Consider the following 72,089-nt stretch of genomic DNA (forward strand, 5'->3'; position numbering starts at 1 on the left):
TTCAGTGCAGGAGAGGTCGAACCTGGTGAATGTAAGATGCTAAAAAGGGACAAATGATACTACATAGGCACTCTTTGTTTTGCATTTTCTGATCCTACTGTGGGGCCAAAACTGATTATTGGACCCACAATCTGTAATTTTGAGTCCAATTGGGATCGGGAAAAGAGTGACCAACAATAGCAGACACACAACAAAACATGGTTGCAATGGTGAAGGCACCGCATCCCGAAACAAATCGGACCAAAATCATGTGTTACAAACCCGGATCGGTTCAGAACAGATTTGATCTCCTTAGAGGGAAGATCAGCCTCTTGATCCACTTCAAGGGAAGGATCAGTCCTCTGCGTACAAAACACACTTCTCAAACAAGTTTCTTCATTAATTCTATAATGGAAAAGTTACAATTAATAAGCCTTCTAAGAACAAACGAGGAATCCTAAAAACCAGGGCCAAATAAGAATGTAAGCCAATGAAACTTACCCACAATCCTTATCACACAAGTCCTACTAGCTAATAACTCTTATCCTACCAAGCTGATAATATCCTACCATATTAAAAAATAACTAATTTATTTATCTTAATAGATAAGTAACATCATGGACCCAATGAGCTTACAAAACATCATTTCTTGGTCCTGCGCGCTTAACAAGCTAACAAAACACCAATAATGCACCTTACAAAACATCATTTCTTGGTCCTGTGCACTTAACAAGCTTACAAAACATCAATAATGCACCATAATTACAATAATGCAGACTACAAATCACAAAAGCTTCTCTAAGAATTTTCCAATTACTTACCTTTCTGGTCGATTACCAGCATCGTCCCCATCATTCCCCACCTATTTACACAGCAAGCACACTGTAAATCACAAAAGCTTTTGTCAGAATTATCCGATTAGTTACCTTTTTGGTCGATTTTTAGATTTGTCTCCGTCATTCCCCACTATAGATTCAGACTAAATGAACAGATATAAAGATGGGCAAAGATGAAAAATAGTTAAAATACTACTAGAATGGGAACTGTAGCCACTTCATGTCGGAATACATCAAGGAGAGATTTGGGTGAGCACAAATAGCATATGAGCCCAGGATCTGTTGGGGCACAAAATCAACAGCAAGCTGCCTATGCCTCGACGTACTTGCCGACATGGCCCTGCACAGAATAGCAGGGTCAGCATCAATGATGAAAATTGAAAGAACAAACAAAATGAAACCAGTCAGTGAGAATAACTGTAAAAGCTAAAATCTTAGATTTTAAAAGCTAGAACCTTGATTGTACTGAAAACTTATAAAAGTTTAAATTAAAACAAGTTTAAAATTTTGAATTCGTTTCTCGTAAAGGAAGATTTTTATAGTTGGGGATTCAAGTCAAGGTGAAAGAGGATTTTAAATTTTGAATTGAAATTTATATCAGTGTGCACAAAAGGGCGCACAAAAGGATGTATGCAGTCTTCCAGACATTAAGATAGTGTTTCAAGATTCGGGATTTAAGATTTTAAAGTAGGTGTGAAATAAAGTATATAATTTGATCACAGTGTCCTAGTATAATTGAGTTCTAGTGATAAGATTTATGGTAACTTTGCAATATAACAATCAGATCAAATATGAAAGAATACTACTACATATAGAGACTGAACAAGCAAGCCAAGTTAAGAATAAACTTCTGTGACAAATTGTTCAATGGAATAAGAAAGATTAAGTCTCTGTAATAAAATGATATGGTCATAGATGGTGCACAGCAGTATAGATAGAGTAAAGAATTTGGCTTAAATATAGAGAGGATGAGAGATTCAACAACTAAAGCTTAAGTATTTACAAAGAAGTGAGTATAGACAAAGTGAATCAGATTTCAAGGTAGTTACGCTTGAAATTTCCAGGTGACCGTGATTTAAAGATATAAAATCTTCAAGATAGCTGCAAATAGCATTGATTTATAAAGGGTAAAATAAACATGAATATGAGTTAATAATCACAATATCAGTTTTATGAAAGCACGGTCTTTCCACAATTCTAACACCTCAGTGTTTTAGAGTTTAAAAACACTTGGCCGAAGATTAAAAAAAAAATCCAAAGGCTCCGTTATCTTGGATTTAGATGGCGAAGATCACCTGATCGCCGGTAAGTCTGACTGGTTTCGTGTGAGGCCCCAGCCCTTCTCGCTCCTTGGCTATCTGTTTTGCTCTCGAGGGCCCAAGCCCTTCTGATACCTCTCCCTGGGGGCATCTGTCGAGGGCTTCATGGCAGGACGGACGGAGGACAAGAATAAAGGTGCCACTCTTCAATCCTTGGACGCGATGAGACGGGGGGATTGGATTTGTGTCAAATGTGATTACCACAATTTCAAATGGCGAAAACATTGTCGGTGATGTCAACATGGAAAGAACGTTGAACCGCCGCTGTCTTTGTCACCTACTTCGAAAGCTTCGAAGCAATCATCTACGGATGAGGGGGGAGGCTGGCCTGACTCTGGGGTGCCCACAACCAGCTTTGAGGATGGATTTCCAGTCATTTCAGTTTCCGGAAAGGAGGTGGATGAACGTAGACATATTTTAAATGCCTGTTTGATTGGCAGGATAAAGATAATGGAATGGAATTTAGATGATCTGTGGCTTTGGGCAAAATGGTTCTGGGATATTCCGTCCGACACTAAGCCCAGCATTCTCACACAGAATGAAGTGCTATTCATGTTTGAAAATGAGGAACTGGCTGCCAGAGTCCTGCAGATGGGGGGAAAGGCTTTTGGTAACTACCTACTCTATCACAGCGTGGCACCCGGATTACCAAAAGCAATTTGGGTTAAATTCTTTGGGATTCCTCTTCACGCGTGGGCTATCTCGACGATGGAAGCCTTGGGGAGAATCTTTGGACCTGTTTTGGAAACAGATATGAAAGGAACCCTTGATGACTGCATGAGCTTTGCCTCGACAAAAATATTCGCTCCAGAATGGAAGCTATCCAGGCTTTTTGTCCACCTTCGGATCCAAAATAGCTGCTTTAAAGTTGGCATTGAAATTCATGATCCCCAGCCAATGGAAAGGATGACGATTCCAGTCTCCGCAAATACTACTAAGGTAACATCACGTAGAGTGGTAGATCCCCCGGCGATGAGATTGCCGTCACCGGAATTGCAGATGGCCGGCATTGATTCGGGTCGAACCCATATTCCGCGTGGCGGACCCTGGCACCAGTTTCGTCCCTTCCGGCGTCAGGGAGGTTGACGATGGGATGACCGTTGATCTTCTTGCCACTTGGCACCCGCTAGTGCAGCGATCAGGTGATTCTGATCCCGGTATCCAAAGTGGGGCCCGCAGGGTGTTTTCAAAATTCAAATCTCAGTCTCAACCGCCAAATATGGGCAGTTTTCTCAAGACTAAGCTGGCAGGCAAATCCAAAGTATCCATTCATGGTAATCCACTTCCCAAGTCTCATCTAACTCTGGTTAACCGGAAGGATCGGGATAGTTCTTTACCTTGCGAGTATGGCCCACCCCCTGTGGAAACCCCGTTGACGACTTCTGATGGAGTACCTGGTGGACATGTGGAACATTTCTGGAGGAATAAGTCACGGTGCCAAAAATCGGTCCCATCAGCTCCTGTTTCCTCGGGACTTAGGGCAAAAGTGAATCGAGCCCTGGGTATTCTTAAAAATAGCTCGTTAGGATCTACTTCTTCAGACATGATCGTCAAGAGTCGAAACTCAAATCTAAACAACTCAGGGAGGCAGAAAATTTTTCGACAGGTACTTGGGGATCAGATCCAGGAGAAGGCCTTTGGAAAGATAAATCACAGTAACGCGGGAGCAATTTGCACTAGAAGGCTTCCCCGATCCGACCATTTCAAATAAAGATTAGCTGTGTTGGAATCTGGAAGGGCGGACCTCCCTCTCAGGTCCCCCCGTCAGTGTGAAGTCCTCGGTTAGGAGGACGGTAAAGCCATTGGGAGTTTCAATCTCCGCTCCCAATGAAGCCGGGGTTCTGGAATAATAGGGGATTGGGGGAAGACAGGAAGATTCAGGCGGTCAAAGACTTTGTATACCAACGAAAGCTAGACCTAGTGGCAGCTGTTAATCTATGGTAATGGAAGTCACGGATAACATCATCAATAAAATATGGGGCAGAAACCATCGGGAATGGGTTGCAAAAGAAGCGGTGGGATCGGCGGGAGAATTATTGTAGTCTGGAAAGAAGGAAAATTTCTTGTGGAAGAGGTCAAGGTGGGGCAATTTTCGGTTTCGATTGTCTTCACCTCATGGGATTGGGATGTAAAGTGGATGCTTACGGTTATCTATGGACCGATCAGGGCTCGTGAGAGGCACGAATTGTGGATGGATCTCCTAAGTATTCGAGCTGGATGGCAGGGGTGTGGATTATTGGAGGTGATTTCAACACGGTCTGCTTCCCCTCTGAAAAGAATTCCTGCACCAGAATTACAACTAGCATGAGGAAACTATCAAATTTTATTCTGGATCATGAATTGATTGATTTGCTACTAAATGGAGCGAGGTTTGCGTGGTCCAATAATCAGGATCGATGATCAATGAGCAGGATTGACCGGATTCTTATAACTCGAGAGTGGGAGGAGCATTTTCCTCTAATTTCTCTGAAGGCTTTTCCCAGAGTTTTGTTTGATCACAACCCAATTGTGTTGGAAATTTCTAATTTCTCCGAGGGACTGCGGCCTTTTAAATTTGATCTGGAGGTCCCGGGCTTCGTTGCCTCAGGGAACTCACACCAATTTAGATGCCTCAGGGGACTCACACTGGTTGGATACCTCAGGGGACTCACACCAATTTAGATGCCTCAGGGAACTCACACTGGTTAGATGCCTTAGGGGACTCACACCAATTTAGATGTTATGAAAGTAATTTCTGAATGACTCCACTTGGGATTGGTCATACTATGTTGGAGAATGAATCTGGGAGCACGCGTTCTTTGCTGAGAATTGGACGCGGACGACTCTCTGAAGACGTGAGTATTTGAAATGATGGGATCTGTGATGACAGATCCTGATTTGTTGATGGAAGATGGATCCTTGACATGGGACCCGAAGGATTTCCTGATTTGATTGACGAGGTATCTTTGCTGGAGACCTGGTCTTAATGACCAAGCTATCAACAAAGGCTTAGGGAAGTGGGGGAGGGCCCCCTTTGACTTTCTTTGAGAGATGCTCGGTTGTCTGGTTGACACAGGCGACACGATCCCTAGGTTGCCTTGATTCGGCTGAAAGCCAACCGGGGTTGGCATTGTTGGAGGAGATCTGACGATGCCTGGGTGTCGATGTTCCATCGATGGTGTGAAGAATTGACTCTGAAGAGGATGGTGAACATCCGCCAACCGCGTCGAAATTGGTTGGGATCGACCGAGCTTTGATACGTCTGTCGATAGTAGGATTGTACAAACAAAACAAGAATCCTTATCAGGGAATGATTGAAAGGTTCCTCGAAGGTAAAGAGGCTGATGGCCCACTACCGGCTGATGAAAAAAGTGAACGATTGAAACTCCTGGAGGAACATGAGGAAATCTTGCGGAGAGAGGAAATTAGGTGGAGGCAGAAATCTCGAGCGGTTTGGCTCAAAGAAGGCGATACGAATTCAAATTCTTTCACCGGGTGGCAAATACAAGACAAAAAATCAATACTATCACCTACCTGAGGGATGGGGATACAGTGATCGATGATTCAAATCTAATTAAAGGAAGAATTGTTGAATTCTATTCGGCTCTATACTCAAATCAGTTGAATGGGAAATTGGCGAGATTACAATTTAAGACAATTACCCTTGGTCAAATAATCTCATTGGACCGTGATTTTACTGAGGAGTAAGTTGTACAGACCATTTTCTCCATGGCCAAAGATAAAGCTCCGGGTCCGGATGTGTTCCCCATGTCATTCTTCCAAAAATATTGGGGCATTTTGGGACATCATGGCCTTCAACCATGAATTTCAGGAGAGGTGGATCATCAGTTAAGCGACAAAAGCTACCTTTATTGCGTTAATCCCGAAATAGGAGGGGGTCATTGGGATTAAGCACTTTCGACCAATTAGCCTAATTCACAGCATACCCAAGATTGTATCCAAGCTACTGGCTCGAAGGGTAAAAAGATTTATAGAGGGTGTTATATCCCAATTTCAGGGAGCTTTTGTTGACTCAAGGCAAATTCTGGATGGGGTGCTAATAGCCGATGAAATTATTAATTCCGTCAATAGAAGTGGGAGCTCGGGTTTAGTGCTCAAAATTGACATCGAAAAAGCCTATGACCATATCAATTGGGAAGTTCTTGATTTCATACAAGAACGGATGGTTTTGGCTCGAAGTGGAGAACTTGGACCAAGTCGCTCATATCCTTTAACAGTTTCTCGGTCATTATCGACGGGTTTGCTGAGGGATTCTTTAAGGGCTCAAGGGGTCTTCGGCAAGGTGATCCCTTAGCCCTATATCTATTTATAATGGTGGTGGAAGCTCTCAGCTTAATGTTGACAAAGGCGAGTAGCTCGGGACTGATTCGAGGGTTGAAAGTGGGCCCCACTGGCGAGGAAATAACGCACCTACAATTTGCTGATGACACACTCGTCTTCGTGCAAAGCAACACCCAGGTCATCCCCAATATTATAAAGATCTTTAAATGGTTTGAGATTACTTATGGCCTTAAGATTAATTTCAGTAAAAGCATGCTCCTATGCATTAACATGGACTAGCGGGTAGTACAGAGTTTCGCGCAAGTAATATGTTGCTTCATTGGGGCTTTCCCGGTAACCTATTTGGGATTACCCTTGGGTTTCGGCGTCCCGTCGGCAGCACAATGGGACCCAGTGGTGGAGAGTAGAAAGGAAGCTAGCCACCTGGAAGAAAAAATACCTCTCTCTTGGGCGTAGAATTACTCTAATAAAAGCAGCGCTTGCAAACATGCCGATTTATTTTATGTCACTCTTCAAAATACCGGTTAAGGTAGCCTTGAGGATTGAAAAATTGAAGCGGGACTTCCTGTGGGATGGAGATGGGCAAACGAATAAACTAAGACATTTAATAAATTGGGAGAGGGTGACCAAGTCAAAAAGGGATGGAGGGTTGGGGACTGGGAAGCTAAGAATGCGAAACAAATCTCTGCTAGGCAAGTGGCTATGGAGGTATGGTACTGAAAAATGGCTCTCTAGCATCGTGTGGGTGGATCCAAATATGGCTCGAAATGGGGGGATTGGAACATTTAAATACCGGTGTGGACCCCGATCCCGAGAGGACAGTGCCGAGGGACGCGAGATCCCTCCTGCAATCCTCTAGATCTCCACAAAGTGAAGGAGAGCTCTGCCAATGAACTCTCGAAACTGTTGCCACCCTCACAGCATAGCATGAGTGGCGATATAAAAGGAAAGAGATACATCCTGATCCGGAGCCAGGGCTCGAAACCAAGATATATCTAGAAATAACTCAGAGTCGCCATCCATGGACACGCCATGGAACCAAAAACAAATGCTCTGTTTGCAATGGATAACCAGAGATACAAAAGGTCCGTGCCTGATGACGAATGGAGAAGGTCCGAAGAGCGCCCCCAATTCGCCCGAGTGCGTAAACTTGGTCTCTTATGCCATTTATTATTAACCTCGAAGAGTTTTGGGCGAAAATCATGTGAAATGGGAACAAATATCCCCGGGAAGACGTCTACCTAATCATGCATGACCAGGGGATGAAATAATAAGCACATACAAAACAAAATAAAAAATGTGTCACCTAATGACAACTAGGTTATGAGTGACATGCCTAACAGGTGTCTAAGTTCCGGTGGACAAACACATGCATGCTACAGCTACAGGTATAAAGTCTGCGCATGAAAGTAAGAAAACATAGCAAAACACACAACATAACAAAACAACAAATCCTAAGACTCTAAACGATTTAGCCCGAGTCCTCGGATGGTTTGATGTTCATCCAAAGAAGCCTACGTATCCCCGCCTCCACGAGAATCAAGGCAACGTAGTTCTTCGCGTCTATTCTAAGCTAGGATGCCTAAGACACCTAGACCTCTATCTTAGACTCGATCTAAAAGACCGGACCAATTATTAAAATTTATTGTACGATTATTTAAATTCCAGTGAATTGTGGATTTTAGGACACTCTATATGCCCTAACTAAATGCAGATTAGCCCTAGGCTAATGCAGGTGATTCCTACAACCTATGTGTAACTAGGCTGTGCGTCCTAAGGAAAACAATGGGATCACTAGCGCATCCTAGACCTAGTCATCAGTCGGCGATGTGAATCGCCAACTGACCGGACGGAGGCCTAACAGACTCCTAACTCTAACACAAACACAAACACAAACAAAACACACAACAATCAAACAACACACCAAGGACGGAACTCTTAACCCTAAAACAAACGTAAACAAACACATAACAAATCAAAGCCTAAAACCAAACACAAACCCCTAACTCTAAAACTCTCATTCTAGGACAAAGTCCTAACTCTAGAGGAAGATTTTTCGAAAACAGGTTTATGAAATATTTTTGTACTTTTTTAAATGGTTAAATGATTTATTTACAAAGGTTTGGCTGGACCTGGGATAAGAATCCCAAGCTGCACTACGTACCTCGTGAAAGAGGATCAAGCCAACGTAGTTCGAAACGAACTCTCCTAACACTTCAAATGATTTAACGGTTTTAATATTTTTCAAATGTTTTTGAGTTTCAAATTTCTAATGTTTTTTTGGATTTTAAAGCTATTCAAATGCTTCGGACCTTTAAATGTTTTCACTTTTAAAGGGAACACGCAAGTAACACCACAAACTAGGGCAAAGCCCTAAATCCAAAGGTGAAACCCCGAACAAGCAACTAGTGTCTCAAAGAGACGATCCACAACAAGTAACTGGTGCCCCAAGAAAAATGAAAACGATCTAAGATCTCAAGCAGGAAAGCTCTAATAAGACTGAGTTAGTCTCTAATAAAGAAGAAACAACTCTAACAGACAAACTCCTAAACTAGAGGACAAACTAATAGTCTATAACATAGACTACTAAATGAACAACACAAACAACACTAAAAGAGGTGTAAGTAAATCAAAATATGACTAACAACTCTAAGAAGGGGGAATCCCTTAACTTGCGAAAACTCTAAAATAGGGAGGGAAGGGGTTGGCTCAAGAAAATTCCGTCGTAGCCTGACCCGACAAAGTGTTCCCAAAATCGAGAGAATCCCGAAACTCAAAAAGGATCCCGAGGAACGTGCAAAGAGTAGACCCGAAGAAATGAAGTAAATCATGGATGACAGGGGTGATCCCGAATAAAAGGAACAGAACGCGAACGGAGAAGATGATCTTAAAACTTTGAATGAACATATCTTCAAGCATACATGCACCACACTCTGAGAACGTTAAGACACTCAACGACTATATCAAGATAACATATCTAAGCTCAGAACCCTGGGGGCTAAAACGTTTGGAAACTAATCATAAAGTTGCATAGACCAAGCACAATTGATTCATTCCTGAGCATAACATCCTCAGACATAACAATTACTAAAGTGTGATTCGAAAATCAACTCCATCAGAGGACCGAAATCACAGGCATATCACTCAACAAATCAGCTATCATGCAATCACAGATGTAATTTTAAAAAGATTTATCAATCAGACCTAGAAATTTTGCAAGGAAATGACCAATCTAACTGTAACAATATCAAACTTGAATAAACCCTAGAATGCTCTAAAGAAAAAAAAGAAAACAATGGGATCAAATAATTCCCACTTCCGCACCCTCGACATGGGGTAAAGAAACGAGATCAAATAAAGCACACAATCAAACCCTCGTCATGGGGTCTCCTCTGAAATCAGATAGTACTCATACCCATGACATGGAGTAGAATAATAACCTGATTTCCTACATCAGTTAAGCATACATCCCTCCACCATCCGTTCATCACGGAAAATAAGATTGCCATCTTGCATTCAAAAGTCAAATTAAATCTAAAGCCAGAAGCAATGCCACCACAGCAGAAAACAAGATAAGCAACCATGAATCAATGTATTATAATTTCAAAGAATAAAACTTCAGAACCACAAAACAATTCAGCTGAACCCTCGACATGGGTCTCCTATGAAATCAGATGATACTCATACCCATGACATGGGTATGAGCAATAACCTGATTTCCTACATCAATTAAGCCCACATCCCTCCACCATCCATCCAGACAAGGGAAATCAAGCTAAAATTATTCAAGTGACAGAAGGTGAGTAGACCACTACCAAAACACAATGAAACGAGCAGATGCAGTACCATCATCATAACTGAGTGGTGCCGATATCAAAACTGAATATAACTAGCAGATTCAATGCCCTCGTTGAATTTGGGTAGTGCAATTATCCATATAAATGATCACCAACAGATTTGCTACCATTCATCGAAAACAAATTATACTGATATCATCACAAAAACCATACAGATATATATATATATATATATATATATATATATAATGCTATTATAAAAAATGTATGGAATTGATGTTAAATCATAGCAAAACTAGATGGTATAGGATTACCTGAATTGGGCAAAATTGCAATCTTTGAGGACTCTCTGGAGCTTTTAGGCAATGGTATCGGAAATGATGGGGAAGCAGGAGATTTTTTTTTTGGGTTTCTAATTGGGTTTAAGCACTGATGGTGGCTTGGAAAAGGGGTTTGGAGCCAAAGGCTGAAAGGGGTTTTATGAGGAACGAAAATGGGTTTGAAGCAAGAGATGGGGAAGAGGGTCTGTAGATATGGGTTTGAGGTGGAATAGAAGGGTGAAATTGAATGGACAGAGAAACAACTGGGTTTCGGCCTTGCTGGAATCAGTAGGAATGGTTTATGGTCATGGGAAATGGTGGAATGATGGTTAAAAATGGAGAAGAGAGGGTTTGAGCATGTGGATGGGGAGTGGTGATAATGGTGGAGAAGAGGGTTTGAGAGGAAAATGAAAAGGGTTTTGGGGATTAAGAAGTGGGAATGAGGGGCGGCTGAGAGGTGGTTTGGTCGGATTCCGGCGAAATTGCCGGAATCAATGGTGATGGGAAATGGAAGAGGGTTTTCTAGAAAAGGGGGAGATGGAAGTGTCGGCAATAGGAGAGCTGGGTGGTGGAAATGGCGGTTGGGGTTTGGAGGTGGAGAAAATGAAGTGGGGTTGAAGAGGGTTTGTAGAGGGGAATGACCGGATTCCGGCAAAGCCACCGGAATCCATGGAGGTTGGAATTGAATGGGTAAATGAGAAGGGGGTTTTGGTGGTGGTGGAGGACCGGAGAAGATGGCGCTGAGCCGGATTCCCGCAAGGATGGCCGGACGGTTGGGGAAGATGATGAAGGGGTAAGCTCCTCCTCCGCCTCCCTCTCCTTCTCACTTGCCTGCTTCGAACGAAAAATGAGGCTCTCCCTTTGCAATTCTCGCCCAGATGAGGAGCTCCCTTGCGGCTGCCCAAATCCTCCTCTCCGAAACCCTAGTCGATGGGTTTTAAAGAAAAAGGGAAAATGGTAAATTCGCCTCCCCCCTCTTTTCTAATGGACAGCCCACTCTAGTGTATTTGACTATTCTTTTTTATACCAACAGGGGGGTGTCCAAGTGAAAAGCAGGGTGAAGATTATCTTTCCTATATATGATCTCAGCTCACTGATCTGATCCAATGGCCACCAAAGATTGCTTGTGAAGGAAGCAACATAAAATTGTCAAGAGTGCCCTCTTTTACATGGGAAATGACGTATTTCACCTCCGCCCTTCCGAACTTGCACCACGACCCTACCTTAGCTCGTTCACTAGGCAAATGTGAACGGATCTTGACGAAATTTCATAGGGACCCTGGTGGGACCCTAAGCTAGCCCAGGGTGCAATTTGGGGTCCATTCACACTGATTTGAAAAGGTTAGGCACAAAACATGGAGGTGTAGGGCACGGTCAAAATGGGGTGTCTACAACCGGCGACCGGGAAGGGTTCGCGGACTTGGAAGTCTATCTATTCGGCTAAAGAAGAATTTGAACAAGAAGATCGATACAGGGTTGGAAAAGGTACGGCAATGCAATTCTGGCTAGATCTTTGGTGCGGTAAAACACTACTTAGTGTGGAATTCCCGAGGTTATTCAGAATTGCGACAAAGCCCGAAGCAACGGTGGCAGACTATCTGATAAGAGAATGGCAGAGGGAGAGGATTCTGGGACATACGATTGCGTAGGGACCTTAAAGAGCTGGAAATACAGGATCTTCAAAGGCTCCTTACTCAATTGGATTAGACATATTGCTCAATCTCTAGGGATGATGAGAGGATATGGATACCAGAAACCAATGGCGAATTCACGGCAAAATCTTTCTTCGCGATTCTAAATGATGGACAGCCAACAACAAGTCGGCGTATCTGGAAATCCCTTGCACCTCAAAGAGTGGTGGCTTTTGGATGGACGTTGGTGCACCGGAAAATTAATACTTGTGATCGTTTGAAAAAGACATTTCAGCCTAGCGAGCATGTGCGTACTCTCTCAACAAGATGAGGAAACATTGGATCACCTTATGTTGCACTGCCCATACTCATAACACTTGTGGTCGAGGGCAGTTGGAGCTTTTGGAATGAATTGGGTATGCCCTGGCTCAATTAGTTCTCTCCTTCTTAATTGGCAGAGAGAACCTTTTGGTGAAACAGGTACGGCGTTATGATCCACCTTCCCCTATGCTATCGTCTGGAATGTATGGAAGGAACGGAATAGACGGATTTTTGAAGACAAAAGCAAAACATCTAAGCGGCTGGCGACGGATATTAAGGTGGAAATAATTTCATGGGCTAAGGTTAAAAAACGAATCCCTTACGGGATGGAAGATCTCATAAGAAATTGGTGGTCAATTATATGGGATAGAGCTATCAGAACCAAGCCCAAGCCAAAATGGTTGGCCCCGCCAAGTGGGTGGCTGAAGCTCAACTTTGACGGGTGCTCTCTTAGCAAACCGGGGAGGGCTGGTATTGGGGGCCTTATTAGAAATGACACAGAATCTACTGTCATGACTTTCTCTGGACTTATGTGATGCACATGTAGCTAAAATCAGGGCACTACTCTTCGGTTTGAAATGGGCATATGAGAACAACCAGCGACCACTAATTGTTAAGGGAGATTCGACAAATGCGGTGGCGTGGGCTTCTGGTTCTTCGAAGGGACCCTGGAGACTGCAAAACCTGATAGCAGAAGTACTTGACTTGATAAGACGTCTGGATCCTAGGATTGAGCGTCGTAAGAGATCGGCAACGAGGCGGCCGATAGCCTAGCAAAAGCAGGAGTTCAAAGGGAAGAAATGTTAGTTGCTTCTTTCTTATAAACCCAAGGATTACTGATCCTTTTGTACTCGGGGGGGGGGGACATCTTGTCCCAATCGTATTATAATAACTTGTCAATTTTCAACAAAAAAAAAGTTTTGTGAAAGCACCAAATCGGTAAATGGTGAATGGCTACTAATCTCAGAGCATAAAAATCAAATAGAAAAATAGAATTAAAGTCATATGCATAGAGAAGGATAAATGAAAAATGAGATTAGGCCTTCCCTTTTGCAGATCCCCGAGTTGGAGTTGAATTGGCGAAGCTGCAAAGAGAAGATGGTTGAGGTATGTTTGAAGACTATGAGATGGCGTTAGAGCCGCTGCCCCGTTGTTGAAATGATAAAAAAAAGTATAAAAATAGCAGAAAGCAATGGAAGATGAGACCTTGTAGTTGTGGTTTTTCTCGTGTGAGAAAATGTTGTTGTTGCTTGAGGATACTTAGGTTGGCTTTTATAGAGGAGAAGGGAAGAAAAGAGACGTTAGGGCATATCTATCAAGAGATTTTTATTTTTTTTTGAAAGATGACAAATATATTCATACTATGAAAAGAACATTGGGGACTCCTAACTTGCATTACATAGTATGGCTGGTCAGGAGCATATCTATCAAGAGATTTTGATGTTTTTTTGGGGCAAATCAAGGTGCAAATAAGGGATTGATTGGGATTCCTTGAGGATTGATGGATTTAGAGCAAGATTTGAGGTTTTTGAAGAGATTAGGTTGTATAGGAAAGCATTTAGGGAGGAGAATTTGGGGAAGAAAAAAGGATTTGGAAAGGGAAAATCCCGTGTTTTAGGGCTAAGTGGCTTTTTTTTTGTAAATTCGATGGTTTTGTTGGTTTTTGTATACTTACAGCGACAGGGGTGTGAGCTGTAATAACGTCGAAAAGTGAGGGCCTTTGTCTTTGTTTGATTTTCATTTTGAAAAAGACGTGTTTACATGTACATTTTCAGGATTGTAAAATCCAGGTTTAGCTTATAAAATTCAAGTTCAGCTTCTAAAATTCAGGATTTTACGATCCTCAATAATAAAATCCATGCATCCAAACGGCCTCAATATGTTCTAAATTATTTGAGAAATAATAAGGCAATAAATACCGGCACTAGAAAACATTTAAAACCCGATCAATTACAATTTTCATTTGGAAAGTTTATAAATAAGAGCAAGCATAATTGTGGGTACATATGTGGTGGTGTGTGGGCAGACAATACTAGTGTGGCAATCTGAAAACAAAGAATGAAAAGTAAAAAGTTATCATTTACCATCACACATTTGGTCAGCTTTCGTTGCGAGGACTCGATATATTGATTGATATCTCCTGGACTTTTGGGTATCTGGTAGCTTTGCATTGCTCCAGACACCTCATCAACAATATTCTTGACGATGGTCTTGAAGGTCTCCTTACTCATGTTCCCTTGTTTCCATGATGGCTTAAGAACATCCTTGACGAATTCCGCGAGTGCAATCTTGAAAAGCTTCATTGACCTTGAGTCTTTGCTCTTCTTTCCCTTATCAACTGTGGCAGCATCAAATCCATCATTTTTCGGAGGTGTAATTTCAACATCAAGCCCATCAATTACAGTAATTCCATCTGGATCAGAAGTCATGGAAGTAGGCTTATCGAATTTGGGTGACGCTAGGAAACCATCTGAATAGTGGAACATCTCAAATGCCACGCTAGATCCCACTTCACCCAGACTAATTGATGGTAAAACCCTTACAGGGCTGATATTCTCAATGCATGGCCCATTATCATCTCCTACTTGGGGGCAACTGGAAACTTGGGTGCAGAAAAAAACTTTGACACTATTGTCTACAACTTTAGAAGCTACGATTCACCGAAATAAAAAACTTCACTGAGATGGTCACATTCTCTTACTATAGGATGTTCGAGAGGTTACAAATGGATGTATTACAAAAAGTTTTACCTTCTTTTTGCCTTTGGAGGGGCTTATGCTTCTTTGTTATCTGCCTCCTTACCTGCTGCCTCCAATTCCGGTGTTTCCTTACAAGAGCTTTCGTCACACGATCTGGCACATTAATTTCCCCTGGAAAAACAGCATGCGGTGTTATCTTCGCGATTAATGATAGCATGCTACCATTCAAATACAGATAAATAATAATAACAGCATTCTACAAGAATTTAATGTTTGTTTTCCTTTTGTTCATTCTATACAAATTCTGTAACATACAATTTCAGTATATACTCACTTGAGCCATATGTTAGTACAGAAAGTAAAGAGGGTATACGCCCAGCTCCAAAGGGATAAAGGCATAAATGCGCATATTATTCACAAAAGATAACATAAAATGAAAAATAATCTTCATAAGGTGAGGACTCAGCCAAGGTAAAACGGAGTTGACTTGGAATGTCAATGATTGACAAAGTCAATTTCTCAATAACTCAGACAAATATGAGTTGGTTTGGGCAAAATTCAGATTCGACTGAGTACTTGTCCAAGGTAAAATGGAGATGACTCTGGAAAATCGGTGATTAGCTCAAGTAATGTTTAAGCAAATGCTTGCATTAAGTACCGGACTTTTTAGGAAATGCTAGAATAAGCACAAAAACACACTTGAAAACTATCAAATAAGCAAGGCAGCCATGTATAATGGTTTAACAACAATGAACACCTCGTGACATGCGCTGTCACGCATTCTGTACATATTACATTTCATATGTAATTCATATAAATTTTTATGGATAGTAACACCACATTTCACATGCAATTCATATGAATATAACTAAGCAATATTTTTTAGATTGACTTGAAAGAGAGATGTAAAGGAAATTTGTGTCCCAGCTTACAAGCTCCCCCAGTTTTAGGAGGCTCTGGAAATGAAGAGTAGAAAGAGGCATCTGAAATGGGAAGCGCAGATGGCTATCGAGAATTTAGAAGTGCCACTACCTACTCCGGCTCCAGATGAGGAGTCTAAGGTTTCCAGGGATTCTCTAAATATGGAGGTAAGTCAATAGGTCCGTTCGCGTCTTGCTCAGGAGGTTGAGTCTAAAGGGGAGGATGTTGAGGTGGATTCAGGAGAGGCCAGAATTTCAAAAAAGAAGATGGAGGTTGAGTCAGATGAGTTTGATGAGCTGCTGTCTATGGGTGATGTTTTCGGGATTTGTTATGAGGAAAATTTAGTAGAGAGGGAGAAAATGTTTCTCGGAATGGAAGAAAGGGACCGGCGGGAGAAAAGGGTAAAAGAGAAAGCGGATGGAGAAGGGAGGCGAGAATTGAAGACCCTGAAGAAGCAGTAGTCCGGCCCTCCTTCTATACATAGTTTGTGTTTAATGCTTTCGTTTTAGGATATGTTATTTTCTATTTTTTTAAGTCTTGGGTGGAAATTTTGGTTGGTTAACCAGATCCACCACTATCCGTTAGCGGAGGTTTTGAGTCTGTTGCATTAGACTCTTGCTGCTGTTAGTAGTCAGAGGTTTGGTTCGAGAACCTAGTTGGGAGGTAATCTTGGTTGCATTATCAGTTTTTTTCTAAGCAGGTTAGGTCGAAAGGTGGGCTGTATTCTCTGGTGTTTGGGTCGGTTTGTTGGTGATGACCATAGGTCTTTGGGAGGGTAGTTGTTTCGGCGATAGGTTGTCTGTTTATTGGAGTTATTAAAATTTCTCTTGAGAGACCATGGGAGAGAATTAAACGGTGAAGATCCTCACTAAGCTTGAGAGACTTTTGGTCTTTCGCTTTATGAGGCATTTTATGATGGTTGTCTCTTAGATGAAATGATTGTTCGGGTTGATGTATCAAAATTTGTTTAGAGGAAGTGAGTGAATGAAACGTGGGAGATTTTCATCAAGCTTCAAATACTTTGGCCTTTACATATTGAGGCATTGTTTTGATCATGGAAGCTGTGAAGCATAAGCAATGAAGTAGAGTCCCATCAACTTGAGAGACCCTGGCCTTTCGCTTTTGGTGGCATCTGTTTTTTGAGCCATTACTTGTCCTCAGGGAGTCTAGAGTTAAGAAGAACCGATTGTTGGTTTGCTGGAAAGCTTGTAGCCTTTTTCTTAGATGGTGTTTGCAGTAGAACTGGAAGGATTGCTTAGTTAGTGTTATTATATTTTGATGAAATTGTATATAGCTTTTAATTTTGTTCTTCCTTATGGTTCAGGAGTATGATCTTGAACAGATATGCTATGTAAATGCAAGCTGGGACCTCTGGTCAGAGGTCCCCAATGTAATTCTCATAGTATAATTATACCTCTGTCAACTTTCAAAAAAAAAATATATATATATAACTAAGCAATATATACTGATATAGTAAACTACTAATATACTAACAGTTTTGGTTTGGTTATGCATTTCGATTTCAGTATCGTTTCAATGGGGATGGAAAAGGAAATATTTTAGTCATTTTTTGTGTCCTTTTCGGAGGAAATTTAGAACTATGGTTGTGTTGATAAAATTATGGGGTGTCATGTGTCACTCTCTCTTTTAAAGAGTCCCAAGTAGTTACTCAACCAGTTATGTCCTATCAAAACCACCCATTTCCAAGTGTCATTCTCTCTCGTAAAGAAAGAGTCCGAAGTAATTACGCACAATCAAAACCACATATTGACATGTGCAAGTCTCTCTTTTAAAGAGAAACCTCTTATTTCGTAAAGGAGAAAGCCTTTTACATTTTTTAATGATGGAATGAATGAGGATTAGAAATGAAGGGCGTGATGCTTACCCTCTCTTTCAAGTGTGATGCTTAATTGTCTTAATTTCTAAGGAATTTTGTTACTGAACTCAATCCTCTTATTAATTTCCAATACCTGTGTAGCCGCTGGATAACCTTGCTAGTTTATACTAACACAGTTTACATTGCAGGATTTTCGGTTATGAAAGGCAAGGCTTATGCCAATGGAGAGACCTAAAAAGGGTGTGTGCAAGGATGAGGATTGCCTCTTGTGTCAATGAGTCGATGACGGACTACGTCATCCTTCTTCTAGCTTCCCTTTATATTGATGTCTCCAAAACAAGTAGTGAATGTTGGCATCATGATTTTCAAAAGAATGGATATGATTTTAAATCAATGTTATTTGAGTCCTTTGTTATATCTAATTTCAAAAAGAAAAATATATATATATATATTTCGTATTTTACAATTGGGACTTATCTTGACAATTCGGGCCTACCATAAACTCCCAGTCGTAGTTAACAGAATGCAATGCCTCCTAGTGGCGGTCGGTCGAGTTGGAACTTTACTCCTTGGGGGGGGGAGGACATAGGCTTGCGTCTCTTTATTCTATTGGGTGGTCCCGGGAGTTCGTCCAGCTATGGCGTCTTGCAGACCGAACCTAATATAGCCTTTCTCCCACGCAAGTCAGCTATGGAAAGCAAGGATGATAAGTTCTCTAATCTCATTCATGCTTTCAACATTGGACGCAAAGGATCGATCGAAGAGATGCTGCATGATTTCAAAACAACAACAGAAGAGGCCACCTATCGGCAACACTTTTCAATTCGAATCAGGATTTCAAACAACAGAAGAGGCCACCTATCGGTAGCACTTTTCAAGTTGCAACGGAGGATCTGAAAGGTATCCGGGACAGGTCAATTAAAGGGGCCAAGCAAGCAAATAGAGGCAATTACAGAGCCAAGAGAGCTTCGCTTTGCCTTGCCTTAACTGAGATAGTGGTGGGGATTGGCCGAAGTTGCAGTACCAAAAAAATGGAATGGGGGGCATGCCTCTAATTCTGGATTTTATTTCCCATTAGGATTTCCCCTCTTCTTAATAAATCTGTAAGAATGTATTTCGCCTGATTAAGCTACTTCATCGCAGTGTCAGACCAGCAAAGTTGACTAAGGAGCTTTGCTTTTTTCTTTCTTTCTAGCTTAAGGCATTCAGTTCGGTCCCTCACCCGAGGTCCTTCACTTCACTAACCCTCTTCCTTCGGTTCAGTGAATCCACCTTGGCATTATCTAAATATCCAATTCCACAAAGGAGGCTCCAGGGATTGTTAAGGAAGGCCGCAAGGGCCGATGAAGGGGGGAAACAAAAGGCGTTTTCTGGTCCCACCATAGCTTCGCGGATGAGAGGGTCTAATTCTGTGACTCTAGAAGATAGATCTCTCTCCAGCTTTGTATCAGCTCGACTCCTTCTCAGCCATGCTCCTTGTACAACCAAGTGAAGAGCTAGTAAGGACCTGTAATAACCGGTAAAAATATATATATATATATAGTCACTATGCAAGATTACTATGCAGAAATACTATGCAGAATTACTATTCAGAATACTATTCAAAACTACTATTTATAGTAGGACCCACCAAGTACTATTCACATCAGCGGGTCCCACATCAGCGGGCCCCACATCAGTAGGTCCCACATCAGCGGGCCCCACATCAGCGGGCCCCACACAAGTAGGTCCCACATCAGCGGGCCCCACACAAGCGGGACCTAACACAAGCGGGACCCAACACCAGTCAAGCACGCCGTTACGAGTCAAGCCCACCAAGTACTATTCAAAACTACTATTTATAGTAGGACCCACCAAGTACTATTCACATCAGCGGGTCCCACATCAGCGGGCCCCACATCAGTAGGTCCCACATCAGCGGGCCCCACATCAGCGGGCCCCACACAAGTAGGTCCCACATCAGCGGGCCCCACACAAGCGGGACCTAACACAAGCGGGACCCAACACCAGTCAAGCACGCCGTTACGAGTCAAGCCCACCAACAACGAAAATAAATTTAAATAATAATTAAATAATAATTAAATAGTATTATTTTACTATTTAAGGTACTATTGAAAATAATTAAATATACTTAATTATTATTAAATAGTCTTTACTATTCACGCAGCAGCCTTCTACTATTCATAAATAATTAAATAATAGCCTTTACTATGCACAAAAATGCCTATAAATAGAGGAAGAGAAGAAGAAGAAAAAGAAAAGAGAAAGAGAGAGGAAGAGAAGAAGAAGAAAAGGAGAGAGAGGAAGAGAAGAAGAAGAAGAAGAAAAAGAAAAGAAGAGTGAAGAAAGAGTAAAAGAGAGAGAGGGGGAAAAAGAGAGAGAAGGAAAAAGGAAATCCACTATCCAGGTAAGTCGGTCAATAGTTAACGTTTTTAATTAAACAGTGAAAAACGGTAATATGGTTGGTTCTACCACCTATGGATAAAGCGTGCATATGAGGCGATAACTCGCTATCGATTATGCAAGTCTTATCATCTTAGGATAAAGCATGCATATGAGGCGATAACTCGCTATCGATTATGCAAACTTTATCATCTTACCTGAACGGTGAAATGCTAGCATAGTAACCGTAACCGTAAAGTAAACTGTAAGGAAAGAAAGGCGAACTGCTGAGCATAGTAGCCAAAGAATGGTGACCTATTAAGAATAGTGACATATGGGGCCCACATGAATAGTAACATGCGGGGCCCACATGCATAGTAACATGCGGGGCCCATATGAATAGTGACATGCGGGGCCCACATGAATGAGTAATATGCTGGGCCCACATGAATAGTAACATGCGGGGCCCACATGAATAGTAATATGCGGGGTCCACATGAATAGTGCATACTGGCCCCATAATCTTAAATTTGATAGAAAGGACACAGGGAATATTATAGACAGAAAGGAATCTGATAGAAAGAACACTAAACACAGGGAACATCAGAATTTGAAAAGGGTACTTCTCAGCTACACTATCCCACTCCTTTCCACGTACATTCAGGCAAGTGAATATGGACTCGCTTCATAACGGTAATTCAGTGTAATTCCTATGATTATTTGATATGTGACTGTATTAGAAGGTAAAAGTATCTTCAAAGGAAAAAGCATCTTCAATACCATATTTCTTTAGTATTTCATTTCAGAAAGCAAAATTTCATATTCATTTCAGAAAGCAACATTGCATAAATTCTGCATGCCATTCTAAATTGAAATAAAGGGAGGGAGGACTAAGGCAGACCCTTAAGATCCCAGAAAGGACTAAGGCAGACCCTTACGATCCGTCCTTGGTCAAGCCAAAAGTTACCCAGGCTGTGAGCGTACGACACCTGGCTGACAATGCATTTTCGGGTGGAAGGTGACCCGAAGGAAATCCTAGAAAGGAGCACGTCTCATTAGGGGGCGGAGGTCCCTTGATGGTCAATAGTTGACGGCCAGAGTCAGGGTAATTGAGAATTGCCATAATGGCCATAATGACCGTATGACTATTGGAGAGATTTTCGGGTAGAAGGTGACCCAAAATCCTCGGGTGGAAGGTGACCCAAAGGAAATCCTAGAAAGGAGCACGTCTCATTAGGGGGCGGAGCTTCCTTGATGGTCAATAGTTGCCGGCCAGAGTCAGGGTAATTGGGGAATTGCCATAATGGCCATAATGACCGTATGACTATTGGGGGAGAGAACATATTGGGAATCACAGTAAGGATGAGAGTTCATATTACTTGATTTATTTCTAAAGTTGATTTATTTCCAAATTTGATTTATTTGAGAAAAACTGTATAGTTTAAAATGGATTCTAATGTTGATCATTGAAAATTTTATGGTTATTGTACTGTTTCTTTTATGTCGTGAGCCTTTTTCCTTGCTCTTACGTTGCTACATTTCCTCCACAGGATTAGTAGAAGAGGGAGCCTTCGCAAACGAAGACATATAAATAAAGTGGGAATGGGAAATAATTAGAGAGGGTGGAGTGACAGATGGACGATTGTCGTATTAGTAAACGCAGTTTAAGTAGTTAATTCCGGGCTGTAATACATTTTATTTGGAATACTAGATCCTTAATTTGGAGTAGAATGAGTTTAAATGGATTTCATTATTGAGAATGCTTCCGCTGCTCAAAAAAAAAAAATAAAGAAAAAAATCAGGTGAATTAGTCAAATAGGTGTAACGGCTTGGTTTTGGAAATCGGGTCGTTAAAGGACCGAAATGGAATATCGTATTCCTTTAGTCTGTCCAGATAAAAAGAAGATCAATACAATACAACTTTCAAAATAGTATTTTTGAGTGTTTTAGATTCAAGAACCGCAGAGGAACTTCCGCCCGGAGCCCTGGAGGGATAATTCAGGCTCCGGTGGAATTTGCGTATTCTCTTAACCCTTAGAAAATCATTTCCCAGATGAACTTGTTTGTAATAGAAGAGAAAGAGAAGTTGTGGCAATTGTATTTTGACGGATCTCTGAATTCCCAATGGGGCAGGGATAGGACCAATCATACCAGTGGGAGTCTTCTTGATGTCTTCAATTCCTTGATTGCCTTGTTGAAGGAGAGCTTTTTCCTCTCTTCAAGTATCTTCTCTCTGGATTCTTTTTTATGAGTCTTCTCTTTTCCTTGCGTCCTAACAGAAAGAGAGGGAAATGCCTTTTTTACCCCTTTCTTATGCAATAACTGCCCTAGATTCTCGATTACATTTGGAACCCTTGATCTGGCAAAAAACTATCCCACTTCACATATCGGACAGTGAACCCCTATTGAATTATCCCTAAGGCTCTGTTTGGTTGCATGGCATTGACTCTGAGAGTAGTAGAATAAGTACTCAACAGGGTGAAGACAAGCATTGGATTTGCCTGGAATTACCACGGAGAATAGTAGTAAGTAGTGTTTGGTTGTGCGCCATATACTTAGAGAGTAGGGGAATAAGTAAGGGACGTCATTTTTTCTGAATGGAGAAAATAGGGGGTGTCATTACCAATATATAGAGAGAGAAGAGAGAGAAAGAGCACCATTCCCAAGAGATTTCAAGCAAAAGTCAACCTTTTTGTGGAATTTGGTTTGAAATTTATGAGGTGACAAGAATGCCACGTCCGCAGACATGCAATAATTACCCAGGAGACATCCCAAGGAGTCTCTGGGGAGTTCGATGCTATAATGGCAACCGACCAAGGAATTGCATTGGTAGTAGGAGGAGGCATGGCATGATGGTTAGGAAGTGGGTTCTGAGTGACGTTTGGTCTCTCAACTGCTAGTTCGTCCTTGTCAATCATATTCTGGATTGCATGTTTCAAGGCCAAACAATTTTCTGTCAAATGCCCAGGACCTCTGTGATATTCACAGTACTGATCCATCTTCCAGAATGCAGGTAAGGGATTGGGTGAAGGTTTGATATCCGGGAGCCGGATCTTCCTATCTTTCATAAGCCTCTTGAATATCATTGTTATAGGATATGGAAGAGGATCAAATTTCCTATCAAAGGTACCTCTCCTTGGCGCCCTTTCAGCTTCTGCAGTAACCCTAGCCGCAGGCCTGGTGTAACTGACAGCGTGAACCTCCTTAGGCTAGATTACCGGCCTCTTACCCTCTCTAATCTCAGAAGAAACCTTGGCTCTCAAGCCTTTTGCTTTGGCATCCTCTGTCTGAGTACCCGTCTTGATCAAGTGGTCAAAGCTCGGATAATGCTGAGGTGCCAAAAAATGGAAATACTAAGGAGACAAACTCTTCTTAACTAACTTTATCTGCTCTGATTCAGACATTCTCTGGCTTAGCTGAGCAGACTTGCGTCTCCAGCGCCTGATAAAGTAGGTAAAGGTCTCCAGAGGACCTTGCTTCAGCTGCTTTAGGTCTCTTTTTGTGACTTCAATACCTTCTTCCATCGAGAATTGCTCTATCAGTTTCTCTGAAATATCTTCCAGGGTTCTCACCTCCTCTGGCTTCAGCCTCAAGAACCACTTCTTCGCAATTCCTGTCAGAGAGATCGGGAACAACTGGGCCATCTGCTCGCGGCTCAAACCATACTGCTGTGATAAAATGATAAACCACCTCATGTGATTACGAGGACATCCGGTTCCATCATATTTATCATAATCAGGAGCTTTAAAGTTAGGCGGCAAAGAGACCGTCGAAGACAGTATCAGTTTAGAGACCGTCGAAGACAGTATCAGTTCAGAGACATCGAACTTCTTAGGCCCCTGGACTTTCATTTGCTCCATTTCATGAGCCATCTTGCTAAATTTCTCAGCCATCTCTTTTTCAAATTTTTCGAACTTCTCATTTTCTCTATCAACCCTTGGAGCGCAATACTCTGCGGCGTACTGCTCATCATCTAAATCAACCTTGAAAGGCTGGATAACAGGTCTATACGTTTCCGGAGATGCAGCACGAGGAGGCTGAAGTATGGGGCCTCTAGATGTGGAAGTCTTATCACTTATCTGGGTCTTCATGTTTGCCATCTTTTCTTTCATTCCCGCCATGTCTCGGGTAAGATTTTTCATCATCTCTTGCATACTTAACAGCAGGTCGGTTGAATCAGCCATTTGGTTCACTTCAAATGAACCTGAAGACTCGGGTGAAGATGGTAAAGGTATTGTAGATGACACAGGAGAATCAAAATGACGAACAAGTCTGGACACTGAGGTAGGTCTAGACCATGTGGGCTTAGCTTGGGTGTCCTTTTTTGAAGCGATGGTTGATGGTTACAATTTTTCTCGTGGCCTGTACATATTTTTCTCGTGGTCACAATTTATTTGTTACCCTGTGATTATGTATTCACCTTTTTGTTGTATCATAAATTCATCTTATGTATACATCGCTCAATAGGATTAGATCCTTACCTGGTTTGTCTTGAGATCTGGCCGATAGCTCATTTGTTGTCCCTATGACCATGGTCTATCATTTTGATCATCTTGATCGCACAGTTGATGATATTCATCGCCAGATTTAGATCCGGTTTGCGACCTACTTTTGTCATTTTATGGCCGTGGTCTATTGTCTGATCTCTTGACTATCTCTCATCTTTGATGAGAAATTCAATGTCCCAAATTGTATCCTCCCCGTATATTTGATTGTCAAGTTTATTCTTATTATTTACTTAAAGGTTATCTTCCCTCCCTTATCATCTTGTTCTATCTTAGTGTCAGGTCTGATCATGGCGAACAATTTGTTAGACAAGTGGATAGCTGAGGCTATTAAATCTTTTCCGCTGAGGTGTGAAGAAAGGAGTGTGGCTGAGCATTTCATCGGTTCATTTACTCATCTGAATAGTCACGGTATAAATTGGAAATTTCTTCAAGCAGCAGCTGGATGTTGGGATCCTGTTTTTCATGTCTTTCGATTTGGGTCTTTTCAACTCTGTCCTATATTTGAAGATTGGTGTGCCCTGTTAGAGCTTCCTTCCGAGGGACTTTGGATCCGACCTTCAAGCGTAGACTCCCCTCATGATCTTTATTGCAAACTCTTTGAAAATAAGATCGTGAAAACTATGCCATGCTTAACCGAGAAAAATGTGCAATTTCAAGCCCTCATTGAACTGTTTTCTGAAAACGTCGACCCTACTGACTCTCGTTTTCAGGAATGTCGACGTAATGCCTTAGTCTTTGCTGTTTTTGCACGCCATGTCCTTCGTAGAGACTCTAGTGCTGCTCCTTTCACTTTGTTGACGATAGTAGATCAGATAAATGAGGGAAGAAATCTTGTCCCTACAATGCTAGCCGAAACCTTTTATGGTTTAGACTTTATTGCTAGTAAAAAGGTGCAGGATAACTTTTCGGATGTGCCAAGCTGTTATATGTGTGGCTATGTGAGAAGCTCACTATCCTTCAGCCACAAAACCGCATTGAGTACACCCTTAAGAGTTTTCATTCCTGGAAGACAAAGATTAAGCAATCTCAGCTTAATGAATGGCACCATTGGTTGCAGAATATAGGGGAAAACCAAATTCGTTGGGTAAGTCAATCATGTCCACAAATTATCACCAGTTCTTACCCATACTCATTTGTCTATCTTATGGGCTTAGAAAAATCATCTTTCTATGCACCTTTGTGTTTCCCTTCTCAGATTATTGGAACCTTGTGTCCTCACAAGCATCACTATTTGTTCTTCTGGTGCATCAATAAACTTTTTGAATTGCTTATCATGATATATACAACTTGCGGCGTCATCCATGCCAAATGTAGGAGACCCAAATCATACTATAGGTGTGCCTAAACCATCATGTTATTCATACTATCGGCTGTAGATGGTTCTCCTTTGTAACTATAATAAGAAAAAGTGCAATTGCCTCTAAATATGTCCTCCTTTAGAAAAGCCAATGGATTACTCCTACAATCAAACTTTATAAGATCTCATCCTAGAACCTACCTTTCCTCTTTGATGACTCTTGCAAATGATTAATCTTCTGCTCCATCTCATACGGATTTTGAGTATTAAGTATTGACAGTAACATAAGGTAGCTCCAATCCACAACCGTGTAATGGCCCAAAAGAAGGTTCCAATCATAGTTACCATGGTGGGAAACGAATTCGAGAAACGAAACTTGAAACGGAAACGGGAAACGCATGAAAAAAAATTCAGGGGAAACGAAAATGAGAAAACAATAGAAAATATATGAGAATCGTCTTAGGAAATGATTTGTTTTTTCCAAAATGATTTTCGTATGTTCTACACATGTTTCACATGCATTTTCTATGAGTATTGCATACATTTATCACGTGTTTATACATGATTTACATAAGTTTCTCATATGTTTCCTATGCGTTACGGAAACATTTCTCCAATTTTGTATCATGCTTCAGAAACATGTTTCCCACGTTTTAGGGGAAACGAGTTTCCCACCTGGAGAAACGTGTTTTAGGGAAAACGGGTTTCCCACCCGCCCAAGGAGTTTCCGGCAACTATGGTTCCAATACCAATTGTAACAATCACATATAATAATGCTAGAGAAAAGAGAAGACTGTTTAATTTGGGGAAAACCACACCTCCTAAAACTCTCAATGAGAACACAAACTTATTAAATGGGGCAAAAAATATCATATTAAAATGGTTTTCTGGCTTCTCACGACCTTCAAATAAATGTTCAATTTTTAAATTAAGTTCCTAAAAACTCTCTAACAGTACCAATCTCCCATTCTATGAGACTATTCTTAACAAGAAAACTGAGATATCTATTACTACCAAATCCCAATTGCCAATATGACATACTTATCTAGAAATTTCTATGCACTGTCCAAATGGAAAAAAGGTGGTTAAAAACCACACCAGAAAGTTTGGATACACAAACAAAACCCAAATTCCAATCTTTCAAAAAAAAAAAAAAAATTCAATAATTTTTATATATGAAAACTATAGAAGAGCAACACCTATCCCTGATCAATCCTCATATAAAAACAAAATAAAATATAAAATACAAAAGAACAATCTGCAGGGAATAGCTCTATAGAGCATGGATTTCCATACAATCCACAATAGCAACACCCGATTATAATTACAGATGGGCCATTTTCCAATCAATAATCCACAATTTTTCAGTAATAATAGAAAAACAGAATTTATGTTGCTTTGTGGATTTTGATATTGGTCTTCTTTGAACAAAATGAGAGACACTTCATCTTTGGCGTTTGAACCTTTAAAGAAAAACTGAAAATCTTTAAGCTTTCATTGGTTACAAAAATTAACCAGTGAAGGAAACTTACCAGACACCATTGCTTATGATTTTGATATTGGGAACCAGATTTTCTCTCAGCCTTCTCATGGATTACAGAACAAGGAGAGGAAACGTGCAAACAGTAACCTTAAGGAGGCAAATATAAAATTTCGACCGAAATTTCAGCCGGCCGGGCCGACACCAAAAGTACAGAGTTTCGGTGTCAGCATAGATTTCAGCAAAAATTTCGGATTTCAGCCGGCCGGGCCGACACCAAAAGTACAGAGTTTCGGTGTCAGCACAGATTTCGGCCAAAGTTTCGGATTTCAGCCGGCCGGGCCGACACCAAAAGTAGAGTGTTTCGGTGTCAGCACAGATTTCTTGGGAGATGGAGTTTTTTTGGGCGGGAAACTTTGGTTGACACGTGTTAGTAAATATCATTCATGATGCCTTGTAAGATGAATTAAATGAAATGACCAAATTACCCTTGAGATGAACCAATCCCATTAAGAGAGAATCAAATCTCTCAACAAAGGTTTTTCCTTTTTTGTAAGAACCTTTGTTGAGAGAATTGATCTTAACCATTGATCGTAAATGTGACAAAGGATTGAAATTGAACTGGGTGAAAGGACTTGTTTGCCCACGAATGTGACCAATGAGAGGAAAACATTTGGAATTTTCCAAATTTCTTCACTACTTACGGGCATTAGCACCTCATTCTTTCATTTTGAACTTGTTAGTGTGAAACCATATCCTCCCCAAACTCCTACGAATTGATATTGGCACCGCTCTCGTTCACTAAGAATTCAATTCCAAGCATTGAAGAAGACACCAAAGTTGGTATTTTTTTTCATTAATTGTTTTAAGGCCATGTTTGGCCACGCGAAAAAGTATTCCATATAATAATATACTTTAGCAAGTGGTGATAGGGGCGGAGCTAGGAATTTACACTTGAGGGGGCTGGACTAATTTACACTTTGCCTACATTGGTCGTTGGGGAGCCGTGGCCATATCACTTCGAATTTCTGCACAAATGAGTACTAATAAAAGGGATTTTGCAAGTCAGTGGGGGGCCGTGCCACCCCCTACGGGTGCAACTTGGGTCGGGTCTAGTTGAGCTTTTGCTAAAAAATGAATAAGAATCAATCCAAACCCGATCCGATTTTAAGGCAAAATCTCAACCCAAATTCAATACCCAACAAATAACATGACTGTTACACTTTCTCACATTTTTCAATACCCAACAAATCATTTATAATACCAACAAATGACAAAACTCTTTGGCATTTTAATACCCAATTTAATGTCAGATTTTGATCACAAATTACTTATGACATCTATATTACCAATGTCAACATAAAAATCACATGTTATCCAAAAACGATAATAACTTTAGAATTTTAGATTTGCTATAAGCATACTTATTGCATTATGTATCCTCAAATCATTTGATATTATAATCTTATCAAATATTTCTTATTCTATTTGGTTACTTGAGCAAATTATACAATGACTTGCATATCTTATTTCTAGACTAAGAATAACTGAAAACTCGAAGTCATTCAATATATATTTATATATACTTTGCCATCAAGATTACCATTCAAGTTACTCTATCTCAATCATCCATTTCATAACTATGGATCTTAGATATTAAGAATATGGTTTTCAATCTTAGCATCCAAAGCCTAATTGTCAAAACAATTTATCTTGGCTTCCTTTATAAATCTTTTGCAACCATCTTGCTTCAGATTATTTATTGATCTCTATCTCTTGATCTTTGGTCTTGATCATTTTTAAAGATCCACTTATAACAAAAGAACTTCCACAACAGAGTCTGCTTTATTACTATCTCCATTCTATAATAGAATCTAGATACATTAATTTATCTTTATAATCTTGAGGATCAAACTCTACTCTTAGATTTATCATGATGGAAGTTTAAGAGATTATTTAGTTTCTCCTACTAAATAAATTATAAAAACAAGATCACATTATCTTTTATTTCTCTTTTCCTTATTCTTATTCATTAGGTATCTCCTCTTTAAACTGTTATAATGACTTTAGAATAGATTAAAATCTTACAACTTTTGGATATGGGAGAATTTAATCTCAAAATATTACAATCCAAGGGTCAACAACTTTGTGACCTCACATAGAACATCAAGTTTTACTTCTTAAATCAAGTAAACTTGCATATCTAAGAATATGTACTCAATACCCCTCCTTTCTAACTTCATCTTGTATTTGGGTACTTGAAATTAACCTTCTTATAATTTCTTCCTTTGGGGTCACCTAAAAGAGGTTTTACTTTCTTCCAGATCTTATAAGGATATACAAGATGTGTTTAGAGGTTGGTAAAACTTACCCACTAACTAGGATTCCTGTTAACATCCTATTCATTAGTTTTGCTTCATTACTTCATCTAAGTATATATAGTCAAAACTTATTTCACATCTTTCCTTTATGTTTTCATAAAATCAAGAAAGAGGTATTCCCTAATATTATACCTAAGATACTTGATCTTAGTTTTATTTGATTTTTTAAAAGTTTTAACTTTCTCAAAACTCATCTTTATAATATAGAAAATATGCACATACTAAAACTTAGGTAACTTATCATGATTTTTCACATACTCTATTAAAGACAATCATATACATATTACCATGTATAGATGTAAATATTCATTTAGAAAATAGATCATACTTTAGAAAGTATAACAACATGCATTTTCTAATGATAACAATGTTTCATTTTGTGATATCATACTTGAAGTTTTCAAATGATATCAAGATTAAACATGCAACATATCATTCTTAATCATAAAATTAACATTTTCGTACTAATAAGTTTGTGAGTCATATAATTACTTGTATGACATCAACATTATACAACCGATTATTCTCAAACTATCCTTGAAATATATTACTGTTTTATTTAAAACAAGTTTATTTCCACTTTATCAAAAGTGCCACTAAAGATTACAATATCTTTAGTTTCAAACAAACAACTTAAATTTGAAAGATCAAGGAATTTTTCTTATCCTTTGACTTTGCTGGTGACGATTGCCCATGAATAGAATACTTACATTCTCAATTTGACTACTAAGTCAAAATAGGCCATTATTTTTTTACAGACACTACTTGTCACACCCAAGTCAATACAAACATTTTCATCTTCGAGGATATATCCTCGGATTTCATGGCTTCCAAGTTCCTTTATCATCTTGTGCATCTAATTTCTTTCAAGAAGTGTGCACCAACCTAGGCCAACTTTAACCACAAGTAAAACCAAGCCATATTTGTTCTTATCAAGAACACTTTACATGTTTGTTTCTCTTTCCAATTTTCAACCAAGGAATAAAAGGTTATAAAATTAACTATATCATACATGGATAATATTCACTTTTCTCAATTATTATTTGCATGTCCTAAATGACATTTCAAATTGAAAGTGAATATTCTCATATGCCTTAAATATATCTTCACATAAATTTTCTTTTTTACAAGAATTACATCTTAAACAAGAAAGTGTTATTTATGCCCTTTCTTACTTCTTCACCAATTGACCGTGTATAAGATGGTAAGAGTTTATACTCTACTTTCTCTAATTATTGACATTCAAGTCAATTGTCTTAAGAGATTCAACCATCTTAGAGGTAAGAGTTTTAAACTCTATTTTTCTCTAAATATTGACATAAAGTCAATTTTTCAAGAGAATTAAACATCATTGAAACACAGACTATTGTGATAGTCATTCCAATATAGTGGATTTCATTCTTTTAAGGGAAATATAAAGATATCATAAAACATATAGAATTAAACATAATTCCCTATGCTTAACTTGATCAAATCAAACACGATTTATAATCCGAAAAGCATACCTTATGTAATCAAGTCCAACGAAAGTAATTCATACCATTGTATCCAATTTGTCTTAACTTCTTGAAAGCATGCCTTGAAGATCTCCATGGAAAATTTGTCTTAAGATTGTTGATGGAATTCAGTGATGATGGAGATTTAAGATCAACAAGAAGTGATGCTTCAAGGCGCGTAATCGCTTTCCTTAAGACAAATTCCGCCCCCACCAGTAGTGTGCAAAGAGGATCCGCGAATTGCCTCCAAGATACAATGAAGCCTTGTAGGAATGTCCTACAAATGTCTGACGACGCTTTGCACAAGCGGAATCAAACCCAAAACGTCCTTTAAGAATTACAAGCCTTAGAGAAATTCACTAAAATTGTTTCTGCAGAATAATAGTATTTAATGCATTGTTTTAATACAACTCAACCTTTAAAAACAAGAGAGTAGGGAATTTCAAGAAAGAAAAATCCAGCAATAACTAACTCCTAAAAGACAGACTTTCTGCTCTTTTTATAGAGCCATAAATGTCTTTTCAATGTGAAAAGCATCCCATCAAAGTACCATTTAGAATGTTAAAAGCATCCCTTTAAAGTACCATTTAGATTGGTTTGTACAATGGCCGTTGGATCGCACATCTTCACTATAAAACTAATTTGGATCATTCATAGAGTGTCCCTTGAGTTTGAAATCATCCATGATTGTTGGGAAGCAAAAGGACACGAAGATATTCAAATTTGGAAGTGAAAAGATGTGTCCATTTTTCTCCCAACGGATAGATTTTCGCGCAGCCGGGTCGCCTACCGATATGCTTCTGGACTTTTTATTTTTTCCAATCCAAAGAACTGCGGTCGACCGGGGCTACCTCGGTCGACCGGCCATACCTTTCTGGAAATCGTTTATATTTCCAGATTCCAATCAGAGCAGATAATCTCGAAACTAGGAAAGTTGGACCCTAAGATAAGTAGTTGCTATTTAAGTGCTTTTCATAAGAGGTTTAATGGTTTTTTGTTTTCTTGTCCTAGATATAGTACCTATATCGTAGAGACTAGACACGCCGAGCTTAGAATAATGGCAACTTTAGTGGGAGTGTCTTGATTCCACCTCTTCCCATCCAGCCATAATGGGTAAAATGTTCCATCGCCTCAAAAAGCGAAATAGCTTACACATGGTACCCCCGGGATAACTCCAGAAATCGCGATATTTGATTTCCCTTTACTAAAGATATGATTAAACTAACGTCTTTATCTTGTGAAATGACACTATCACCCTTCACAGAAATTGTTAAATTACATTCGTAAAAATATCTCAGAAAATCCTCATGCAAATAAACCAAAGTATCGGTACCGATCCATCTGCATTCATGAAAATTACTGATAATGGAGGGCAAAGAACTCATAGTACAATATAAAGAAATTTGCTCTTCATTGATAAAGAAAAAATTACAAATAAAAACCATTCGAGACTGATTACGTAATGACAATTGTTCAGAAACTATAACCTATGAGTAAAAAAGAAGAGAGACGATTCTTTGACTCGGCGTAAGGCATGTACACCTGACAGAATCGACCAGTAAAAAGAAAGGCTCACTGCCTACAAAAGGAAAGGCTCCCCACTTGCCCGAGTCACCTTCCACCACCCATTCCGCTATAAATAAGCAGGAGGAACTATGGCTGGGCGACATTCAGAGACTTTCTCTACAAGAGCCACAAAAGACCGGTCGCCATAAAAGGCCATGAAAGGGCGATGACAGGAAACTCTCACTGAACGAACCGGAAAAGCTTCATTCATTTGGAAATGCCCCCGACAAATCATCTCCGGAAGCAATGTCATCATCCTCGCCCCAAGCGGAACCTAAGGGACTCGATCAAACCACTTTCGGTCCTCAACTGGCTAGCCAAGGATTCTCTCTCTCTCTCTCTCTCTCTCTCTCTCTCTCTCTCTCTCATCAATCCTGGCCTTGAGGCTATGAACCTCGTCCTCAAGCTCCAAAAGGCGAGAAATAGCCTCTCTGTGTCGATGCTCTCCCTACAAGAAAGAAAACAATTAAAGTCTTATATCAAGAATTGAAGCTAAGCAAAAATAAGATGATAAAGACACGGAGAAATACCTCTTTAAGATGGAATCGATAGTCCTCAAAAAAACAATCCAGAAGATCCCTCTCCAGATCCTTCGCTTCACGAGGAGGAGGCCTGCTAAAAACCTCCGCTTCTTCTTTTTCTCGTCTTGAATCCCCATGGCAGGGACATGATCTCAAGACCGGGCCCCTGTTGCGTCTCCTCACTCACTCCCTCTCCTCGAGCTTAGTTCGATGATGAGAACCCTGGCCCCTTCTCCCCTAACTGAAGAATGAGAATCCATGAAAACTTTTTTGAAAAATACAGAAAGCTTATACGGAAAAAGACAAGGAAAAGAAACTGAAAAGTTATTTGGAAAAGAGGGCTAAGGTGTCCTTTAAATAGAAGATATGGCAGCAGGTGAAGATCATGTCCCTTGGAAACCCACTACCGCCTAAACACGTGGCACCATAGGGGATGCGACGGGACTAACGCCTCATCATGACAGTGACGTTTCCGTTCCCGCCACCAAGTATCTGCAGCTCCGTCTTGAATCCCCATGGCAGGGTAATAATTTCATTCGTTGACTAATGACCTTCAAACTCCTTTTGAGGACGCTTTATCTTCTCTAGTAGAAAGATTCGGACTCTTCACCGGTAATAATAAAGAATCTCCAAGAAAATGATCAATTCTTAACTTTCCCCACTAAGTCGAAGGTTCCCAACACTTTAAATTCCCTCACAATAGTTACTTCCCCGGCCCATAAAAGGGTAGGGGGCAATATGTTAGGGGTAAAATCGGTCTTGTCCTTTACGATCTGAACACGTGTCGAGAGATGATCTAACGGTTAACAATAGATCACCCTTCGCTCTCCTTTGGTAATAAATCTCATGATTCCTTTGGCCACATCAGCTGAAGTCGTTAGAGATCAGATCTCACGATCACATGATAAAGACATCAGGCTTCGATTGGTACATACACCGAATATGGTTCTGTTAACTTCCTAACCAACTGGGAAGCGACACGTAGGCTTTACACCAATGTAATATGTATGATCCCCTTTTAAAAGAGGACTCTCCCACTCACATGAGGAGAAAGATTTCTCTCCGGTGCATGATCTCCATCTCCATTTTCTCTGGCCAATTTCCGATCGGTGAAAGTTACGTCCTCGAGCTAGTTTACTTCTTGTCATCTTTTCTTATCTTAATTGTTGAATGTAAACATTGATTTCTGGTTTAAATAGTAGAAATATTTTAGAGTTTGATCTCCAAGATCTTTCGTCTCCTCATACAAGTGTGTAGGATTTGTACAGTAAATCTCTACCAATCGTTCGACCTTAGAACTGGAAATCAGCGTTAACATTACCTTTTGGACAATCTTTTTGATTGATTGGTACTGTAGTAGCTCTTTGATTAGGTATTGGAGCAACATTACCTATTGATAAATCTCTTTTTGATTGATTGGTACTGCAGTAGCTCTTTGATTAGGTATTGGAGCAACATTACCTATTGATAAATCTCTAACTTTAGGTCTTTTTCAAATTGATTGAACTGTGCTGGGGGAGGGGTAAGGTGCGTGGGAGAAGGAGAGAGATTTGAGAGGGCATGAAGATGAGGTTGAGAAGTGGTTAGAAATCAGGAAAAAGTTGATCGCATTTTAAGTAGAGTTTTTCTAGCCACTTCTCATCCTAACTCACTAGTCACGTCTCAGATCTCTCTCCTTCTCACACCCGCCCTACCCCTCTCACCACTTGGAGACGCTAATTTATTATGAAAAAAATCCATGGCTGCCAGACATGGTATTTGAGTAAATTTTTTGCCCCTTCCTTGAACATTTTCACAAACTCTTATCATTAAGGTCCTCTCTGGCCTCTCCCTCTGTCGCCTCTCCCTCATCGTTAGGTAGACTAGTATTCCATGGAAAAAGAATTCACGGCTACCAAACATGGGCTTAGGGATTTCTCAAGCTCTCTCCACTCTTGCCCTCTCAAATAATCCCCCTCCGCCCATCTTTCGCAATTGGGCCCACAAATATTCCGTGGAATATTTTTTTTGGTGCTTAAAATTGCCGTTAAAATTTGGACTGGACATCGGAAAGTGAACTGTGCTGAGTTGGTTGCCGGAAAGATGACCTACCACTTGCAAACACAGAAGAGGATCGAAAAGAAGAACAGAGAAGCGTCGGAAAGAGGGCCGAAGTTAGACTCAGAGGGAAATCTTTTATGCCTATGTTAGAAGCGGCAACAAGTACAAGCTGAGCTCTCTCAGAATACGTGAATATGAGAATGTGATTGTGTGCCCTAGAGTTAGGTCCATCTTTTATAGAGTAGAGTCATAGGCAATGAAGGAAAGTTGTCTTTTATCAAATCTAGCTTGATAGGGCGGATTTATTGTAATATCAGTTTCTGAGTTTCTATGCTATGGCAGGTGTAGGGGCTTTTTTTGGATACGCAGATTTTAGAATAGTGTAAAAGAGGGTTCATGATCAAGCTGTTGTATGCTATCCTGACAACGTTTTTTGAATTTTAAGTAAGAAATCAAAGTTTTAGAAATCTCACCCCCATCTTGAGATTCGTAAAACCTGGAAACATGGGACGATCTCCATCTCCTGCTCTCTTGGTGTCAGGAAGAAGGGCGAGAACTCAGAAAAATGACGGCTGGTATCTTTCTTCTATCTCTCCCATCTACAATTTTGAGGAAATCCAAGATTCTAAAATCCGTGTATCCAAACGGCCTATAGTTTATAGGGTTTCTAAGGCTTCCGGATCATAGCTGCAAAATCACCATTTTTTTTTTTGAAAAGGTGCAAAATCACCATTTTACTCTCTCCATGTGTCAGGTTCACTTACCAGACATGTCCTTTTATGTTTTCGTTGATAATCTGAGATATATGACGTACTCTTGTACCAATACCTTGAGTCTTGCGAGCGTGCACTCACATACACACGAAGCCCCATAAATGAAATTTCCAGCTACTAATCTCTGGTTTTAAAAGAGTTCTTATATGGTGTCCGGTTGTAATTGCACGCGATGAAGGTGGGGGATGAAATATCAAAACAAATTTTCCGTAATGAGCGTAATTCCTCGGTTTTTATATCTCAGCATATAATATTTGTGGAATCCTAAACTAAAGTACACCCTTAAAAACAAAGATTCAAGGGCGCCCCCATTGGAACACCTCACCAAAGTACATTAATTATTCCATTTTTTTTAAATGATGGAATTTTATTAGACATTAATTATTCCTGTACTCTTACATTTTTCAGAAGAGGATTGATAAATCGACCCCCTATGTGTCTCTTTCTCTCCACTTTCTCTCTAACCCAGAGGAGAGAGAATGACACATAGGGGGTTGATTTAAGATATTTGGGGGTCGATTTATCACTGCCCTTTTTAGAATTATTATAAAGAGTGCGGCTCCAATTGTGGAACCAAACGAATCCCACATAGTTTTGACATTTAGGCCACGTTTGATACCTCATGTTTTTGTATTTGGATTGGAACAAAAATACATCAATCATCCTCACGCTGCCCGGAGGGGTGGGGGGATACATATGGCTGCTGTTGCTGCTGCAAGGTCGAGGAGGAATGAGGGTGAAGGTAATTGCCACAAATATTGATTTCCAAATAATGTCTTGGAGAACAGATTTGAAAATCAGATTTTTTTCCCACTGTTGTAGCTGATTTGGAAATCTAAGCATCCAGTTCCAAATCTCAAATGCAAATGTGAGAAATCCAAATCTAAATCTTGTGTTTATCCAATCGTGGCCTTAAAGAAAAAAGCGCAAAAAAGAAACAAAAAGAAAAGAAAAGAGAGCAAGATTTCTAACATGCGAAGAGGCTATTTATGTGTTCCACCGTCGGATGTGCTTGCCAACAAAGATGCACTTTGGTGAGGTGGATCGAATGGGGGCATCCTTGTGCCCTTCAGTTTAGCATTCCTCTAATATTTATGTCAATCACACCAGTAAGGGCACCCTTCAGTTTAGCATTCCTCCGACATTTATGTCAATTTCGCCCATAAGAGTGCTGATTTTTGCAAGGGCACACTTCAGCTCTCTCTCTCTCTCTCTCTCTCTCTCTCTCTCTCTCTCTGCAATTTTACTCATTTATTAAAAAGAGAAATCCTTTAAAATAATATATGGAAAATAACCAATTGTTCCAAAAAAAATTACATCTGATTCGAAAAATGAGAGATTTTTTTTTTAATGGTGAGAGGAATTATTTGATTAATCTGGGGTTTTAAAGTTTAAATCAAGGCATCAATACTTAAAGAATTTTTTTAACTTAGATCTAATTAAACTCTAAAAATCGATTTAGAACTCACTTGTAACACCCATTTAGTGACAATGCACACTGATCTGAAGCAACACTATTTATTTTAAACTTTTAAATTAGTTTTCTAAATAGAAATACATCTCTTACCATTGATAGATCTTTATGTTTATTAAGTTTATGATGCTTTATTTCATTATCTTTTAAGCATATGTTATTACAGGAGGGGGGATTTTGTTATTGTTAAAGTATAAAAGATAAATAACGCCTTTCTCCACTAGCTTAAGCTTTTGGAGAAGTTGGTAAGTTAACATGGTATCAGAGCCAAAGGTCTCGAGTTCAAACCTCCTGGATAGCAAAAATCCACATGCGATGGTCGGCCCAAAGTGGGACCACATGTGCCACGTGTTTGCCAAGTGGGCCACACGTGCGGGGGAGTGTAAAAGTATAAAAGATAAATAACGCCTTTCTCCACTAGCTTAAGCTTTTGGAGAAGTTGGTAAGTTAACAGTTATGATTCAGTACCTTTTCTCTGCACAAGGCATTCTGTAAAATGGATGGAAAAAAGAAAAATCCTTCAAAAAACAGATGGAAGTTACAAGAGTAACAGTAAGGAATGTCCAATGGTGATGAGATGTGGAGGTCACCATCTCCAATAATTCACTAGAAAACATAAGATGGAGAAGGTGATTTTGTTACTATAAAGTTCTGAAAGTTTCAAAGTTCAGACATGTACAAAGCTACTTTGAAGCTTGAATCTCCTTGGTGTGCCCTTCTGCATCTGGTTCTGTTCTACCAGTAGTTTGACCCTTGTCAAAATCTATGCCCTGGAACTTGACCCTAGTCGTCCGGTATTGACTACCAAAGGCTGAGCCGAAGCCCCAGCCAAGGCCAAATCCTACTCCACACCCTCCCCCTATAGATAAAAAAAATACAATGAATAATTAAAATGTAGGATGAAATAAGGGAAATGATATCAGCACAACCGTGTTTTAATAATTGGACAAACACAGCTTGTCTTTTTTAATTGGATTTTCAGAGTTTTTTGGGAACTTTAAAAACTTTTGAGAGCTCTTTAAATAATAAAAGACAAGATGAGTTAGTGCAAATACTAAAAGATGGTTGTGCTGATATCATTTCCTTAAATTAATAGTAATGCTATATTGCAAGAAAATATGGTGGCGTTCTTCAAGGCTTCTCATTCCTCGCATTTTAGAGCCTGCGAATAGAGCAGAACAAAATCGCTTGGAGCAACTCCACTTAGCTTCAAGAATTCGGCAGTTTTAACCATTCGAAATTTGGTATTTGGTGAAACAGGCAAAACAGGTTGGGTTCAGCAAAGGCCATTCATTGATTTTTTATTTTTTATTTTTTTTATTTTTTTATTTTTTTTTTGTTGCTATTCTCCATTGGGGGAAAGGCAAAAAAAAACACAAAAACGATGACCAGAAATGTTAAAAAATACATACTATATTTTCAAGCGTACCTATGCCAAGACCCAAGGTTTGCAAAGGCATTCCTGAAGCAGAGATGCATCAATAATTAGTAAAGATAAGATTAATGCTGAGCTAATGATTTAACCGTATCAAGCACAAGGTGAACCGAGAACAATAGCAAAGGTATAAAGGCAGACCATGATTAATTCAGAGAGCATCTACATTGTGGATGTATTAAGACAGCTAAAGTTCCATACGGTTCTGGATAAGTTCAAGTTAGTAAGTAAATGGGCATTTGGCTGTTGGGTCTAGACTCTAAAACTACACTGGCATACAATTACGCAAGGTTGATATTACAATGATTCTTCCATAGGTACTGATGTAAACAAAAAGAACTAAATAGAATTATGTAGTGATGGAGAACTTCGAAAACTGATAATATATCATCACACCATCTCACAGATACAAGGTCTGCAGTGACCATATCAACATCATATCTCTTGAAATGAGGTAATCCATAGTAACTAAAAGCAGACGAAAGATAAAAATATAATCATGTGAGAGAAAAACCGGGTTTTTGACTTTTTTCTGTGACTTACAATACAAGTTTTTATCTAAGTTAAAAATAATGAATCTCTCTGAAATATAATAATGTGAGAAACAAAAACCAGGTTTTTTCTGTAAATTGAGAAACAAGATTTTTATCTGAGTTAACAAATAATGAATCTTTTATATCATCCAAGTTCTTATGAATTTCTCTAAGCAACTGTTTCAAGTTTCTTAACTAACTTTGGTGTCATAGAATTTCGTTGTTCATTCAAGTCACATGGTATATTGGGTAAATTGGTACTAAAGCAAACAATATTCAACAACTAGAACAGTATAAAACCATTTCTACAAGCTAAGAGTTGGGCCTGTCAGTTCCATGAAATAAGGGTTTACAGACAATATGGATTCAATATTGACATAGAAAGCTGAAACATTATCAAATCAAAATACAGTTAAAGCATTCGAACGTATATGAAACCAGTATGTTGGATTTGTATCAAATTGATGCAAAAATCATGTCCAAGTAATTCAATCATGCAAACTTAGCAATTTCACATGACTTACAAAGTTAATGGAAGAAAATGAGGAAGACAGAGAAAACTAACAAACCTCCGAAACCCCATCCAATTCCAAAACCGCAACCAATGCCAAAACCTGCAATGAAAACATCGAAGACCAAGATTTATTATCAGGAGTTATTTGCGAGACCAAAGGCCCTACTAACAAATTTGTTACAAAACCATGTCATATACAGCAATACATACCAAAACCCACACCGGTGCCATTGAAGTTCGTCAGCACCATGACTATGACTGCAGATAAATATTTTCTCAGATTTAAGTTTTTTAATCACTGGCATATATAAGGCAATAAGTAAGCTCTGTTAAGTCAGTAAAAAAAAGCGGAAGGCATAACAAAGATATACAAGTAAATGTAATCTTGGACTAATAAAGTATGGTCTCCCAATATAAATAAGCTTTGACTTTTGAGTAACATCGACCAAAGGTAAATATGGTTTAAGTCCTGAAAAAGGAGATTTGAAGTTTTGAACCTTTATAATGGGGATAACATAGCAACGAATATTCCATCATAAGAAGTATATTACATATATATAAAGTTCGAAGGGATCATGCAAAAAGATGTAATCACAGCCACTAAACTCAAATGAGTCAAAACCAAATTTGGTCACATAACATTAGAATAAAAATATACAATAATAGCATAGCCAACATACTAATCTGAACAGCAAGGAATGAAATACATGAACAGCCTGAAGTCGAAAATTGCACACTCATACAAAAAATAGTAAAATACATTAAAAACCTCTGCAATAGACACCCAACATTAGAATTAGATGCATGGAAAGCATCAAGTTGCAGACAACCTATTAGATTTTTCTTAATTCAGAGTTTTTCAATGGTTTTTATATTCAATAAAAGAATTTAAATTATAGACAGGCTGAGTCAGCCAACATCCAAGCATTGCTACTTCATCCCACCATGTCATGATCTCAAACAGAAATGTTTAACATCCAACAAAATTTTCTTTTGCACCCTGTGAACATTCTGTCGCAAATTTCACGAGATCAAGAACAGCAATAGCGTAAGTTCCATACAAATCCATCCATTTAGCATATCCTCAATCTTAAAATTGGTGAAAATGAGAAATCAAATACATCAATTCACACGAGATCCAGAACAGCAATAACGTAAGCTCCATACAAAAGCCATCCATTTAGCATATCATCAATCTTAAAATTGGTAAAAATGGGTAATCAACTACATCAATTCACACGAGATTCAGAACAGCAAAAACATAAGTTCCATACAAATCCACCCATTTTGCATATCGTCAATCTTAAACTTGGCGAAAATGGTTGATCAAATAAATCAATTCACATTATGAAGGAGCCTCTAATGCAAATTCACAATAGAAATAGATAAAATCCTTTAAGAAGAGGGAGTTAGCTTCTCTTTTTTGTTTGAAGGAAAAAAATCAATTTGAATTGACAAGCCATCAGTGACGCACACCTTCAACAAAGTTTCTAAAAGTTATCATTAAGACTAACATAACCCCAAAAGAAAGAAAAGTAAGCATATAAATAGAAAATTCCAAACCAATGAAAGCCATCATCATAACAGAAGAAAGTAAGAAACAACACCTTGTCTATGGGCTGAAAATATTTGTTTACTAGTGAAATTAAGTTGACATACAGTCATACCATTAAACGTCCATGATATGTCAAGTCTCTATTTTCACATCAGAGAAAAAATAACAAAAAACCAAAAATTTATATAAAAGGGCGATGATAGATTCACACCCCTGTAGGATAATTCGCACCATGCCAAAAAGCGTTAAAAGTCAGCTGCATACCCTCCTTTAAAGGGGTGTGAATTTATCCTCGCCCTATAAAAATAGAAAAATCTTTTCATAAAAGTAGCATAGGGCTTGAGAGGAGGAGGGTGGGTGTCAGGTTGGAAATATGGCTTGAAAATAGACTCAAATGAGTGAAGGTGGCACATCGGACAGGGGAGTGATACAAATTTGAATATGAAATGGAAATCCACTACTCGGCAAATCAAATGGCCAGAGACATAAATCATGGAGTGTATTTCTCAACTTAAACCCAAAATATAAGTCATATGTGGCATGTATTCAGCAAAGCATAAACAATCCAACACATTAAGTTCAAGAACAAGGATCTTGTAGCTTCTTTCAAGTATTTGATAACATGCTAAGAAAATCTTTTGCTTACACTGTATAACAGCTCACAAGTTCAAAACCCTAATAGCACTACGATTCAAATTCCATATGAAGCAATATATCAACTATCTGCATCCACACATCATATTACACACCTTTTTAACATTTTGAACTCGGATGGAGTTGTATCCATTCCAATAATGAACAAACTTTCAGTTTCCTTTTCGTTTTGGGGGATTGTTAATAAGAATGCTTACATTACCCAGTGTGCTACATATTCAATTATGTTACCCATCCTCCCAATTGTAGGCAGCACTGAGCAACACATGCAATAAGGAAACGGATTAACACAATAATGAAAAGGTTGGAGCTACCAAAATAATTACCATGTTACCCAAACAACCCTTGCTAGGAAAAAAGATCTGTGCGTTGTGGAATTTTCTTTTTATAATAATCTATGTTTATGAGGGAATGACGTCATCTAGTTTTTATCTCAATTTTCCGGAGTTTGAATAAAAAATTCAAAATAAATAATTGCATCCGCAATCAAAATACCTCAACAAAAATCAGCAGAAAACTGAGAAAAGAAAAGCAAAAGTATCATTTAAAATATAGAGAAAGAAACACTCATGTCAACTCAAAATGCTAAGCTTTGGATGTAGAAGATATTCAACTAAAAGACAAGACTCACTCAGTTTCTCATAAAGCATATTGGAGACATGTATAGCAGGGTTCAAAAATAAAATGGATTCAACGAAGAGCGCAATGAGAGAGGGTTTACTCATCAACTAAAATGAAATAATATTTGATGCTTTCATCAAATTTACAATGAATCAAGAAGAAAATTTTCCACATAGAAGACAGTTCAGTCATCGACTAAAATAACCAGGTATAACATTATCTCCTTCAGATGAAATATGAAACACAATAAGAAGACCACAAAATGTTTCTTTTTGAGATAAAATATAAACCACAAAAGGTAGACCCTAAGAAGTTTCTTATTGAAGAAATAAACACATTTGATACAATAAGGAGATCAGTAGAAGAGTAAAAGAGAAAGTGACATCCATGGAAATGGATATCCACAACAGAAAACACTTTTGCATAAGAACATTGTTTGTATATGCACATTTATTACTTTTGAAAAAATAACTGGTTTGATAATGGTAATATAAAGATGATGTTCACTTGTTTGCACCAAAACCATGAACTAAAGCTAATGCAGGGCCATTGTTTTGAGTAATTGGTAGTGAATGTGACAATTTTGCTAGTTCCACATACTGCACAACAATATGAGCAACAATCAAATCTTGAAATAGGAAAACCGATAATTTTTCCTGATAAAAATTATATATAACTCATTACGAAGAGAATTTTTTTAAATCGGTCTAAATTCATCATTAAGTAGAAATAAAAAGCACATAAATAATAAATAGTTAAAAATACCATCTCTGTTATAAATAACAATCAAATTGCTCATCAGCGAGGCAAGCGCTGATGAGCAATTTGAAGGCAAATGAGAGAAATCAATCTGCATATTTAATTTGTTATTACAGGAAATCCTATTGTATTGATAAAAATAAGTTTTCACCTAACTAAACATACAAATCAGAAAGGATAGTTCTGTTTCGTACTCAGTGCTTAGGCCGAATTTACGACTTATTGCAAACATGACCATGGATCCTTTTGATTTTGCTTCAAAAAATTAACGGGAAACGGAACGAACGTGATAAAAATAGAATTGCTAGGTCTACATCCGGCAAAACAATATAAGCAACAATCACATCTTAAAAGGGGGCAATCCTAGAGGAAGTTCGAGATATTAGGAGACAAGAGGGTAGGGGAGGAGATTTGATTATTCCCTTATTGGCTTGAGCTATCTCTTCTCATCGGCAAGCGAAGGGAACCGTGACCCCTCACATATTGATAGGGGCGATTTGAGTCATCGATAAAATCCCCAATCATCAATGTCATATACACTAAACAGGGTCCGTTCAGAGCCGTCGGAACCCCAATATTGATTTCTCACTTCAAATTTTGCCTTCAAAACCTCTCTGGCTGCCCTTTTCTATCTCAGACAGGGAGCTAAAATAAGATAGATTCCTTTCTCTTCAGAATCAGATCCTCCACGGTAGGTGACAGGTTCAAATGCTCCCCCACACTCCCACCAAGAAACAAACCAAGGATAATCAAGCCCACAAAAAATTAGGGAAGAAATTCTTAAAATGCAAATAGGTTAAGATACACAAAATAGAAAGGTCCATGGGATAAGCAAACAGGTTCACAACTGCAAGATAACATAGGCAACAATCTAATCTTAAAATGGGGACAAAGATAACTTTTCCTCATCACATAAAAAATACTAATACAACCACTCACCACACATAACAACATCCAATTTTTTAATTGCTCAAAATACCAAGAAAAACAAGTCTTAGATTTCTCAGCTAACAGATTTTCACAACTAAAAAATCCCACCACAGAAACAAACTATGAATGATCAATCCCACAAATGGAGGGAGATATTCTTGAAATGCGAGAGAAAGATAAACAGGCTCCAACCATAAAGTAAGATTCGAAAAAATCAAAAATAAAAAAAGGTCCAAGGGAGCACGGAAAAGCTTATGAATCCTTATTGACCAAAACTGAAAAAGGATTTGGATAATTAAGAATAAAAAACTAATAAGTGATCCGTGAAGGGAAAAAAGAGAAGATGAAGAAAATGGCTAATAACGTTTAGAACTAAATAATAATGAAAATGTTTATATGATATCCTCAGAACCCCTCATCTTATGCTATAGAATGCATGCCATCATTCTCGACCTACAATCAAAATCCTCACCAATAGCATTAGAAAACGCGTAGTTGATCTTGGCACCAACATGAGGTCTCTTTCTGTTTCCCATTCATTTTGAGAGTTGAAAAAAGGCCCACTGAGCACCAAAATGTTTATGGGTACTTATTAACCAAACTGAAAAAGGATTTTGATAGTGAAAAATAAAATCTAATAAGTAAACCTTAAAGAAAGAAGAATAAAAAGATGAAGAAAATGGCTAATGAGTCATGACCCATAGAACTAAATAAACAACCATAATGTTTAGATAATGTCCTTATAACTCCCCACCACAAGACCTCATTATTAAAAAAATCCCCATCTCAAGTAAAAGAATGTGTAACCGTCATTCTCGTTTTGTACATCAATATCCTCACCAATAGCCTTATAAAACATTAAGGAATTGATCTTGGAACCAACATAATGTCTATTTCTGATTCTCATGCTCCTCTTAAGTGATGATCCACATCTATGTCACGCTCCTTTCTCGTGCCATTGGTTAGGTGACAGTTCAATACACTCCTCTTTAGCAACTCATGATTATCCAACCATCAATCATTTCGAAACATAGAAAAAAATTGTCAGTTTATCCTGTGAAACTTTCACATAGGCTTCACTGCAAACATGACATGTGACAAAGCTAAGTCCAAATGAAAGACCAGAATCATTGCTGTTAACTTACCAACTTCTCCAAAAGCTTAAGCTGTTGCAGAAAGGCGTTATTTATCTTTTATACTTTAACACTCCCCCGCACGTGTGGCCCGCTTGGCAAACACGTGGCACATGTGGTCCCACTTTGGGCCGACCATCGCATGTGGATTTTTGCTATCTGAGAGGTTTGAACTTGAGGCCTTTGGCTCTGATACCATGTCAACTTACCAACTTCTCCAATAGCTTAAGCTGTTGGAGAAAGGCGCTATTCATCTTTTATACTTTAACAATTGCAATATGGACCCTAGAAAGAAGGGATGGAGAAAGATGTTTGTTATAATGCAATATGGAAATTTATTTTGATTGACAAAAGAGTTTCCCCATAAACACATACGAAATGTAAAATTCGCATATCTCTATACACAGACCAAATTCTTCATGAAAAACTTCACAACAACACAATAGCCCCTACATAGATTAATGAACAAAAACTCCATGTTTAGCAATAGGATACTCAATAAAAGAACTTAGCAAGGCAAACATTAAACTAAGGTGAGAAATCTCTGCATATCCTCAAAGACCCACCCAAATCATTGACCAATAAATCATCTCAAAGAGTAAGAGAGAGCACAGATACATTGAGAAATTATCTTTCTTCATATCCTCCCCCATTTTTATGAACCCTAACTCAGGATTCGGAAAAAACACAGAGATAAAATTTACCAGAGGGGAATCGGAATGGTAAGAAATAGAGGAAGATCAGCTCCTCCCCGGCCTCGTCTTCTCACTCCCTCACTTTTAACTTTTAACTTCAATCCTGATTTATACATATCGTCACCCAGTTATATGTTGATTTGGTGGGCCTCCATGAGGATCGACGGGTCGTTAGCCCAAATCCATACAACTTATTTATGTTGTGGCCCAACAAATGAACGAGTTGGATCATCCCCGGGCTTACCTGATGCGAGTGGTTTACAGGCGATTGGGCTAGACCCGGCAAACGGGTAACCCGCGCGGGTGCATGTAAAAAATACCCGTGATTTCCACGGGTAGGGTTTCATCAACCCGGACCCAACCCGGCCGGGCCGGGTAGACCCGTGGGTAACCCAGCAATAAATTCACCCCCTTGAAATGTTCATTTCCCTAATTTTCAAAGTGGACTGTTCAGCTCACACCATATGATGATCTAAACTGTCCATTTGATGGGTAACAATGTAAATAGGTTGTGCCCCAAAAATCATTTATGTTGGATGATCCTATCCCTCCGATCGATAGAGGTTTGATTATACAATTTATATGAAGTTCCTCTATAGATCGGAAGGCTAAGATCATCCTATGGAAATGATTTTTGGGGCAAAACCTATTTACATTGTGACCCATCAAATGGTCGGTTTAGATCACCATATGGTGTGGGCTGAAGAGTCCATTTTGAAAAATAGGGGGTGAATATTGTTAAAGGGATAGGGACTATCCATTTATACTCTATTATTTGGTTAGCCCTTGTAAACCCGCGGGCACCCGGCCTGGCCTGAACACGGCCCACTGGTCATGGGAACGGGGCCGAGGACAAATTCCAAGGGTTGGGAGATTGGTACCCGTACCCGCGGATTTGATTATGGGCCGGGTGTACCTGAAGGTACAGGTACTGTTTTGCCGGGTCTAAATTGCGCACATTCGTAACTGTAACGAATAGTCCCACCCTAAAAATTGGGGTGAGATTTTAATTTTATATGGTGTATGCTCCAGGTTTTTTTTTTCGAAAAGTACTATATAGACCGGCCCATTTGATGGGGTACAAAAATCATTTCATTGTAACTCATCCAGAAGTGGAGGGTAAAATGAACAGACACCGTTTGCCGTTTGCCACAAATCTGCCTATTTTTCCCCTCCGCTTTTAGAGGGGTTACAATGATCCAATGGAGCTGATTTTTGGTACACATCATATCTATGATGAGGCCTTGCAAATATGAATGGTTTGGATCACCACAAAAAATGTGGGACCCATGTGTTTGGGCTTTCAAGCTCATATAAGATATATGAGCTTCAAGCTCACAATCATTTTCCTCAAATACGAAATAGGTTGCACCACAAAAATCATTTCCTTAGGATGATCCAAACCCTCCGATCTCTAGAGGTTTCCAAGATATGCCGTTCCTCTATACATCTAGGACTAGGGTCATCCCTATGGAAAAGTTCTTTTCGGCACAATCTATGTAATATTTACATTGAGCCAATCAAATGGACAGTTTGGATCATCCTATTGCGTGACCGTACAGTTTTTTTTTTGAAAAATACCGGACATACGAGCTTACACCATTAAAACTCTTCTTCGTCCATGTGCAGCTACGCGCGTACAGTACTGTATAATCTGGCTTATCCGGTGATTAGTGATCACACACATTCAAATAGTCGCCCCCTTTCACCATATCCCTGCTCTGCCTCTCCCAGTCTCCCTTCTATATCTCCAATGGCAGATAAGATTATTCTCCCCATCCTTCTCCCAGGACCACCTCCTTCAAAACCCATTTTTCCAGAATCCCAAAACCCTCCTCAACCCAACCCTCCTCCTTCACCATTAACCCCTCTCCTTCAAGAACTCCTCCTTCCCAACCCCACTATAAACCCTTCCTCTCAAACCCTAAAAAACCCATCTTCTCCTTTCATCCAAACAAGAAGAAATCCTAACCCTAATTCACGAAAGCCCCGTCTAGGAAAATCCCTTGACAGAAACAGAGGAAAACCATGGGCGGCCCATAACGTCTCTCATCAAGGTCAGAAAACCCTTCAATCTCTTCTCAATTGTGAGTCTGATTCTCAAATTGATGAAATACTCTGTAATTTTGATGAAAAATGTGAGGAAGAACACCTTTGTTCTGATCTTTTAGGCATAATTAAAGGGTTAGGGTTTCATAACAAGTGTGAAACAGCTCTTAGTGTATTCAAATGGATGAAAAAACATAAAGATTCAGAGTTTCTTTTAAAAGGGCCAGTAATTGCCCTAATTACTAGTATTCTAGGCCGTGAAGGGCGTGTCTCTGATGCGGCTTCTTTGCTTCATAGTCTTAGGAAAGATGGTTGTGTGATTGATGTTTATGCTTATACTTCTTTGATTACTACTTATTTGAGAAATGGGAGATATCGCGAAGCAGTTTTAGTTTTCAAGAAAATGGAGGAAGAGGGATGTAGACCTACTATTATAACTTATAATGTGATTCTTAATGTGTATGGGAAGATGGGTATGCCATGGAATAAGATTATTTCACTGGTTGAGGCAATGAGGAGTGATGGTATTTCTCCTGATTCTTACACTTATAATACTTTAATAAGTTGTTGCCGACGTGGGTCTTTGTACGAAGAGGCTGAGAGGATTTTTGAGGAGATGAAATTCATGGGTTTTGCTCCTGATAAGGTTACTTACAATGCTTTGTTGGATGTTTATGGGAAGTCAAGGAAGCATAAGGAAGCTATGGATGTTTTGCGCGAAATGGAGCTAAATGGGTTTGCTCCAAGCATTGTAACTTACAATTCTTTGATTTCAGCTCATGCTAGAGATGGGCTTTTAGATGAAGCAATGGAACTCAAGAATCAGATGATAGATTTGGGGATTAGGCCTGATGTTTTTACGTACACAACTTTATTGTCAGGATTTGAGAAGGCCGGGAAAGATGAGTCTGCGGTGAGAATTTTCGAGGAGATGAAAAGTGCGGAGTGCAAGCCGAATTTATGCACTTACAATGCATTGATAAAGATGCATGGGAATAGGGGGAAGTTTGCGGAAATGATGAAGGTTTTTGAGGAGCTTAGAGCCAGTGGGTGCACGCCAGATATTGTTACTTGGAATACACTATTGGCGGTGTTTGGGCAGAATGGGATGGAATCCGAAGTGTCGGGGGTGTTCAAAGAGATGAAGAAGGCAGGGTTTGTACCCGAGAGAGACACGTTTAATACCTTGATCAGTGCTTATAGTAGGTGTGGGTTGTTCGACCAAGCTATGGTCATTTATAGGAGAATGATTACGGCTGGTATTGGTCCTGATCTTTCAACTTATAATGCCGTGTTGGCGGCATTGGCTCGTGGGGGACTTTGGAAACAAGCCGAGACAATTTTTGAAGAAATGAAGAACGGTTGCTGTAAACCCAATGAACTCACGTATTGCTCATTACTACATGCTTACGCAAATGGGAGGCAGATTGAACAAATGTCTGCTCTTGCGGATGACATATATTCCGGTGTTATCCAACCACACGCCGTGCTTTTGAAGACCCTTGTTCTAGTTAATAGCAAGAACAACCTTCTAATTGAGACAGAACGTGCTTTCTTGGAGTTGCGAAAAAGTGGTTGCTCCCCTGACATAATTACTTTGAATGCTTTGGTTTCCATCTATGGCAGGAGGCAGATGGTTGCAAAAGCAAATGAGATATTGAATTTCATGAACGAAAGTGGCTTTACTCCTAGCTTGACAACGTACAATAGCTTAATGTATATGTATAGTCGGTTGGGAAACTTTGAGCGTTTAGAAGAAATCTTCAGAGAGATCCAGGAAAAAGGTGTAAGGCCTGATCTTATTTCTTATAATACCATCATTTATGCATATAGCAGGCAGGGCCGTATGCGAGATGCCTCGCGGATATTCTCAGAACTTATGGCATCTGGGCTTAGTCCCGATGTCATCACTTACAATACCTTTGTTGGAAGTTACGCAAACCATTCAATGTTTGTAGAGGCTGTTGATGTCGTGCGGTACATGATCAAACATGGATGCAGGCCAAATGAGAACACGTACAACTCCATTATAGATGGCTACTGTAAGCATGGTAGAAGGGATGAGGCAGTGACATTCATTCATAATCTTCGGAAGCTTGATCCTCATGTTTCTAAGGAAGAAGAATCTCGGTTATTTGAACGAATAGAAAAAAACAATTAAGCTTTAAAAAAAATTGTATGCCATATATCCTTTGTCACTATTCTTTGTCTTTGTTGTTTATTATACATAATTGCATGTTTGCAGAAACTGATTCTTTTGTACATGATGCCCTATTAGAAACTTAATATCTGTAGTTGATATAAGAATTATATGAATTTACAAGATCTTAATTTGTGTATTGTTTCAGCAGTATCTGGTTAGAGTTCAGTCCTTGTAACTTCCAGTTCGAGAAGATGATGAGGAAAATTGAATCCCATCAATAGTATGTCAAATAATCACTAGTCTATCAGTTGAACTATGGTCACTGTTTGTTTCCTTATTTCAGTATGTGTTTCTACAATATGCATAGCTCTAAAATAAAAACTATTTTGACTTTATTTCAATCTATGGTTACTTCTATCTGTAAAGCATTAAAATATATGGATTTTTGACTTTTATATTGTAATTACTGGGTTTAGCATGTGCTTGAACAAAGATTTTTGAGCGTCCTTTCTTTCTCTTTGTTTTTAATATAGTATGGGCTCGTAGCGCCTGACTGAAACTGTACCATCAGATTTTTCCAAGAATTTGCAAAGTTGTGGTCACCTTTAAAAGCAGGAGTTTTCTTTAGGAACTGCTTCCGTTTCACTTCCTGAATACCATCCCTGCAGAATACTGGTAAAACCTCTTGAAGGCCGCCAAGTTGAACTCTGCATTAGAATTCTCATGGCTTCCTACTGCTTTCCCAAAGTGGATGAATTTTGTGCCACAAATCCTATTCCTGGAATGAAATTTGGTGAGTCCTTAGATACACATTATCAATAGGATTTTTAATGTGTGAAAAGGACATCTTTTGTTCAAATTTTAGGACCATCTGATGGATCAGTCACAACCAAAGATCCTGTGGTCACCTACCAGATGAACAGATCTGATACCCATATAAGTGTGCAACATATATAGTCCACAACTTGTGCCACTGATAACAGGGCGAATTTTGCCGTCCTACCACAGCTCATCTTAACCTCTCCTCCCCCCATGGTGGTGTCTTTCATTGACCCCTTTCTGGTTGCAATAAATAATGACTCCTTAGCGGTTTATGTAGAGCTGGTGGGTGTAGCCTGTAGTAGACCTATCTTGATAGGTTGAGACTACTTGCAATTTTGTGGGGTATGATTGCAAAGCTAATTTGGGTAAGTCAGCGATAATCTTGTGTGTTGTTTTTTTTTTTAATTTTTTTTCATGTATTTTAAGACATGGGTAATGAGGATATTACTTCAAAGTATGCAATATCACTTCATATTATTCAGAAAAAAAATGTCATATCACTTCATATAACGGCACTAATGTAAATTTGTGGTATACTAGGTGAAGATTTTCATTTAAACTAATTTTATTGTGGGCTTTTTTTTTTACAGTTTAGCACAGAATTTCAAGCTTATCAGTCCTTGATTTTAGCCTATAAATCGTCATATCAATCCCATAGTGAAATTGGTCTCATCCTCAATTAATATTTGTAATTTTCATTGCATCAATGCCTTAAAACTTGCCAGTGATGTAGCCGTGTAGGTATTCCTTTGCTACTTCTTTGGAGCTGTGTTTCAAAATTTAGAATTTGATGAGAACTCAAGTACCTCAATAATTGGCATGGTCAATTTTTCATCAACTAAGGCTAGTCAAAGGAGTTTTGATTGACTTGGAAGGGAAAAACTAGAACCCGGCCAGCATAAAAGGAAGTGGACACTAAGGAGATGATATTTTCGACACCTTCCCCCCGGCGCGCCTGCTCTGCATTACGTGCACACCCCCTTGTAATGTTGGTGTAGAAACTTTTCCCTTAGGCTCCGTTTGAACATAAAACAAATTTTACATCCATTTTTACGTCGAAAGAAACGGAGCCTTAATGTAACTTCTACCATTCAAAAAAAAAAAAAACACTCCGCATGTGAGTGAAGCAAGTGAGTTCCTATTGTAGGAACAATTTCTGCCGAAAAAATCAGATCCTAACTTTGGTGGCTAGAGAACCATGTGCATATTTCACACGTTTCTGCACATATGAGAATGTAGCCGAGGTTTTAAATTTCGGTTCAGAAGTGATTTCAGTCCTCACTGAAACCGAAATTTTATGCGGATTTCGGGTGAAATCTACGAAATCAAATAAAACAATATTTTATTCTTGAGAAAATTTTGGACAACTGAAATTTCGGTCGAAAATTTATACCATTTATGGCAAACCCAATTTCGGTTTCGTTCTCGACCGAAACCTCGAAATTTCGGATTTCAGTCGAAATTTAAAACCTTGAATGTAGCCATCTGAAAAGGCACATGTATCCAATAAAGATGGTACTTCAATTGAAATATCTTGTTAACGTGGTTGTGGATTAGTCCATGTGATTCAATTTAAATATTTATTTTCTTTGCTGACTACTTTGGATAAAATAAGTTCATGCAGGAGATTATGCAGTTCCCCATTCAAATTGGTCAAGCAATACAAAGTTAAGAACTTCCAGTGTTCTCCATCTACTTCATACTTTTTCGTGGAAAAACCAGAAACTTCCCCTGTACATACAAAACTCATGAAAAATGATCTCTACATGGATTGTCATTTCTGATTACATTGAAAAAATGACGTGATGCAAGCTGATGTCTACACAATCTGCTCATCTTTCCTGCAGTGGGCTTATGATTAGGCAAAGCTAATCTCTTTGTTACCATCACTATCATCAATTCACCATCACTTCTCAATGTCATCTTCATCATCATAATAATCTTCATATTTTATTAGGCAAGAATATCATGAAAGATCTGTAATGTTCTCTTGCCTTTAATTAAATGTGTATCAGGCAAGAAAACCAACCCAACTTATTTAGCACATGCTTTTATAGACCTGTAAATATTCAGTTTCTTTTTTTCCTTTCCCCGATTAATATCTCAAAGATATAGGTATCTTCTTTGTAATCTATATATAGAGTCAATACAAGACAGTCCGGTTATCTTTTCCCAAATCAAATTTATTATGGTATCAGAGCACTACAGTAAATTGAGTAGGAGTGGAGCTTATGAAGAGCGAGTAGTCGGCCTTTGATTGGAGGAAACCTGCATCTAATAAGGCAGCCGAAAATTTAGTAAACCACTGGCGAGATGCATGTTTCAAAATATATAAAGATTTGTTAAGCTTGCATACACGAGTCTCCCCCTTACGATCAAATCCAGGAGGAATTTTCATATAAACGTCCTCCTTTAAATCACCATGTAAGAAGGCATTATTAACATCTAATTGATGTAGATGCCACTGTTGAATTGCAACAACGGCCAAGAGAACTCGAACAGTTGTCAATTTTGCAACAGGATCAAATGTTTCACTGTAATCTAAACCTTCCTTTTGGCAATAGCCTTTGGCAACTAGGGGTGCTTTGTATCTTTCAACGGAACTATCAGAATTATACTTTATTTTGTATATCCACTTGCAACCAATAGGTTGCTTATCTGGAGGGAGAGATGTGAGGGTTCAAGTTTTGTTGGCCTCAAGCCATAGCTTTACACCAATTTGGATCTTGAATAGCCTGCTGGAAGAATGAGGTTCTGCAACAAAGGAAATGGCTATAAAAAAACCACGATGAGCCGGAGAAAGATTATGATAAGATAAGAAATGCGATAAAGGATAGAGAGTGCTTACTTTGGCACCTGTCGTTGAAGGATGTGACGAATTGGGGAGAGGCGGCCAAACCGCAATGATAGTCATTAAGATAGGAAGGAGGTTTGGAAAGGCGAGTAGACTGCCTTTGTTGACATGGGAGAGGTGGTGGAGGTGACAAAGCTAATGGCATGGATGACGGGTCCAATGCGTGGGAGGGTGAAGAAGAGTTATTGACAGGATGGGAAGGTGTTGACACCTCGGTATGATCTTCAATAGGTACGGGTAGAATGGTGGATGAAGAAGAATTGGAATGCATCTCATGAAAGGGAAATATGAAAAATAACATCACGAGAAACGAGGTTGAGAGATTTAGAGGTGGGTTGGTTTAGGCTTGACCATCCTCAGCCCAAGGCTTGGGTTGGGGTTGAGGGAATGCTATCTCGGGATGGGTAAGGGTTGGCCTCAGCCTGATCCAACCTGATCCAACTGGACCCGAGTTGCACCCGTAGTTTCACTGTGTTATAGAAGTAAGTTTAGAGAGAGAGAGAGAGAGAGAGAGAGAGAGAGAGAGAGAGATTAGTAAAGAATCATGTTGGGCTTTGTCTCTTGGGTTTAGCTTTTATTCTATGGAACTGATATTTACACCCTTTTCCATTCGTTTTGTCATTATTGTATGCTTCGGGTAGCCGGTAATAAAGTAAAAGTAAAATGGTGCACGGTTTAGGTGTTCATTCGATTATAACCGAACTGAATTAAACGAACCGAACTAACTGAACACATTTCGGTTACCTAAATCTATCAACCGAAACCGAATTGTATAAAAACCGAACCGAAACCGAATAAAGTTTTCGGTTGTTCGGTTAGTTTGGTTAAAACCGAATAATGAACACCCTGAGCTGTTTTTGTTTTTCTTTAGTAATTTTTTTTGTTTATCTCTTCAAGATAAAAAAAGATTATTGAGAGGTATACGATATATCCTATTTTAAATAAGTATAAGGCGATGATCTTTTAGCGTGATTTGACGTAAAAAAGCTTTAAAGTCTGCCCACAATTCAGGTTAAAAGGGGGGCGCATAATCCGATAGGGGGAGCGAAAAAATCAGCTCCCTAAGTATAATGGTTTCAACATATATTATGGTAAGTGATACAGAAGCATCAAGCATGTGGTCTATATATTGAGATGAGATTCATTGGCATAATAGTATAATAATATATTCGTTGAAGTACTATATTTCATTCTTTTGGTTAAACCGAAATTTTTGGGACGATAACAGAACCTGAAATTGAAAACCGAAATACGGTCAAATGGGTAAGCAAAACCGAACCGAAACTCCTTAGAACCGAACTGAAATAACCGACCAAATTCAGTTCGGTCTGTTATTTCAGTTTTAACCGAATAATGAACGGCCCTAGTACATGACCCTTTTACGTCTTGCGTTAAAGGGTTGTCAAGGGGAGTGATCTTCGAATGGGGGAGCGATTATATCAGTGCCCTTTTGCAGCCATCAATCATATAAGTTCTCCTTAGGAGTATATGTAGAAAAACACGCCACTTTAAGTATATTCATTCCATCAAAGAACCCTTCATATTGCACCCCCTGTTCAATCATATTTTAAAAAAAATTGTATCCCAAAAAGGTTTATGTAGTCTATGTGGAAGTACGAGGGTGATTCGAACCACCTTGACAAATGTTTGCCTTGATATCGTTTTCCTTAAAAATGCAAAGAAAAAGTCACTTTCACGCTCCTTCATGAAAGTGTAATCGACAAAAAATACCCTATCTGTTACTCTCAAAACCTTCCCATCTTCTTCTCCCTCTAGATTTTTCTTTGATTCTAGCTCTTTCTCCACTTTTCCATAGATAGAAGACTGCTTGCCAGTATTGTAAAAACCCCTTTGTTTAGAATTTTGCGAACGAACAGTGATTCTTGTGGAGATTTTTTATATTTATTTTTGTACATGCTATCTTCAATGTCATGTCTACATTTTCTTTATGGAGATTGTAGTTAACACATCAGGGGAAAACAAAATGAAAGACAACCAATGCAAAGCAATTTGCAGCCACTTGCACATGCTGTGGAAATCTCCTTCTTTCTGATTTTATGTTTACCATGTATATCCCTCAAAAAAGTACTTTAAAATAGTTTTTTTTTTTAAATTTATTGGAGAAAAATATTCTACTCCAAAAATAGAAAAAGCTATTCTAACACATGAGTTAAGAAACATGATTATGATTGTTTCCGGCGATCCCCACGATCCGAGTCCGGGCTTGGTATTGGAATAGGTTTGGCAGCGGATCACAAAATCTTGGCAATTTTCTCTCTAATGAATGAGGAGTCCGTTTGGAAATCGTCCACCCTGCACCCACCCCCTGAGTGTCATCCTATTTCGGACCCATTTCTAGTACTCAAAATCGCTATTTGGAATGACTCAGACCCGAAATATGGATGAGGAGAAAAAAGGCTCCTTTTTGAGGGTACTCCCGGGAACAGATCCAATGGAGATGGGTAAGAATAAGATTTAATTCTGGCCTCAGAATGAGAATCATGAGAATTGTTAAAGAACACACCCTTAAGGGTCTATTTGTTTCAAGTTGTGACAACCGATAGTGAGGGGCCCAATCAATTATAGGCCCAAAATCAATAACCGGTTGGGCCCTTCCCTCACTACGGGTTGTCACAATCTTAAAGGAACAGGGCCAAAACAGAAATTTATTAAACCCACAATAGCTTGATTCCGGTTGTCATTTGAAACCGAATTCAATAGTCTACTCATATAACATTAGGCTTACAAGTGGCCCAACATTAGGGCTGCAAATGAACCGAGCCGGATCACGAACATGTTTGGGTTCGGCTCATAAAAAGCTCGGCTCGGCTCGGGCTCGTTCGTTTATTAAACGAGCTGAACCCGAGCCCAAAAATTAGGCTCGTCAAATAAACGAGCTGAACTTGAGCTTTGTATAGTTCGGCTCGGACAAGCTCATGAACTTTTTAGGCTCGGTTCATAAAGCCGAGCCAAGCTTTACAGCTCGGATTATGTTCGTTATAATATATATATATATATATATATATATATATATATATATATATATATATATATTACTTAATGGTATTTATTTGATTTTTAGGCTCGGCTCATTAAAAGCTCGGCTCGGGCTCGTTCGTTTACTAAACGAGCCGAACACGAGCCCCAAAAAAAAAAGCTCGTCACGAGCCGAACCGAGCCTCAAACTTAGCGAGCCGAGCACGAACACGAACACCCCAATGTTCGGCTCGGCTCGGTTCGCCTCGTTTGCAGCCCTATCCAACATATGTTCTAATATCATAAGTTCTAATTTTGAAAGGACGATGATAAATTCGCACCACCCTGTAGGATAATTCGCACCCCTTCAACGATAAAGTATGTGGCAGTCTTTTAACGATTAAAGGGGTGCAAATTATCCTACCTGGGTGCGAATTTATCACCGCCCTAATAAAACCAGAATGGAATAATGGCTGTTATAAAAATTAAATGATATCAGCACTCCACCGTTATAATAACATGGGTGAAGTATGTTGTCGTCTAGTATTTAAAGAGCTTGAAGAGCTTTTTAAGAAATGGAATATCCCTCTAGCTACCCATGATAAATCTCGGGTCGGGTTTTTTTACGTTGACCAGTTTTTTAAGGAAAACTCTTGTTTGGCAAGGCAACTCAACTTATAGAAGTAGAAAAACTCAAGCATGTCAAGCTCTTTAGTGCATTAACTAATAACTAGTCCAAAGACAATAAATTGATGCATTATACCAAATGAAAATGATGATACTCATATGAGATAAACAACAAGCTATTTAGTGCATTAACTATTTGGTTGAAACTTGAAACCTCAGAGCTAAAGGGGGGAAACGAATAGAAGATGGAAAGAGTCCTTATGATTGCGTGCGTGAGTTTTACTTTTAAGTTTTCACTTTTAAAGTAACAAAGTTTTAGAAAAAAAAAAAACATACTATAACTTAAGTAACTCGGGTCGGGTCGGGCCCCTTCAAACCCGGCTCGACCTGAGATTCATGCGGGCTTTTGGATCATCGACCCGACTTGACCCGAAACCTGAGAAACATGAACCCAACCCAAGCTATTTTCGGGTCGGGTCAAGTTGCAGCCCTAAGGGGGACTGTTGACAACTTGACATCATTTCTCAAAATTAATGGCATTAATGAAATTTCTTATTTTTATAAGGGCCTTACGTCATTCGCTCCTTTTAAAGAAGAAAATGGGCGGGAAATGGAAGGATTAAAAGCAGAGAGAGAGAGAGAGAGAGAGAGAGAGAGAGAGAGAGAGAGAGATTTCAGGTGATTGCAGAACCAGGATCTTCGTATTACCCCATAAGAACAGGTTAGGATCATTCAGAATCTGTTGTTTTTTCTTTGAATTTTGGAGATGCTGTTTGTTTATCAGTAGATCCAAGCGTTTTAGCCCTTTATTTGGTTCTCACTCTTTTTGATTACTCATATTGCTTGAAAACATATTTTCTTTTCTTTTCTATGAGTTTTGTGAGACTAGGGTTTTATTTTTGCAGGTATCCAATTTCAGATCAAATTGAATTTTTGTTTTTTATTTATTCATACTAGCTAATATTCCCAACCCCATTTTTCACCTGTGATCCCATTTTTTCCAACAAAAAAAGAAAAAAAATTTGCTACTTGCCCACAAAAATCTGACAAATTCTGAGGCGCTCGCAAGGTTATCGTATTCGTACTTATGACATGAAAATTTGGATATTGAATTGCAGATTTTATTTGGGTTTTTTGCAAAATAGTTGGTGATTTTTATGATGCGAAAAAGGGTTACCGGTTAGTTCGTTTTTTGCCAAGAACAAATGTTACATCAAACCCTAGAAATGGAGCAAGATTTGTTGGAATGGATAAAACTATTTATTTGGTCATAGTAGATTTTTTTTTTTTTTCCAACTATCATGATAAGCTTTTCAAAAATTTCCCTACAAGTGGTTGATGAATTCCCTAGATTTTCCCACACATAATTTCATATATTATCTGAATCCATTGTCTTGTGCACAATTGAATGAAAGCAGGAGTTTATTTTGATTGGTGAAAGAATATGAGACTGGATTTGGGCTAAACCATGTTCTGTAATTGAAGGGTTCTTGTAGAGGAATTCAATGAGGAATTAGAAACTCTTTATTTTTTAGTATTAGAATAATCAATTATAGTATGGGATTTGCTAGGAACCGTTGCAGAAGGCAATTCTCGGATGGGCTGTTGTAAGAGAGCAGCCACGTAGGCTTACTTTTTGTCTTATTCATTTAATTCATCCTATGTGGCTGCTATCTCATGCAACAGCCCAGGCGTGAAATGCCTTCTCCGTGGTCCCTTGAAAATCCCTTATAGTATTTATTTATCGAATAGATGGTTTATGATGAAATTGAATCTGGTTTGGTTTTCAATTTGAACTTCTGTCTTGAGTTTGCACTCTTCATAAAGACAACATATATTCCTCTAAAGAGTCTTGGTTACTTGATATTCAACCCAGATTTGAATTTTTCATGAATTGAAGTCCACTCATATGGCTATCGGCCTCTGGATCAACTGGGTTAGCATTTCATGCTTATGTTTGTGTGTGTGTGGAGTTGGTCCTTTCAAGGAAATTAGGACTTCACTGAGTCATAAAGGATCTGCAAGCTCAGCCAAAAGCCGAGTCTACTAAGTGAATTATGTCCCTGTGGGGTCTAGTTGAATTGGATGTACCTTGATTAGGCGGTCACATCTTTATTATACTGCTACATTGATTTTCTTTCGATGTTTGTATTCTCACATAGGAAGTACTTATTGACCCTAAGATACTGATAGGTTCCCAGTCCTTCTTCTTTTTAGTTTTCATCTATTACTTCTATTGTGAATTGAAGACTCAGGATACATAAAGAATGTCAATTTCCTTTTGTAGATTTGAAAGATGGGTGTAGAAAATTACCATGTGATAGAGCTTGTAGGAGAAGGTTCTTTTGGGAAGGTATACAAAGGAAGACGCAAATATACTGGACAGGTTTGCATAAATTTATGGCTTATTATTTATATCATCTTTAGCCATTAAAAAAATTGATATCACGCTGTCTTATGGTTATTAGCTGTTGCAAGACCTTGGTTTCATTGTTCTTATGTTATGCTTCATCCTTGCAATGCCAATTTTGTATTGATTGCAGACTGTTGCTATGAAGTTCATCCTTAAACATGGAAAAAGTGAAAAAGACTTGCAGAATTTAAGACAGGAAATTGAGGTATTCTTGGAATTCTGTTAAGAGTGTGTTGGTCTGCTTTATCATTTTTTCTTGAATATATCTTAAATTGGATAATTTTCATTGCGTCAATTGCATCTGAGTTTTCTCTGATGCAATGCTTTTGTTACCATTGTTACTTTTTGCTTTTCAAGTTGCCTGACTATACGAATTATGATCATGGTTTAAAATATCAGAGATATGGTACATATTAGAGTCCCCAAATCAGCTGTGTATCCTGCCACATCAGACCATATTATTGGACAATATGGTCTATATTTTTTTTTTGCATGAACAATGTTTGTACTGGATTATGCATACAAGTTTTGATTTGTATTGAAATGATACTGAACTATATCCAACATGCATTGGAATGATCAAATTATTTTGGATGAGATTTTAAACAATATAATGTATTCTGATTTTACGGATAATGGCTGTTATGAATTATGACTATGAAGTTTCTTACCCTTTGCCTGGGGACATGAAGATGAAGTAACTGTTGGTGGATGGCCAATTAAACTTTTGCTGAAGGATAGATTTTGCAATGAATTTTGAGAGACCTGTATTTTGGGTTGAAATGTTTGTCTTTTCTTTGTAATGATTTTTTTATCTGATTTGGCCAATGATGACATTTGGGTGCTAATCTCTGCCATTTACATTGTTTGAAATGCCTAGATTCTAAAGAAGTTGAAGCATGAAAATATAATTGAAATGCTTGATGCATTTGAAAGTCCCCAAGAGTTTTGTGTTGTTACAGAATTTGCACAGGTAATTAGATTTTCTTACGGAAGAGAGTTCCAGCAAAATTTGTTTAGATGCATCAGAATTTGGCGGACTTGTAATGTTTCAACAATTTGGTGCTTGTTTCCTGTGTAGGGTGAACTCTTTGAGGTCCTTGAAGATGACAAGTGTCTTCCGGAAGACCTAGTTCAAGCAATTGCTAAGCAATTGGTATTTTGCTCATTATCTGTTGGTTACCTAAGAGTATTTTATCTAATGATGCTCGACTGATTTTTCTAACCTATATATATATATATATATATATATATATATATATATATATATATATATATATATTGTGTGTGCATGCGTGCTTATTTTCCCATATGCTTGCTTGTCGCTTTTTATTTTGCCATTATATCTTTTTCTGAAATTAATGTTGCTCTATTTGAAAATATCAGGTGAGAGCATTGCATTACTTACACTCCAATCGTATTATTCACCGGGATATGAAACCGCAAAATATTCTCATTGGGGCTGGATCTATTGTTAAGGTTATATTTTTCTCCTTTTTGTAAAATTACTTTTATTGCTTTATCCAATTGAATCTTAAATCACAATATATTCTCGTCAGGCTTGGGCCTGCTTCTGAGTTTATCATTTGTGCTGTCTTTGAATGACCAATGCACAAAGTTGACTGAAATTGCAGCGATTATACTTATCAATAAAGGGACAATAGAATATGAATAAAAAATTTGCACGATTATTTGCACCTATATTAACCCTTCCCCTTAACCTACTGCAACCTTACTCTTTTTATGTACTTGTTTGCTTCCAATGAGTCTTCTTACATGCTTGATGCCAACTTTCAGTGACACTTCCAACACATTTTTCCCATTACTTTCTTTAATGTTTTTTGTTTCCCACATTTTCTCCCTTTCTAAAGCCCACGCTTTCCGCATCGCTTTTCGCAGTTGCTTCCTACTCTGGCAAGTATGGTCTGCAGTAGGCAAATTAAGAGCACGAATGACTGTATTATAAGTAACGACTGACGAATAATAGATGAACATTCGTGAGATGGGATTTATGGGTCAACAACAAACTGATAGGCTCTCTGAACTGCATAAGAGATATCAGATATGGTCATCATCAAATTGATCAAGCTCCAAACAAGTCAGTAATATAGGGATGGACCAGGGAGAAGTGTTCCATCGTCTTGACGATACATCACATTAATTCCCAACTAACTGTCAACTATATGCATGTATGCGGGGTCGAAAAGCACAACCACATCCCTTTTTAACTTAGTTTGACTCACTAAAATCCCACAATTAGAAAAATTGACCCAAAACCCATCCCTTTTTAACTTAGTTTGACTTACTAAAATCCCACAATTAGAAAAATTGACCCAAAACCCTATTAAATATGTTAAAATGGCCCAAGTCCTTTGACAACAATTGTCCTAAACTTCTTAAACCATGCACATGGGGTCTGCTTCAGTCCATAAAGAGATTTTTGATTTTTGAATGCCTCAAACCAGAGGGGTGCCAGAAGGAAGTACGCCATGGAGGAGACATCTATACAATTTCTATTATTTAGCGAGCAAAAGTGCATTTTTGACTTCCACATATAGAGGCCAACAGTGAATAGATGCAAATAATCGTTCCCAGGCTCCTCGAGGTTGGACTCGATTTTGCTTATGATGTGAAGCATTGGTCCTATAAGCCATAGCATGTGTGTGTGTTCTATATGCAGGACAATCCTATAGAGACTGAGAGATACTAGGACAACAAAATAGGAAGAATGATGATGCTACACTACAAATTTGACACCTAACTATCCTAGGACAAATCCTACGACGTAAAGATACCAAAACAAACAAGATTGACTAATCTGGACTCTAACGGGAATTTAACCGAACACTTGGTGTGCACTAGACGAGCTAACTAGGACTTACAATCAAAGGACTCTTTTAGAACTTATATCGAACACTTGGTGGACTGAAGATGACAGATTGAGCTCTGGGCTCTGATACTCCTTTGGTTCAAACCCGGAGGCTCACGACTTCTACAGGAACTTTTAGAAGCTCAATCGAACCAACTTTTCACAATTCGCATAGTCATATCCTCACCCCAAAATAAATGAACAAGTAATAAGTGATTTAATAACAGCATAAAGAATCATAAAATTAACTGTAAACTAATTTAATAACAGTATAAAGAATCATAAAACTAATTGTAAAGGGAAACCATCAATGAGAAATGTTCTATACTAAGCATGAATGCATTTAACAACCTAAATAACATAAAAATATGGAAATGTGAGGCTCAAATAATCAACTTTATTCACTGATTTATTGCTGCCATGGCATAAAATAAGGATCTAGGGCCCCTAAGATTACTAAAAGGTGGTAAAAGGCTTAAAAGAAAATAAGAGAAGGAAATCAAGAAGAGGGGTAGATAACGAGATAAGAGTCAAGAAAGTGTGAAATAAAGGGAGCAATGGAAATAGAGAGGTCAAGAGGGAAGAGAAAGAGAGAGTGCAAGAGGGAGAGAGAAGAGGGATTGCGAGTGAGTTCGAGAGAGAGAGAGAGAGAGAGAGAGAGAGAGAGAGAGAGTTAACCTCATGTTGATGTACTTGACCGATGATATGTTGGATCATTTGATCCACTACCAACTTATCATCTGTAATTTTGTAATTTAAAAAATGACTAACAACCATGGTTTAAAATTTCGGTTTCGGTAACCGTTTCAGACCCCACCGAAAACCGAAATTTCGGCGAAATCCGAGGTAATTTGGTTCAAAATTCCGGACTGAAATTCTGAGATTTCGGCTGAAATTTTGTAACACTTTTTTTTAATAAATGATGGCATTTAATCGAAATTTCGGACCGAAATTTGGTAAATAGCGAAAAATGAAATTTCGGACAATTTTGGTTTCTGTCCCCATAAATTTCGGATTTCGGTCGAAATTTAAAACCATGCTTACAACAAACTTCTTTGCGCCGCCATTTTCCGCAAGATATTTCGACTCCAAAGCCCCCCAAAGTGCACTTGTCGATTCCATGCTTTGATAGATGTCGAAGATTTCATCCGTCATGGCATTTAGGATGTGGCTTTTGCACAACTAGTCATCTTGATCCCACTTTCTTCTTCTACGGGTTTGGGCAAGCGTCTCATTCTCCACTTCAGCCGGTTTTGGTGTAGTCAGAACGTACACTACTTTGAGAGTGGTGAGAATGAAGGAAACTTTCTTGTGCCATCTCTTGAAATTGCCTTTGTTGAAGCGCTCTAACTTGATAAAGTCTTGAGTCATTTGCTTGACAGCTTGCGCTGTGAAGATCTCCAAACAAATATTGTCTTAAGATTGTTGGAGAATCTGCTGGTGGAAATGGTGGGAAATAGAGAAGAGAAGAGATGCTTCAAGGCGCGATGTCGCTTTCCTTAAGACAATATTAGCCCCCACCAGTAAGTGTGCAAGGGGCACCATGAATTTGCCTCCAAGATATAATGAAGCCCGGCGTAGTCTACACCAAAATGGTTGTTGAAGCTTTGCACCAAGCGGAAACAAACCCAAAAACTACCTTTGGATGGAACGAGTATTTGAGATACAAGTTACTGTTTCTGCAAAGTTTTGAAAGGCTTTTCAAGAGAGTTTTTGCTAAGTGCTCCAATTGCTCCTTGCGATGATGCGTCGTGCGAAGTGCAAAGTGCGCCATAAAAAGCGCCACTAGCTCCCTACAGCCCACTGCCCACGCCGCACGTGTGCGTGCGCGTGCTTTGCACCGTCCCGCGGGTCCACCCAATGGCTGAAAACCCATTGTTCCATAAAGCAATAGAGAGAAGTGGGAAAAGCTATATAAACGTCTCTCTAACTTTTTGCCTAACCGATGTGGGACCATCTTTCCAAAGCCTTTTCCCTCTCTTTTCCAAAAGCACCCACTTTTACAAAACAAAGGCACTTTTCTTTATAAAATACTTTCAGAAGCTATTTTATTTTGAAAAGACACTAAAAATCTTCTCACTCTTTTGCTGTCTTAGGACATGTTCAATTACTCGAGTGTTTATGTTTTTTGCCAGTAACTAACAGTTTTTGCTGGAAACGACAGCAACTTACACATCTGAATTACACTTGAATCTAGCTCTTCTTAGGACAACCAATCCAGCACTGATCACTGTGCAGATCTGAGCTGAACTGAACTGTGCACTGTTCGGTTTGTTTGCAGTGAAATAGTAAAGGAATTTCTGTACTAGAAATTTGTTGAGCTCTGAACAGGAATTCTAACAAAATGAATTTAATGATCTTCAGACCAGTATGATGGCAAGTTTAAACTGAATTTCAGACAGAGGAGAAAATGGACAGATCTTAATACAATAAGAGTTTCTGGACAGAATAGAAATTCCAGAATTGAAGTTCATAGAAGAATGATTACATTCTAGGTAGAAAGGATAAAAAAGAGGGACTTGAGGGTCTTACATTGAAGAATTAGGGAAACTTACCCCTTAGCTAACATTGGCACTCTTTTGCTTCTTGCTTGTTACCTTCTTCACACTGAAAATCCTCCTCAATGTGTTATGTTTACTCATGGAGGGTCAAAGGATATGTGTATTGTTAGCTTGCTCTATGATAATCACAGGAAGTCTTTATATGAATCTGAATTCCTATCTGCCAAAACCATCAACCAAGTTGAGGTTTGGAAGAGTGCAAGATTTTCCCTATACTTGGAATATCATACTGCCAAAATAGGTTCCCTAGTTTATATGTCTTCTGACATTGGATCTATTTGATGGGTTTAGAAGGCAATATTTCCATTGGATGTTGGAATCTCATATTGCCTAACAGATTCTTCCAATATTTTATGGGAAATGATTTCAACACAAACATGTTTTGATACATGACGCTCATGTTTCTTGTCTTTTAGTATTTAAAGAGCTGTAAAAGGGTTTTTACGGTTTCCAAAAAGCACTCAGGTGACAATTAAATGCTAAAAGACAAGATACATGAGCGCATGTATCAAACATAGTTGTGCTGAAATCATTTCCCTATATTATTTCCTTTGATTTTGGATCCTTTGGAGAATTGTAAGGCTACCTTAGCCAGTTACCTCCTCGCCAAGAATAATTCTACTGTGTGCACGCTGATTATTCATCCACTAGAATTGGGCCCCTCTCTTTAGCACTTAGTTATAAAGTAAAAGCCTATAAAACAATAAATAATGTTACTGATCATGGTCTACATTAATCTTATACTATTTCTTAGATACCCCTCTTAGACTCATGTCTCGTTTTGTGCCACTTCTAATCCCCATTCTTGTTTTGGATTTCACCTTTAAAATTTTCTTTGTAGTCATGACACATTTTTTTTTTCTGAGTTATTTTGCAGCTATGTGATTTTGGATTTGCACGAGCAATGTCGACAAACACTGTTGTTTTGCGCTCCATAAAAGGTTATAACTTCATCATTATTATGTATCTATTCTTTCTGTTACTTCAAAGTGATATGAGGTTTGTGTTGTTCAGTTTATTTATTTATTCTATATTGCATGACTGGATCTGTGCATTCAAGCTTCTCGAGTTACTTTATTGTTTATTTTTATTCTATTTTTTTTTTTTATATTCATACATTGCACTTATTGTTAGCCTGATTTTTTATTTGAGCCACTGAGTTGCTTGACTACGGGGATTTGGATCTCACCATAGTTCCTGATCGAAATTTAATTATTCCCTCCCCCAGAATCCCCTTTGCGCGCGTTTTTGGCTGCTGTTTTTATGTGGCTCAAACTGCTACAATAATTGCATTGCTTCTCAATAATTGCACCTTTTTGGCGGCTAAATTTTGTTACTCTGATTTTAGGTACACCTTTGTACATGGCTCCAGAATTGGTGCGTGAACAGCCCTACAACCACACTGCGGATTTGTGGTCTCTTGGAGTTATTTTGTATGTGATAGTTACTTGCTCAATTCTTTTTATTGGATTATCACCTTATTAGTTTCATTATAGTTCCACATAATATTTGTTACTGATCTCTTTTCTAGTTCCTTGATGATCCATTTCATAAGTTCTTGGATCTTATTCTTCTATTAACATGTGTTTGGGCACTTTGGGTCATGCCTTGAATTAGTACTTTTCTTTATTTTTCTTCCCCAGTCATCATATGTTGGGGTTTCTAGGATGCATGGCTTATAATTTCTTGACTTGGTCTTTGCATTTGAGTCTTATGACACGGATCCTTGTTATTTGATATCATTTCCTATTAGTGGCAGCTCAAGATTCTCTTGTGAATTGGTTCTCGTGCCTTACCTGATTAAACATATTGAATCTTGCAAAACATTCAAGGGGATCGACCGCCTTTGCAGTCACATTTATGACTTATGAGAATGAGACAGTTGTGATTGGCTTTAGTTCTAGTCCACATTCTATAATGTTTTACATTAGACATCTCATTGGGTGATAAATAATCAAGTGAACTTAGGCTTATGAATTATACATGGTTGCTATCTTTGTCCTCATTAATGCGTGCATACCAGGTATGGTAATGGTTCAGATAGTTTCATTAATGCATCCGTAAGAGAATAGCTTCTTGTATTTCCCATGTTCCATAATAAAATAAATAAAACTAGATCTACACAATAGATTGATGTATTTCATGTTATTTGATTTAATAAAATAATTAATATTGGACAATTGTCGAAGATAGTAGGTTTTTCTCATCCAAGGGATAGGCAATTTAGGCATTTATGTAAGTAGGTGTTAATCATGATATTTTAGGGGCTATCATACTTTGATCCTTCAAAAACTTGAAGACTGAAGTATCTGAGCACTTGTTAAGGATACTTGGTTAAGAGTAAGGGATACACCTTTTACATTACTGATTTATCTCTTTTTTTTTCTTTCCTTTTTTCTTTTTAATGCTTCAGACAAGGATTAGTTCATGCTACCCATATTGAATCTTTTGATTCTCATGTATACTTGATCTTTTTTTGTTTACCTCGGTTTTCTTTTCTTCTTCTCTTGTTCTGGTTTCGTAAAGGAGGACCGGCTTGCAAAAGCCCTTTTTCCATTCCTTTTCTTTAAGAGGAAATGTTTTTTGACTTTTTTAATAGAAATGGGTTAGTGGCTGGTACCACCCCAGCCGACGGTATTGGGCAGAGATGACATAAATTGAGAGGTGTGTGGGTCCAATTTAAGGGGGTGATTATCAGCTCCATTAAGAAACGTGGTTGATAGATTGCCTTCAGTGACAAACTAAAAGTGCACAAGATATTCGGTAATTTTTTGCATGGCTATTTGACTTATTGGAATCGAAACTTTCATCAAGTAAAATCGTAATGGGACTTTGATATCATCTGTTGACGATTCATTTACAGTGTTGACAGGCAATGGATGCTTGCAAACTAATTTGTATTTCATTTATAGCTAGAAACTAGCTTCAATTCTATAATCTTCATGCTGTATACATACTTTTTTCATATAAAATTGCAATCAGCTGTGCCCTCCACAATGCATGCATTTTTTAGCATTTCATTTTTCATTTGTTTCCGGAGCGTGCCTTTTCATTTGCTCTTGATTCCTTCTAATTTCAAATTCAATTTCCGGGGCGTGACAGGTATGAACTATTTGTTGGCCAGCCTCCATTCTACACAAATTCAGTTTATGCACTCATTCGACACATCATCAAGGCAAGTCTCCTACTCTCTTCTTTAAGTTTTTTAGATGTTATAGTGATTGCATGAAATGAGGAATTTATTTCCTGCGCTATTTTACAGGACCCAGTAAAATATCCTGACAACATGAGTCCTGCTTTCAAAAGCTTTCTAAAAGGCTTGTTGAACAAGGTATACCCGTGTTTCATTTAAAACCTACCTCCTTAGGTAGGATGAGTAAATTTTAGCCTTCTGGTACAATTTACTTTCATTTATTACAGTAATTTCTAATTCACTGAAAGCAGGTTCCACAAAATAGACTGACTTGGCCTTCACTTCTTGAACACCCATTTATCAAAGAAAGCCCAGATGAACTAGATGCCAGGGTAATGTTCTCTTTAAAATGTCAAAACTTCTGATCAACACAGTATTTTAATCTATAACGTGATAAGCTATTTTAGTTACTTTTTTTTTTTACAATTCCAATATTTCTGGAAGCCAATATTACCCGGTAAACAATTCCCAGGAATTGCGTGCTGCAACTGCCGCGAGTAGGGGATGTGATGCAGCTTGGAAGGGAGAAGTGAACCACATACTTAGCTCAACAAATGGAACTTCTGGTGCCACCCCTAAGAGTGATTAGATAATTGAAATCTTCTGGGTCTTATTGTTTTTTCACTGTCACCATTCAAAATAATGTTTCTCATTGTCACGACACATTTAATACAGGTAAAATTCATTCTTCTGCTGGTTTTGAAAATGGCAATGCTCAGAGCCTTTCAAGAGATAGGCAGGTAGATGGTCTATGCTCAGCTTTAGATAATTCTTCTCTACAAGAGGAGTCCTCAGGACTTGCAGTTTCTGTTGGTAGTGTTCCTTCAGGTATGATTTTCCACTTAACAAGGTTACAATGTAGGTATCCAAAATCATTCTTTTTCCTTTAATTTTTCCTTTTCCAAGTATGCCTGCGTAAATAGGGAAATGGGTAGAGGTGGACTGGCTTTCTTTTACCCCCTTTGGTGATGGTATTGTTTAGTGGGTTATTATTGACCAGATTGAGTGAAGGTGACATAAATATTCAGGGAAGTTGGTACTTTATAATTCCTGCCCTTGGTGATTCTGTAAAAGGCATTCGAAAATGCATTATAATTCAGAATAGGGCTCTGTTGTAATGCATTTTCTATGGAAAGTGACATTTTAATTCCCTTTAACTGTCTTAAATTTCTGTATGGTGGCTTGCATGAGCTTCTACTCTGATATTTAACCATTGGAGGGGTTTCTGATCGTGAAGACTTGATCATAGGCTTCCTTGCCCTATCTCTTAATCAGCCAAACTAAATTCTGTAAGTAATTGAGGATGATGCTTAGTACTTCAGATGCTTGGGGGGGGGGCAATTATAGTCCACTTTATAAGTGTCCATAATTTTGACTAAGAGGAGATCAAATTTCTCTTCATGTGATCTTCTTATAGTTATCTTATTTTGTTGTCTTGGATTATTGTTCCTTCCCATCAATAATGAATTTATAAGCTGGCAGGATTTCTGATTTTTTATTTTTTCATAGATGAAAGTATTGTTGGGGTTTATTTACATGACCATTTGACACAAGAAATAGTGTAGTTTTTTTTTTTCTGGATGCTTACAATATTTTGCTCCTTCGTTTTTGTAATTTCCTTTGTTTGCAAGCTATGTTGCATGGATTCTTTGCCCCCCTATGCCGAATCCGTGTCGACACTTCTCCACATGCGAATTGAACATGGATTCGCATGGGACACACCCTGATTCTTGTCGTAGCCGTGTCCCGCATGAATCCTATTTTTTCGGGCGGATTTGATTCATTGTTGTCTCCTTTCCGCACGAATCCTATTTTTTTTCGGACGAATTTGATTCTTCGTTGTCTCTTTCAAAATGCGAATCCTGTATATTTTCCCTTTCAATGTGTTTTCTTAACTTTTTTTATATGAAAGCACAACCCGTACTCCTTTAATAAAAACCCTAGTGCCTCGACCCTCGAACATCGACCCCCTTCTTCCTTCAACTCTCTTAATATAAAACTCGCAACAACCCTCTACGCTCAAATTTTTCATGAATATATATACATATGCGCGCGCGCACGCGCGCGCGCACACACACACACACACACACACACACACACATATATATATATATATATATATATATATATATATATATACATATTTAAATTTTTAATTTTGAAAATTTTATTTTATTTAAAAATCACCGAATCTGAATCCTATTTTGGGGGGCTTGGCGAATCCAAGACCTCGAACCCGTGTCGCATTCCGACACGCAAATCCGAATCCATGCAACATAGTTTACAAGTGATCAACATACCCTATAAAGTATCCATTTTCTTCTATATATAATTTGTATGCCATCTATTTTTGACTGGGCAGATGAATAAGCTGACAGGTTATGGTCATGAATTTAAAGATTCTTGTTTATGGAAGGTCCTGAGATATATCATTGGATTAGAATTTGTAGCTTGAATGCATAAATAACTCTACAGAAGCTTGTTAATAGCTTAAAATAAATTTCTTTATGAATGAAATTTAAAATACTATTCTTTCTTCATCTTTTAACATCTCCTTTATCTTGGACTTAAAACATGAGAATTCTCATATAGGGGAACATGTATTTAAGCTGTACCGTCTTTCAGACTGCCAGGTGCTGGATAGGTTGGAAAACAACTCCCGCACAGTCAAAGGAGCAAATGCTATTGGTCAAGATAATGAAGCACTAGCACTTATTCTGCTACCCTTAAAGACCTGGCCAGGAGGGTCACCTAGTTCTTGCAGGTACAGGTTCATGCCCCTCCAACTATCCATTAAAAATTGCACCTTTATTCCTTATTTTTGGACCTGATGGTCCAAGCCTGGATTGTTTCATAGTAAATTCTTGATTAAGTTAAAACTCGATATTTGTAGT

General features: G+C 38.6%; 4 protein-coding genes across 10 annotated transcripts in view; 2 read left to right on the forward strand and 2 right to left on the reverse strand.

Annotated features, from left to right (window-relative positions):
* Positions 1-358: 358 nt before the first annotated feature.
* LOC143850281 (zinc finger CCCH domain-containing protein 38-like) lies at positions 359-15,149 on the reverse strand. 4 transcript variants are annotated; one of them, XR_013235974.1, is made up of 4 exons: positions 13,691-14,105; positions 10,527-13,569; positions 1,012-1,155; positions 359-861 (listed from the first exon to the last, which is right to left on the reverse strand). XR_013235974.1 is itself a non-coding variant. In XM_077359540.1 (2 exons), the coding sequence occupies exons 1-2, from the start codon at positions 14,968-14,970 to the stop codon at positions 1,126-1,128; spliced, it is 432 nt and encodes a 143-aa protein (XP_077215655.1). In that variant the 5' UTR covers positions 14,971-15,149; the 3' UTR covers positions 359-1,125. The 4 variants fall into 4 exon arrangements, 1 of the variants encoding a protein (XP_077215655.1); XR_013235972.1 differs by lacking the exons at positions 10,527-13,569; positions 13,691-14,105 and adding an exon at positions 14,569-15,149; XR_013235973.1 differs by lacking the exons at positions 10,527-13,569; positions 13,691-14,105 and adding an exon at positions 14,569-15,149 and having other exon boundaries at positions 1,009-1,155.
* A 23,207-nt stretch (positions 15,150-38,356) lies between these two features.
* LOC143849682 (glycine-rich protein) lies at positions 38,357-46,845 on the reverse strand. Of its 2 annotated transcripts, none has more exons than XM_077358821.1 (5): positions 46,698-46,845; positions 40,552-40,639; positions 40,397-40,441; positions 39,289-39,321; positions 38,357-38,718 (listed from the first exon to the last, which is right to left on the reverse strand). In XM_077358821.1, the coding sequence occupies exons 2-5, from the start codon at positions 40,589-40,591 to the stop codon at positions 38,543-38,545; spliced, it is 294 nt and encodes a 97-aa protein (XP_077214936.1). In that variant the 5' UTR covers positions 40,592-40,639; positions 46,698-46,845; the 3' UTR covers positions 38,357-38,542. The 2 variants fall into 2 exon arrangements, with proteins under 2 accessions (XP_077214936.1, XP_077214935.1); XM_077358820.1 differs by having other exon boundaries at positions 40,552-40,599; positions 46,698-46,840.
* Positions 46,846-48,374: 1,529 nt separating this feature from the next.
* Positions 48,375-51,090, forward strand: LOC143849681 (Pentatricopeptide repeat (PPR) superfamily protein). The gene has a single exon (XM_077358819.1). It carries the CDS (start codon positions 48,442-48,444, stop codon positions 50,896-50,898), a length of 2,457 nt encoding a protein of 818 aa, XP_077214934.1. The 5' UTR covers positions 48,375-48,441; the 3' UTR covers positions 50,899-51,090.
* A 7,673-nt stretch (positions 51,091-58,763) lies between these two features.
* Positions 58,764-72,089, forward strand: part of FU (kinase family with ARM repeat domain-containing protein) — a 21,715-nt gene continuing 8,389 nt past the window's right edge. For 2 of the 3 annotated variants that reach the window (XM_077360455.1, XM_077360457.1), the window contains exons 1-14: positions 58,764-58,880; positions 60,447-60,545; positions 60,703-60,777; positions 61,453-61,545; positions 61,654-61,728; positions 61,959-62,051; positions 66,880-66,943; positions 67,351-67,435; positions 69,105-69,177; positions 69,265-69,333; positions 69,447-69,527; positions 69,668-69,776; positions 69,871-70,023; positions 71,821-71,959. In XM_077360455.1, the coding sequence (XP_077216570.1) occupies positions 60,456-60,545; positions 60,703-60,777; positions 61,453-61,545; positions 61,654-61,728; positions 61,959-62,051; positions 66,880-66,943; positions 67,351-67,435; positions 69,105-69,177; positions 69,265-69,333; positions 69,447-69,527; positions 69,668-69,776; positions 69,871-70,023; positions 71,821-71,959 (1,199 nt within the window). In that variant the 5' untranslated portion in view covers positions 58,764-58,880; positions 60,447-60,455. The remainder of the gene's footprint in view (positions 58,881-60,446; positions 60,546-60,702; positions 60,778-61,452; positions 61,546-61,653; positions 61,729-61,958; positions 62,052-66,879; positions 66,944-67,350; positions 67,436-69,104; positions 69,178-69,264; positions 69,334-69,446; positions 69,528-69,667; positions 69,777-69,870; positions 70,024-71,820; positions 71,960-72,089) is intronic. The other variant, XM_077360456.1, reaches the window with a different exon arrangement.

This window comes from Tasmannia lanceolata, unplaced genomic scaffold, assembly GCF_043159265.1.
Source record: "Tasmannia lanceolata isolate RefF3 unplaced genomic scaffold, GAP_Taslan_0.1 ptg000018l, whole genome shotgun sequence".
In the NCBI taxonomy this organism is placed as follows: domain Eukaryota; kingdom Viridiplantae; phylum Streptophyta; class Magnoliopsida; order Canellales; family Winteraceae; genus Tasmannia; species Tasmannia lanceolata.

What these genes read in the sequence shown, in the direction of transcription:
- LOC143849682 (XM_077358821.1), bottom strand. Translation starts at nt 40,591, where the DNA reads ATGGTGCTGACGAACTTCAATGGCACCGGTGTGGGTTTTG. An exon ending in AATTGGATGGGGTTTCGGAG is followed by an intron (nt 39,322 to 40,396) that starts GTTTGTTAGTTT and finishes TCTCTGCTTCAG; the next exon opens with GAATGCCTTTGCAAACCTTG. An exon ending in AACCTTGGGTCTTGGCATAG is followed by an intron (nt 38,719 to 39,288) that starts GTACGCTTGAAA and finishes TTTTATCTATAG; the next exon opens with GGGGAGGGTGTGGAGTAGGA.
- LOC143849681 (XM_077358819.1), top strand. Translation starts at nt 48,442, where the DNA reads ATGGCAGATAAGATTATTCTCCCCATCCTTCTCCCAGGACCACCTCCT.
- LOC143850281 (XM_077359540.1), bottom strand. Translation starts at nt 14,970, where the DNA reads ATGTTCCACTATTCAGATGGTTTCCTAGCGTCACCCAAATTCGATAAG. An exon ending in AGCTGACCAAATGTGTGATG is followed by an intron (nt 1,156 to 14,568) that starts GTAAATGATAAC and finishes TATTCTGTGCAG; the next exon opens with GGCCATGTCGGCAAGTACGT.